Source organism: Pimephales promelas, chromosome 16, assembly GCF_988280905.1.
Source record: "Pimephales promelas chromosome 16, fPimPro1.hap1.1, whole genome shotgun sequence".
Classification (NCBI taxonomy): domain Eukaryota; kingdom Metazoa; phylum Chordata; class Actinopteri; order Cypriniformes; family Leuciscidae; genus Pimephales; species Pimephales promelas.
Window position 1 is genome coordinate 25,675,885 of NC_142784.1, and position 66,728 is coordinate 25,742,612.

The 66,728-nt window shown below is 36.4% G+C and overlaps 3 protein-coding genes across 6 annotated transcripts; 1 reads left to right on the top strand and 2 right to left on the bottom strand.

The window, feature by feature from the left end:
• Positions 1 to 720: 720 nt before the first annotated feature.
• Positions 721 to 23,709, bottom strand: a2m1 (alpha-2-macroglobulin 1). Of its 2 annotated transcripts, none has more exons than XM_089121327.1 (38): positions 23,651 to 23,709; positions 23,369 to 23,422; positions 22,705 to 22,926; positions 20,701 to 20,884; positions 20,211 to 20,367; positions 20,060 to 20,112; positions 19,886 to 19,906; positions 19,614 to 19,782; positions 19,443 to 19,527; positions 19,200 to 19,329; positions 18,231 to 18,336; positions 18,038 to 18,150; positions 17,685 to 17,858; positions 17,348 to 17,572; positions 16,680 to 16,743; positions 16,423 to 16,568; positions 16,162 to 16,311; positions 14,888 to 15,064; positions 14,717 to 14,804; positions 14,522 to 14,639; positions 14,153 to 14,378; positions 13,912 to 14,038; positions 13,243 to 13,364; positions 12,661 to 12,712; positions 11,904 to 11,987; positions 11,551 to 11,727; positions 11,141 to 11,222; positions 10,366 to 10,522; positions 9,116 to 9,190; positions 8,836 to 8,998; positions 7,265 to 7,458; positions 6,943 to 7,158; positions 6,583 to 6,701; positions 5,662 to 5,752; positions 5,506 to 5,574; positions 5,064 to 5,169; positions 4,715 to 4,763; positions 721 to 1,321 (listed from the first exon to the last, which is right to left on the bottom strand). In XM_089121327.1, the coding sequence occupies exons 3-37, from the start codon at positions 22,770 to 22,772 to the stop codon at positions 4,723 to 4,725; spliced, it is 4,329 nt and encodes a 1,442-aa protein (XP_088977453.1). In that variant the 5' UTR covers positions 22,773 to 22,926; positions 23,369 to 23,422; positions 23,651 to 23,709; the 3' UTR covers positions 721 to 1,321; positions 4,715 to 4,722. The 2 variants fall into 2 exon arrangements, with proteins under 2 accessions (XP_088977453.1, XP_088977452.1); XM_089121326.1 differs by having other exon boundaries at positions 14,522 to 14,642; positions 23,651 to 23,708.
• Positions 23,710 to 35,159: 11,450 nt separating this feature from the next.
• On the top strand, positions 35,160 to 39,561 carry atf5b (activating transcription factor 5b). 3 transcript variants are annotated; one of them, XM_089121329.1, is made up of 4 exons: positions 35,160 to 35,680; positions 36,411 to 36,706; positions 36,869 to 38,003; positions 38,225 to 39,561. In XM_089121329.1, the coding sequence occupies exons 2-4, from the start codon at positions 36,697 to 36,699 to the stop codon at positions 38,409 to 38,411; spliced, it is 1,332 nt and encodes a 443-aa protein (XP_088977455.1). In that variant the 5' UTR covers positions 35,160 to 35,680; positions 36,411 to 36,696; the 3' UTR covers positions 38,412 to 39,561. The 3 variants fall into 3 exon arrangements, with proteins under 3 accessions (XP_088977455.1, XP_039526936.1, XP_088977456.1); XM_039671002.2 differs by having other exon boundaries at positions 35,161 to 35,680; positions 36,411 to 36,630; XM_089121330.1 differs by having other exon boundaries at positions 35,161 to 35,680; positions 36,411 to 36,630; positions 36,917 to 38,003.
• A 3,584-nt stretch (positions 39,562 to 43,145) lies between these two features.
• Positions 43,146 to 53,516, bottom strand: LOC120478477 (uncharacterized). Its single transcript, XM_039670380.2, has 11 exons — positions 50,685 to 53,516; positions 50,112 to 50,233; positions 49,997 to 50,021; positions 49,869 to 49,915; positions 49,155 to 49,750; positions 48,381 to 48,486; positions 48,145 to 48,291; positions 47,993 to 48,053; positions 46,259 to 46,422; positions 46,086 to 46,167; positions 43,146 to 45,963 (listed from the first exon to the last, which is right to left on the bottom strand). The coding sequence occupies exons 1-10, from the start codon at positions 50,863 to 50,865 to the stop codon at positions 46,093 to 46,095; spliced, it is 1,524 nt and encodes a 507-aa protein (XP_039526314.1). The 5' UTR covers positions 50,866 to 53,516; the 3' UTR covers positions 43,146 to 45,963; positions 46,086 to 46,092.
• Between the last annotated feature and the right edge of the window lie 13,212 nt (positions 53,517 to 66,728).

Below are 66,728 nucleotides of genomic sequence, written 5' to 3' on the forward strand. Positions count from 1 at the left end.
TGGGGTTTTTTTTCGGGTCGAAATTTTGAATTTTGATATCTCAGCTCTGGAAGGGTCTAGAGCCTCCATTTTTGCACTCAGGTCAAAGTCTCGTGGCCCTCTATCAGAATCCAGAGTTTTGAGAAGATTGGAGAAACTTAATTTTTCACCCCGAAATTTTGAGTTTCTCTGATCTTCATGAAACTCTGGATTCTGATAGAGGGCCATGAGACTTAGACCTGAGTTCAAATATGGAGGTTCTAGACCCTTCCAGAGCTGAGATATTGAGATCTCACGTAGCATTTATCCCATTATAAAAATAGTGGGTTTGCGGACGGTTGAATTTCGGGACAGCCCTTGGTGCCACAGACTCAGGGGGCCTCCCTGAGCGCAGTAAAATAGTTTATCCCAAAATTTTGAAAGCTAAGCTTAAAAACTATGTGTCCACAAACCCACTATTTGTCCAATAACCCACTGTTTTTACAATGGGATAAATGCTACGTGGGATCTCAATATCTCAGCTCAGGAAGGGTCTAGAGACTCCATTTTTGCACTCATGTCTAAGTCTCATGGCCCTCTATCAGGATCCATAGTTTTGAGAAGATTGGAGAAACTTAAATTCTCTATATGGGGAGGCTGCAGACCTGGAACAGTTTTACGCCCCTGTTGTTCCTGATGCGTCCAGTAGGGGGAGAAGGATATACAGCGAAATAACATAAAAAGACGCTGGAAACAAACACATTAGTTTTACTAATTTTTAGGTGCTTGTTTATTTAAATAAACGTTATAAACAGTGGAGTTATGTGCACTAAGGATTAAAACATCCAGATGTTCAGTTGGGCTTCACACTTCACTCAGCCTACAGAAGATTTGTTTTTGTAAATTTAAAAAATATTAATACATAGTTGGATCAGATGGACAAAGTAATGATATTTGACCTACTGTAGAATTAATTGCTCTTAAACTGTTTTATATATAGGAAACTGACTGATATATGTTTCGAATTTATATAACATTACATTTAGGTATTAACCATATTTAGCCCATTAGACATTCAGTACTGTGTAATCAAATGGATCCTTAATGAAATATCTGCTTTACTATCCACAATTGGTCATCATACAGCTACAGAACAGTGCCCTACATAACATTTAATGAAGACAAACACAATAACCCTTTTCTAAAATTCCAAGGGCCATTTAAAAGAAAGAGACAATATTTTTGTTCACAAAAAAGGTTATTTATTTACACCATGTATAGGATGACTCCTGTAGTTGACTCTCCTATGGCTTGCACTCTTTTAAGTTGTTTTTTTATCCTCATGTCGAAGTGCTCCCGCTCACTGAATAAAAAAAATAAAAAAGAAGCTAAAGTTGAATAGTGGTAGAAAAAAATGGTTATAAAACAATGTCAGGATGTCATGGTTGAACATTTCTGGGGATTCAAAAGATGGGTGTTTATAAAAGTTTAGAGATAGAGATTTTAATTTTCTTAAGTAGCACACCTTAAAGGTATAGTTTACTTCTAAGGTATAGTTCACTTTGAAATTAATTTTTGATATGTTTTAGCTTACCTCAAGGACATCCAAGATGTTGGGGTCTTTTTTATCTCACAGTATTTTCAATTTTGACATTTTTAGGTCAAACAGTTCTTGTCTGTCAGTCATATAATGGAGGTTTATGGGGTCCACCTCAGAGCATGCACAGAGAAATGCAAATTAAACATGATTTAATGACTCGTAAATGTAAGTACACATTGATGGCCTAAGACACGAAACAAGCGGTGATCAATATGTATCAATGCAACGTGTATCAATGCAACGAGCGCAGACAGAATCGCCCTCAGAGTACTTGGACGTGACTGTGACTACAAGAGGTAAAAATGATATAAATGCTGTTCGTTTTCTCACACAAAACACTCGTTTCGTGTCTTAGGCCATCAATGAGTACTTGCATTTACGAGTCATTGAATCATGCTTAATTTGCACTTCTCTGTGCATGCTCTTTGAGGTGGTACACCTGCAATATATGACTGACAGACAAGAACGGTTTGACCTAAAAATATCAAAATTGAAGATACTGTGGAAACAAAGAAACCAACATCTTGGATGCCCTTAAGGTAAGCTAAAACATAAAAATTCATTTCAAAGTGAACGATCCCTTTAATGAGATACAAGTTAAAAAGAACTAAAGACAGAGTATGATAAAACACTCATTAAGTGCACATACATTTTAGTCCAAATCTAGTAAGCTATTTTAAGAAAACTGTATGTTATATATTAGAAAATTAGATCATCTCATTTATAAGAAACAACTTAAACCAAAATCTACATTTAAACCATATGGGACCTAGCCTGGGCGAAAAATCGATTAAATGAATTAATTCTAATATTTTGTTGTGGGCGATTTAAAAATAAGTAAATCGAGTTTTTGTGTAATGTCACATTTTTGGCTCCCCCGGAGTTTCCGTAGCGTTAGTTTCACTCACGTAGCAGTATGGTAAGCGACAACAACAACATGAGAGCACACACGAAACGAAACGGAAACAGCATACAGCAAGCGACAACATGGCTCGGGCCGATATTTCCCGTCACTATCCTCAGGTCAGGCCGGGCCCTTGAGAGACGTGCACTGCCACCGCAATAGAGTGCGGCGCGGGACGAGATCTGATGGCTGAGCGCGGGCGGTAATGCACTCACCCTGTGTGTGTGGTTTGCGGGAGATTAAAACGATTCACGGGACTCCCACAAACTAGAAATATATATATTTAAAACATATAAAAAGTAATAGATTTGTATTCATCTGTTGAAGAAAGGCTTCAAGAACAACCAGAACAAAATAAACGATTTACAGGCCAGATTTTCTATGTATAACACGTTGAACGATGTAGCCAATCACACACATACCGTATATGCTGATTTCTTGAACGCAATGGCCAATTTAAGCATTTAAGATAGACTCTCCTCACCGCTCAAAACATACTTTTTGTTCAGTGCTGAATTCTTTATGCTGGCAAATCCTCGAATTATATAAAAAAAAAATGCCCCAGATTTGAATGTATTGTTAATACTTTAGAAAATGGTGCTATACTCTCATGGTGAATTTTTGTCTCCTTTTAGTCTAGACTACAAAGTGGGACTTTGATTCCAAGAGGGTGTTCATTTATTTATTATTCATTCCAGAAGTGGGGGTTACATTTTCCTTGCTTTTGATTAAATAAAAGCAACATTTTCTTTAGTTGTCTGCCATTTGTACTTATTGCTTTCCTTAATATGTAGGGGGGGAAAATCGTTAAAAAAAATCGTAAATCGAATTAAAAAAAATTAAATCAGAGATTTTATTTTTAGGCCATATCGCCCAGCCCTAAAGGTTTTAATGTGGGCATTATGTTTGTATGTATTATATGACAAAATATTAGAGTGAGTGTGCAGTTCGAATCTTTACTTAGAGAGATTTGCATTCAAATACATACATACATATATGCCTATTATAAATGTGTTTGTGTACACATCATAAACTGTGATTAACACATTTCCAATATCCACTCTAATGTTGCTCCACAAACCATGTGGAGTAGGCTATGTTTAAATGCAAAGAAATAAACAGGGTCTTACAAGAAGATACCATGTCACGCAAGGTAAAGACTGACAAGATAAAAAATAAAAATTAAATGAATTTTAAAAGTGAGTGAGACAGCGCAGGTAAAGAGAAGATTGGGGCAGCTTTTAAACCTATATGTGGTTAAGTTTGCCAAGTTTGAGCCAAAAGTAGCCAACTTTTATTTTCTCTCGAAATAATGGAGATTTTTATTAACCTTTTATTAGACCCATCTTTTGAATTGAAATCGAATCTTAGCAAATAGTTTATAAATAACTAATATCGCATCATTACAATACAATCAACAACAATAAATTTAGCAGATTATTTAAAATACCTCAATTCGTGTCGCTTCAAGAAGGTCTGTAATGATATAGGACTAAGCTCATATAACACGTGTCCACAAACCCACTATTTGTCCAATAACCCACTGTTTTTATAATGGGATAAATGAGGTACCCAATGGGGTACCCCTGTCGTTTTTTCCGGGTCGAAATTTTGAGTTTCTCTGATCTTTTTGAAACTCTGGATTCTGATAGGGGGCCACATGAGACTTAGACCTGTGTGCAAAAATGGAGGCTCTAGACCCTTCCAGAGCTGAGATATGGAGATCCCACATAGCATTTATCCCATTATAAAGATAGTGGGTTCGTGGACGGTGGAATTATGGGAACCTCTTCCAGATGACGCATGAAACAAATGTTTATGTTCAAGATAGGCCAAAAGACCTATTCTGTACTGTAATGTCAATGCGTCATGCAAAGAGAAAGGATTATTTCAAACTATAACTTCAACTTTATGATCAAACTATCATAACAGTGTCATTTTAATGACCTCATCTGTCAACATGACACCAGTGAAGCAGAACTAGGTTCAGTCTCTGCGAGCACACAAGCATTAAATTGTCTGGCTGCAGTTCACATTACAGCCATCGGTATCGCTGTTTAGCCCCTTTCTTATTTTTGTGGAAACCATGATAATATTTTTTCAGGGTCTTTTGAGAAATAAAGTTAAAAAGAACAGCATTTGTTTAAAATAGACGTTGTTTACATTATAAATGTGTTTACATGGATTTGGGTATTCAATAATTAAAATATGCTTGATTTTTATAGAACCTGGTCAACAATTGCAGTACTTACTGTAGTATTTATGCACATGGTGAGGTGTAGTCAATCACAGCCAATTCACCTGGAGGAACAGAAACATAGTCTTTTCTTGTGCACTACATTGTTGAGCTTGCCCCGATAAAATGAAAATGTATTAGGCTAAGATTAAATATGCAACACTCATATCATCATGTCACTAAGATTTATGAAAAAACATTAAAATGGGAAATGTGATTGTCATAAATCTTAGTGACATCATGATTATTTATTTTTACTTCTATTTTTTACATGTATTATAATTTTTGCTGAGTTTATAATAAAAACCCTCAGTTGCATTTCTTTTCAGACTTTTTCGAGTGCACAGCGATGAACAAACACGTACTGATCTTGTAGTAATCATAGACTTTCACTACAGCTGGTTTCAGGTTCTGCACCAGGACGTCCCGCAGGAGCTGCAGGCTGATGGTCTTCACCTGCTTCTTTTTCAGCTGGACAAGAACAGAAAGTTATATTGATGCAAGATTACAAAGAGATTTATTTGCTGTGGGGCACGAACATAAAAACGTGCGTCAAGTACACAGGGTTCCATTTAATTTCATATTGAATTTATCCCTTTAATTGCAAAAATAAAATAAAAATTGCCATCTATGCCAAAAAGATTTCAAACCTTTTGATGCAAGATTATGAAGAGAAACAAATGCTACAGTGTGTAAACAAGGTCGATTATGATTTGATATAGAAATATAGTGTCAATATCAGCAATCCATCCCAAAAATGTTTCAAGCCCCTCCCTCAAGGTATTTGAATAAATCTAAGATGCTCACCCCATCCAAATATATAATGACATGATCCTCGTCCAGATCCACTCGTTTGACGGTGGTGTCTTCCTTCAGCTGTGGAGACAGAGAAGAGAGCGAATCAAACACTGCCTGCAGGACTTGAGTTCAAAAGAGTACCAGAGCCCTTCAAGTGTCACTCACAGCCAGCAGAGACGTCTCATCCAGCTTGAACCCAGACAGCAGCCTGATGTTAATGATCACCATGTTGGTCTCCTCTCGTGTGCCGTCATACCTATCATACAATCGCTCCAACAGTCACAAACAGGGTTCACCACCACACATTGAACACATTCTGCATGTAGTCTGACAGACAGCAAAGTATATATTTCTTTTTGTAGTGATTACCATTCAAAAATGTAATGTTGGTAATATTTTTTACTCTTATGATCGCATTTGATCAAAATACTGTAAAACACTAATATTGTGAAATATTATTATCATTTAAAATTACTGTTTTCTATTTGAATATATATTAAAATAGACTTTATTCTTGTGATGGCAAAGCTTTTCAGCATCATTTCTCCCGTCTTTAGTGTCACATGATCTGAGTCTAATATGCTGATGTGCTGCTTAAGAAACATTTCTTATTAATATAATTTTGTAACATTTACATTGTAACATTGCATCCTCACAAATCAAAAGTATTATTTTATTGGGAAATAAACATTTTTGAACAGTATATATTTTTCATATTTACTGTTTTTTATTCTTTTTTTGTTGTTGCTAATTTATAGTATTTGCATGCATAGTTAAATACTTTTATACCGTTTTAGGGTTTATTAGCTTATGTGTGTCTTTTTTTATCTATTTTTTTTTTCATATGGAAATGAGCTGTGTAAATAACTCTCAAATGTTTGAAAGGACATGATGGTGAGTAATTAATGACAGAATATTTATTTCCGGATTAACTATTTCTTTAAATAATAATAGCATGTATATTAAGTATTTAAATAAAAAGCATAAATAATGATATAACGAATGAAATTTGTTGCAAATGTTAAAAGTGAGGACTCATGAGGGCTGTTTCTATTAATTATTGTTTCTAATAGAAGTATAGCTCACCGGACAGTGGTGGTTAACGTAAAAGCTGCGTTCCTTGTGTTGTTGCAAACCCCAGTATTTGCGGTGACGTTGAAGGCCAAAGAGTCAGGAGGAGGCGGGATATTGTAGTGCAAGGCAAACTGAGAGACAAATAACAGAAGGATTTCATCACTTAAAGTAACTTTTAGAAGAATAATTCACCCAAAAATGTACTCATCCTCATGTCATTCCAATGACTTCCATATATGATCCATACAAGGAGGAAAAGGGTCATACCATTTTGGAACAACATGAGGAGTAAATAATGACAACTTTCATTTGTAGGTGAACCATCCGTTTAACTTCTCAAACTGTGCATCACGCGAGGCAGAGCGCACAGACCTGCACAAACACACAGCCTTTGCCTTCTGCTCTCAGCTTGAATGTGCCAGTAGATTGCTGAAGCTGTTTCTCCTGGTAAAGCAAGCGGTTGTTCTGGTTCACAGTGAACTGGGTTTTCTGGCCTAAGGGGGAGGTCACGGTGACGGTAATAAATCCTTCTGGATTGTAGGTGGCAGCACTGTACTTAGCGAGGGCCTGGAGTGCTACTACAGTATCCTGTTCACAGCAAGAGAGGGAGAGCGACACCACTTACAGTCAATAATGAGAAAACTGATCAAACGTCTAAAAATAACAAAAAGCTGCATGAGATGAATAACATTACCTGGGTAGAGGAGAATCCTCCATAGGCGTTCTGCTGCTTGCTTAGCCAGTGCACTATGCCAGCAGAGTAGTTTAGTCCAAATCCAGGTAGAGAGGGTCCCGAGAGCAGCGCAAGCAACACGTAAGCACTCGTCTCTACCTCTACAGAGCCCATCGTCTGAGGATTATTACCCAAACTCCAATATCGTCCAACACCTGAAGTGATAACAGCAATAACGCATAAGACTGGAACACTGAGGTCTTGTGATCGTGTTTTTTTTTTTTTAAGGTAATAAACTACATCAGTGGTTTTCAAACAGTAACAAACAGTAATGTTTTTTTTTCTTCTAACGAACGTTTATAAAGGTTACTTAAATGTCCTTATTGAATTAGGCCTAATCCTGGCTTAATCTAAGCCCTGCCTGTGAAACTAGGACTCAACGTTATCTGTTTATGGACATTCACTTGTGAAAAATGTTAATATTATACTTCATTTTAACACGAGGCTGTATTTTTATCGATTTTTTTTCTGCAGTGTACAATGTGGCCACGATTGAACTTAAAACAGGAATGAATTTATAAAATGTGGAAACAAATTATAAAACAAATTGTTGTTGTTGTGGTTATGAATTCTTAAAGGGTTAGTTCACCCAAAAATGAAAATTTTGTCAACATTTATTCACCCTCTCATGTTGTTCCAAACCCGTAAGACTTTCGTTCATCTTCAGATCACAAATGAAGATCATTTTGATGAAATTTGAGAGATTTCTGTCCCTCCATTGACAGCCTACGCAACTACCACTTTGACTCTACAAAAAATTCATAATAGATTGTAAAACTAATCCATATGAATTAAGCAGTTTAGTCAATATATTCTGAATATATTCTTCACATAAACAACTCAGCAACTCAAACATGTGGTAAAAGGAAGCTTTTCTTCACGTGCAAGAACCAGTAAGGTTCATTCTCACGCATCGAGCAAGCTTTTTTTTTTCTCTCCAGAAAATTTGGACTAAACCGCTCGGTTCATATGGATTACTTTAACAATCTCTGTATGAACTTTTTCAAAGTGGTAGTTGCGTAATTTCATTTGTGTTCCGAAGATGAACGAAAGTCTTACAGGTTTGGAATGACATGAGGGTGAGTAAATGATGACAGAATTTTCATTTTTAGGTGAACTAACCCTTTAATTTATAAATGTTATTGAATATATTGAATTTTTTTGGCTTTAATGAAGTATAAAAGTAAATTATTTATTTTAGCAAATGCAAAATAGAAAAGCTTTTATAAATGAAAAAAATATAGTAACTTTCTATATAAATATATATATATATATATATATATATTTTTTTTTTTCCAAAAAAATAATTTTCTGAAACTTAGAAAATAAAAGACATAAGCAATAATTGAATTTTCTTGGCTTTAATGAAGTACAGTATAAAAGTAAATTATTCATTTTAGCAAATGCAAAATAGAAAAGCTTTTATAAATGAAAAAATATAGTAACTTTCTATGTATGTATATATATATATATTTATATTTTATTTTTTTGGTAAATATAGATTTAGCTCATTATCTAAAGGTGAATGGTACCTTCTCTTCTGGCCTGCCGGTCCAGGCTGGAGATGAGGTTCTGCCTCATCTCCACATCTTCAGCAAGAGTGAAGGTGTAGGACAACAAGGCTGTGACGTAAGTGTTGGTAATGTTACGCGAAGCCTCCTTTAGACACGCAAGGCTTCTCACCACCATGGCATCCTTACACAGCATACAAAAGACTTAATGAGTGTGTGCTTCCTTCATTAGTCAATTCATTAGTCTTCATTGGACTTCAAAAGTCCATCCCTTAGGACCCATAAGGAGGGGTTTACTCACAGATCTCTGTACGCCCAATTCCAGCAGCGCTGCAGTGATGTATGCAGAGAGAGTGACTTCATCGCTGACGCCACCCTGTAAGAGCAAAGCATCATCAAAGGTCCTTCCCACGCTCAGCACTTCAATCTCCTCCGCTTATTGCCATCTAACTGAGTGTGAAATCCAGGACCACCAGACTAAAGAGCCGCTTTCCTCCCCATAAATGACTCTGATCCATTACCTCTCCCCGAATCATCTCCCCATCACACTCGTCGCTGTGACAGCTTCTCATCTCAACTCATTTTTCGACCATATTTCGAAAATGGTATTTGATATTTATTTATCTGGTTTTATGTAGAAGATCAGAAGTTTTAATCGTTACTCTATATGCAGATGACATTAGAGCATCAAAAAAGTTTTCTTAATCAGAATCAGTAGATTCAATGTTTTCCGGTTTAAACATCTAAACATCTTTTAAAAAAGATTTGAGATTGAAAAATCTCTTTAAAAAAGGATACAAGTTAATAGATAGCTTATACAGTGTATTTTAACATGAACCTCACTAAATCAAGCTCTTACAGCACACCGCAAAAGTAAAGGCCTGCATTGATATCAATGTTCAGTTCATGTGTGCTGTCAACACCTATTAAATGAAACCTTGATGGATGGAGTTTTAATGGCTCTGCTGAAAAATAACATCTTGACTGAAACTCTTTGATCATGCTGGTCTTCCAGGCCAAAACACTTGGAAACCCAACCAGATAAAGTCCAGCTTAGGAGAACAATTAGATCTGATGAAACCCTTTGGGACTGGTTTAAGACTCTTGTAGGATTACAAATTTATTTAAATGTTTAATTTAGATTCCAATACAATAGTATTTTATATTGAGCATAAATTATGAAATCATGAAATCTCTGCAAACGGTAGAGGGTCCCAGCGGGATATTCCTGACTGTCCTGATCTCTCTGTCACCATTTGTCTGGGGTTCTTGTCTCAGTATGAGAAGTCCTACCCTGACCTGTTCTCATGAGCAACATGCTTTGTTTCAGAGTGTCTCCCCCTCTATGTAACCCCCTCCTCCTTGAAAGGTATATCAACTACAATGTATACTGGCTTAGGTCAGACTTGGCTAAGATTTTTGGGCGAAGTAGACTACAGCAATGCAATAGCAATAAAGAACCCTGCTTAAAAGATACAACCCGAGTCTACTGGTTTTCGCTTCTGAGTTTTCAAAAATTTTAGAAGAAAAGATTCACAACACTGTTCTCACCATCATTTCAATGTGGTAAAGCTTCCCAACAGAGGCAAAGCAGCCATTGGCCATCTGCTGTTGACCCAGCCAATCCTTTGCCCTGTCGATGTTGTTCTGATCTATAAATACGTACTTCTTTGCCCCACCGAAAGTCTTCATCACAAATGCAGTTAGCCTGAAGAAACAATATAAATTGCGGTCAAATTTCTACACTTCAGTAAATCTGACTTAAGTCAAGCTTTTAATGTTGTTTATGTCTATGTGGTGTTTTTAATATGCTTTAAGACAAACCATGTGCAAATTCATGTCAACACCATTGCTGCGTATTTTCTCTTTAAAACTGAAGTGAACAAAAGACAGTCTCAAAAAAGCGTTTTGAAATAATGTGGTGTTTCTGACATCACAAACTACCTTGTAACCAATCATGTCAACGTGTGATCGTCAATCAGTGGATCTCTAAGCTGCTGCGAGTGAGTGGAGGCGGGGCTAATTTGTATATTAATAAAACCATGTATACTAAATGAGGCAAGAGTTTAGAGTTACATTCAAGCTATTTTAAGGCATGAAAAAAAATGTAATTTTGGTGATCAAAGGTGAGTTTTAAGGGATACAATTTTGACTACAGGGGGACTTTAATAGTTTTCAGGAAGTTTCCTTGTGTATAAAGTCCATGTGGACTAAAAACACCTAACCAGAAAGGCATTAAATCCACATACGGGAAGCCAGAATCCACAGCACAGTAAGTCCTAAGTTAAGCAACTGAATGCTTTCATTGTCTCTGTTTCAGACTCACCAGGTGTTACCAGAAGGATCATTCATCCCAAAAGCGCTGTAAGATCCGTCATGATGCTGGTAAGTCAGCTCTCTCTGATAGCCTACAACACGAAAAGGATTTTAATTTTTTATTCAACTGGAGTTCAATATCCAGCTAAGGAATGATGCAACCAGTGATTTGGTGAGCTAGCTTGAGCTAACACCAAACTATTTAACTAATTGTCTGCAAGTTGACATTGTTAAAATATATTTAATTTTTTATTTAAAAACTGCAAAAAACTTCACAGAAACAATCATTTCCTAACAGAATTTATCTCTTCCCCAATAAAACTATTTAAATGTTTTTATTTTTTTTTATAAATAGTATTTACTGTTTTGTTAGATGCATTAATACACAATAATCTATTATTTCATAACAGATTTCCTCACCGCTTTCCAGGAAGGTTATGGCTCGGCTTTTAATCTCAGGAGTGAGTTGCCCGCTGCTCTCCAGGTACTGAAGAATGTAAATATTGGGGGCAAAAAGCAGCATGTTCTGCTCTCCACAGCCGTATGGCATAGCCAACAGATTCCCAATATTCTTCAAAGCACGACCCATCAGATCACCTACGGACCAAACAGCCAGAGGTATACAACCATTAGTATGATTGGAAAAAAAAAAAATCAGAAAACCTTATAATGAGAGGAATTATTATTTATAACATATTATTTCATATTTATATGCTAATATGATGCAGCAATGAGTGTACATCATCCATTTCCCAGCATATATTTAGACTCACCCAGAACAGTGACGAAGCTTTTGGCAGAATCCTTGACAAAAACATTGGGTAGAGTGAGGGACACGGATGTCTCCTGTGGACGGTCTAATGGAATAGAGAAAAAAACGTCACAACCCTTGCTCATGTTGTACTTTCATTATCTTTAATATCTTAAAAATAAAAAAAATAAAATAAAAAACATGCAGTAGGGTTTAAAAGTGGAACAAAATTGGAAGCTTTTTTTGAAACCGAGTTTTGTAACATTTATCCATTGCAACACCTTGCTCATGGGCCCTGTTTACACCTGGTAACAGGGTCTAAAACATTTTGAGCTCATACACTTTTGACCCCTTCCAGAGGTAGTCAAACACATTTGAATGAGTTGCATTTGTAGTGTAGGTTGAGCGTTCATATGGTCAAATGTGTTCGAACAACCGCAAAAGCCTGCCTGCTCTGCGCCAAATAACCTAACGCGTAAACATTACGGGAAGTGCGCTAGTCAGATGGGATTTAAACTTTTGTCCTTTAGATTGAAAGATCTGAAAAAGCACATACAAGAAGTGGTCGAAAGTGGACAAAGGAGACCAGGTGTAAATGGGAATGCGTCTCCATCGTCTAATTGTGATCCGATATACCACAACGCATCTTAATATTATGTATAAACAGGTCCATAGACTTGCACTGTAGAACATTGCTATAAAAAGAATGTTTGCTTATTTTTACAAAAGTGAAGGTCAAATATTGATTAAAATAGACAACACAATGTAATGCCACTAACCTGTTAAGCAGATGAGTTCATTCTGAGTGATGGACTGTTTAGTTCCCTCCGCCTGAGAGAGATAGAGATAGAGAGATAGAGATAGAGAGAGAGAGAGAGAGAGAGAGAGAGAGAGAGAGAGAGATATAGAGAGATAGATAGAGAGATAGATAGAGAGATAGAGAGATAGATAGATAGATAGATAGATAGATAGATAGATAGATAGATAGATAGATAGATAGATAGATAGATAGATAGATAGATAGATAGATAGATAGATAGATAGATAGATAGATAGATAGATAGATAGATAGATAGATAGATAGATAGATAGATAGATAGATCGATAGATAGATTGATTTCAAATTTAAATTCAATTACTGTAATAACTATTTTCCAAAGACCCAAAACTATATCCAAATCGCAATTATCTAAAAATATCCTTTAGAATAATAAACACAGTATGACATTTTAATTTGTGTTAGGAAATTGATTATGTAACGTTCATTCCATGTTGACTTATTAGCTTAGTGTTGGAGATTGAGTCACATGATTTCATTAAGCCTGTTTTTAATAGCGTTCATATACAGGAAAGGCACATACCTCCACCAGAACACTCTGCATCACAGTATCAATTCTGCCTTTGTCTGGAAAAGTCACCACTTCATTGCCACACAATTCTCGGGATCGCACCGCCTCAGCGCGCACTGTAATGTTCACCTTTCCTGTAAAACACACACACACACACATACACTAGTACACAATGATCCTTTGTGTGGATTGGAAATTACAGAAGAAACAAAGTGGCCTGGGGCCTGCAATAATACACAAATGTTACCCGTTAAAGGGATAGTCCACCCAAAATGTTTTAATTCTGTAATTATTTACTCATGTCCTGTATAATATAATTTAAAGAAAATATCTGAAGAATGTTAGTTACCAAACAGTTTTGATTCCCATTGACTTCCATTATAAAGACAAAAAAATACAATGGAAGTCAATGGGCACCAAAACTGTGAGGTTACCAACATTCTTCAAAATATCTTCAGGTGAAAGAAATAAAAACAGGTTTCGAATGACATGAGTAAAATGAATGACAGAATTTTCACTACATCCCTTTAAGACATTCCTATTTTAAGCATGATACAAAGCCCCGGTGGTAACATGGTCAAACATGAAATAAACACTCAGTTTGTGGAACTAAATTAAATTGAAAATGAAATTTCTGTTTGTTTTTGCTCATATACATAGACGTCAAAGTATCTGGCTTACCCAGGGCAGAAGGCGTAACAATCCACTGAAAGGTTTTGCTCTCTTCAGAACAAACACACTGAGTGTATGTGCAACCTTTACACGGCCGAGCAGTGAACTGCTGTGAGTCTGCCAGCGTGACCTTCACCTTTATTAAAAGACACAGAGATTTTGTATAGCGCCAGTCTACAGGAAACATTTTTATTACAAACGCATGCAAAAGACTCCAGGACATGCAAGTAAATGAATTACAGGGGCTTACCATGATACATTTGGGGAGGTAGTTGAAAACAGAGGCTTTGAGAGTGAATGTCTCCTCACGGATAACAGAGTAAGGGAGGGAAAGGCTCACAAAGAAGGGCTTGAAAGCAGTGAGACTGATGTTAGGGGCCAGTCCAAACCCGGAAGGGGACGTGCAGAAAGCCCCTGCAGCCCATTTAGTGATGGTGTCCGGGACAGTCTTTGCAACATCCACAGATCCTGATTTCCTGGTGAATTAAAAAATATATAGTGCTTTGTATAATTTAAAAAAGACTGTGCCATATATAGTGAAAAAAAACCTCATCTGAAATAAAAAAAAAAAACCACAGATTTACTGAGGAATAGTACTGCCATGGTACAAGATACATACCCCACTGGGATAAGATCCCATATCCAGGTTTCCGGAAAGAATTTGCGGATCTTCCCATCTGAATTTCTCATATTTGCACCAAAACCCACTCGGTTTGGGACATCACCACCCGCTGCAGCTGCTAAAATTGATAGTTTGTAAATCCAATAGATAAAAAGGGCATTTCTGAATCCAAAACAAAATCAAATTACTTACATTCACTCATCACCATGTTATTGAAAATCTCAGGACAAACAACAGGTGCTTTCACATCAGAGTTGGTAGCGATTTTGATTCCAACTTCCTAGAAAAAAAAGCAAGCTTTATGTGACAGTGGATAGGCTGACATTGGAAGACCTCTGAAATTAGAAGTGTTGTTTATCTTACTCTAAAGACGGCGTAGACATCTTTTTTGTTGCTGTAGTAAGGGTAATAGAAGCTGCGCCTGCGCCTCGCAGGTTCAGCAAATTCACTCTCCACAGGATGCGGGCAGGGGTAAGGCTCCATTTCCTCAGTGTTGTATGGGTACCCCGACAACAACTGGACTGGTAACATTCCAAAGATCTGTTGAATAATGATAAGATATTGATCTGTAGAATTGACAACTTAATCTCCTAATAATCACTGAAAAACATTAAATTGCCATAAGAGTGTGAATAATATAAAACTCCAGTTTAAAGCACATGTTGCAAGTTCTTAGAGATGTATTTTCAAAAAACAATTTTCTATTTAATAATTAATAATTTAGTTGGGGTAACCAACAATTTCAAAGTAATGACATATTTTCATTAAATCACTTATCATTAAATCATTTAAAAGTGATAAAAAGTAATAACATATTTTCCTTACACTACATGTATTTTGATATTTATTATATGAATAAGCAGTGAAGCAGTTTTGTTAAATTCTTTTTATTTCTAATGTCATGTGTAACCACCAAGTAAATTTTCCCTACAAAATGCATTTTTTTTTTAAATCATCAAGAAGTGTAGTATAGTTTTGTTTAAATATTTTTAAAATATTTTAAGAAATGATTTTAATTGATTATGTCAGGGTTTTGTCTTGTCTTTTTCTGAGTGTGCGTTTCAAAGTGAAATTATTCAGATTTCACTCGGACCAGCTACTAGAAGACATACAGGTTGCTCACGTGACAGGCTCAGTTTGAGCTTGCGCAGTACGCCTGGCTATCAACTTTTAACGGGCTTCAATTTTCTCTATGGAAATCAATGGATGTCCATTTCTTTTCCTGTCTATGCCTTGGACCTACCCGTCCCATGTATATAAAGATAAGAAATTCTTCGTTTACGAGGATAAGTCAGAAAATTGGATGTATTTGTATACCATTGAGGACATACAGTATTTATGAAAAAAAATATTGATTTTAAATGTTAAAATACATAAAAAAAAGTACACATTGTTCCTTTAAAAACCTTATTTTTCTGCAATTAAATCTTTGCCTCATCTCCCAACCCTCACAGCTGACTACTAAGTTTCTTTTCAAGAATTGTATTCTTTCAATAAGGCTTTATTTTATGGACAGCTGCGTCACTTAGATTTTTGGGGGCACATGATGTAAAAAAATCATCTTATTATGGAAGTCTATTCTTTTTCTCTATTCATCTATTAGTTATAGTTGTAATGTAAGTTATGATGTAACATACAACAGCTGCATTGAGCTCGGCCTCTGGCTTCAACAGAAGCACGCTCTGATCGATGGCCCGAACGGAGCACAAGGAGCCAGGACTGGCTTTCAGGTTAAGAGACGTCTTCTCTCCAGGTAGTGCCGTGGGAGACGAGAACTTTAAAGACACCTGAAAAGCACGAGCCGTCTCATCACACATTCATAATAATAAAAAAGGATACATAAAAGCTTGAAGGGCACATTGAATTCTGAAATGGGATTTCATGTGGGATTTTCTGACCTTGTTTGGCAAACATTCTTCAATGGGGAAGTTCATACTGTCTGCTACTGTTTCTCCGCTGGGAAGAACGGTGTAAACCAACACCTGAGCGAATGGAGCCAGAGCTGCTGTCTTCTTCAGAGAGAATGTCAACTCTCCTTTGTTTTCTATGAGAGAGAGAGAGACCATTTGTGAAAAAAATAAATAAATAAAAAACAGGCACCATTAAAATACCCTGTACAGAACAATGTAAATGTTGTTTAAAACAAGATGTGTACCTTTTCCGGCATTCACACTCACGGACTGACGACCATTTAGAGCCATGCTGCCTTTGGAAAGGACCTGGAAAGCAAAAGGTAGATAATTACTGACAATTTATGCATTGCTACAGAGCTCTAAAGCTTGATTAACATTGCGATATTTTTCATCATCATTTCTCCTGGTGTAATACAGTTATCCTGCAAAATTTAGGAAACCTTAAAGAAAAATTCTGTTTCTGAACCAAAACAGGGGTTGAAACACTGATATTAAAATTCTGGCCAATTATTTTCATATTACGGCAGCAATGGCTGATATTAAAAGTCTAAAATATTTTTGTCGAAATAAATTTAAATTAAACATCACAACATTATACTCTACAGTAAAAAAATGGTTATTAATTTTGAGCTAAAGATTACATTTATCAATGTTTTTTTGGTGTTTTTAAAATTAAATGTAAGTGAGCATTAATCTAAATGTAACATTTGGGGAAATAAGCTTGGGCAATTGAATTATAGGTTCTATATAAACTTGTACAGATAAACTAATAAATCTCTAATATTGGCTATGACTTTGGTACTGATATATCGTTCTTTGCTGAAGGTGGTCAAAAAGCTTGTTGCGCAATAAAACAAATGACCAAGCAATTGATGGAAAAATAACAAAAGAGTGTCAAAATTAAACTTACAATGTAGAAGAAATCCAAGGTGTTCTGGCCTGGTTTCAGTGCATTCCCCTGAATGATGTAACTGGCCCTTACAGTGGCATCACTCTTACAGCTGAGCTTCCCTGAAGCCGCCTTCAACATCAGGAAACTTTTACTTTTGGAGTAAAAGGGTGTTATGTACAAATAGCCTGATGGATAAAATCGATAAAACCCAAAATCAGTCCGCTCTTCTCCCTTATGTTGGACCTAAGAAAAAAAAGTTTGCCAATCATTTCACTGCACATGTGAAATGTTACAGTATACTGCATTATACATACTGTAAACATCATGTATGTTATAAAACAAAATCACGACTGACCTGTAAAGACACCGGTTTTTCTGACCACTCAGAAGTGTTGAAAGAGAAACTGGCAGTGCCAGTGCTGTCTGTCGTCAGGGTCACATTAACCTCTTTTCCACCATTATCTGCATAGACATAGATAATCACTGGCTCATTTTTCATCGGACTGGACTGTTGATTAGTGAGCACAACCTGTAAGAAAATAACATGTAGAGAACGATAAGAATTATTAGCTCACAAACAAATGTTACATGTCCTGTACTGTACACACTATAGCTGTACAACTGCTGAACAGGTTGTTTATGCATGCTGGTACCAACAGTTATAAAGATACATCTGGACTGCAGAGTCACTTTTAGAGCAGCTGTTACCTTTCCCGTAAAGAGGGTGCCAGGCCTGTATGTGTCTGATGTGTCCACAAAGTTAACACTGACATAATTATTGGTAAACGTAGCTGTAGTAGTAGTCCCCGACACAGTAATCCCTAAAGGAACAAAAGACCATGTTTCATTCCTCTGTATAGGAGAATTAAAATAGACGACAGCAGTTGTTCTACACTCTCACCTGTTCCAGACTCTTCCACTTTAGAATTCACCTGGAACTGTCCTCTGAATTGGAAGCCAAATTCGCTCACATTGACCACCCATGAACCACAGCCAGTCTTGTCAGTCTAAATAAACAAGAATTAAGTCATTTAGACTTTTGAAATACTTGTGAAAATTTTTTTTTTAAAGGGTGCTCATTACAGAAATAATATACTGTAATGTTTTCAGACATTTTGTATGATAATTGCAATTGAATGAAAGTCTATTACAGTTTCAATTGATAGTAAATGCTATTAGCTGAACTTTGAAGTGATTTTTGAACCACTTAATAGGACTTTAGTACATCTTAAAATGCAATTTCATAATGACTTCTATTGTCTTTGAAATATGGCTAAAATGTATTGCCAAATATGGTGAAAAATATAAAGGAAATGGAAATTTATCACATTTGAATGTATTAACTTTAAATGTAATTTTGAATAACATACGACAGCTAAAACTATATTCAAGAACACATCTAAATAAGTTTACTTCTTTAAAGCATGACAAAAAGATCATTAAAAAAATTGAATATGTACTTTAAGGTAAAACATTTAATTTGACATTATTAGATTACTTTTTAAAAGTGTACTTACAATGTTAAGAAACATTGATGAAAATGTTCTCTTTCAGTACAGTATACTTAGGTGGCCTTTGTATTTCATTTACAGTATATTAGATATGTGCAAACTAGTTATTTGTAACATTTGGAGTGCACTATAAGTGCACGTTCAATACAATTAAGAGCACTTCTTTTTCACAAAGGGATAATGGTGTAAAACGATAGTTTTTATACAGCTTATGCGGTTTATAAAACACTAGCCAGTTGTCAGAAATGCTGTTCACTAAGAAATTGAATAGAACATTATTATGGCATTACTATTAGCTCACTGATTTTAGGATTACAACCCAAAAGGTAATGGTTTTCTGTGTGCAGAAGGTAACTTACCATCATTGAATATGACTTGCACATGTCAGCCCCTTCATTAGACTCTAGAGCTCTGTAGTAATAGTAATTCCAGACATTCCCACACACTTCAGCATTCACAGACCCCTGCACAGGCTTCCCATACGTGTATCTACAGACAGTGGAAAATGTGTTGTTTTCAATCAGGCTGAACAAATCACTGAAACAAAGGCATGAGCATTTTTTTTCTGTAAAGAATTTAAGATTATTTGAACAAATTCTTACTTTGCACAAACTTTCAGAGTGACCTCTTTGTCCAGGGTGGTTATTACAGTTGGAAAATCGATGATCACTTCATATTTTGGCAGAACTAAAAGAGACATGTGGAAAACAACTACTATATATATAGCTGATCACTATTGGATTGGCATATAAAAGCTGATTTCTAGTTCTGACCATATTCTTTAATTTCAAAGTTGTGTGATGTTTGGCGGTTCTTGTCATCCCAAGCACTGATTGTGTAGTAACCCTGAGTGGCTTCTGGAGATATGGAGTGGAACAGGTCCAAAATGCCAATCCTTGTTGACTGATTCAACCACTGACCAATGCGATTCGAGTTAGGGTCCTAAACAAAATTGGGGCATGATGAAAAAAAAGCCTAGAGTGCTTTTGCGACTGCATTTAAGCGAAGTAACAAACAATGAACAGATGCTTGAAAGTTTTTATACCTGGAGTTCTACAGTTTTAAACTGCAAGAGAAAGACAGAAGAAAATAATTTCAGTTAAATACAAAAAAAACCAATAATATATATATTCAATAAAAACAAATAATAAAATAATAGTAAAATATATATAAAAATATTTTTATTTTATTTTTTCCATGTAAACTGAATTAAACCTACCACTTGATTGCGAGGCAAGAAATTGGAATCCAGAGACACAATGCGAAATTTAACTGGAGAAGAGAAAATATGAGAGAATATTAACATGCAATACAGAAAGATTCACAGGTTCAGATTAGTAAATATGAGTATTTGGATAGAGAAATATTACTTGTTTGTCCTGGCTTGTAGATAGGCCTGTCTGATTGGATGAAAATAAGATTTTGGGGGGGATTTATGAGGATCTGAGTGGTTTTGTTCAGGGATGTTGTGCCTCCTCGGATTGCAACATTGACGGATGCCACAGACTCCACAGTGACTATAGGGACCTGGAAGGTACAAAATAAGATAGGGAACAAGTACAACTCCATGATATAACTTCAAGTAGTGAATTGAAAACATCATCAAGACTGGGACTACTGAACAATTCCATAGTGAAAAGAATGTGCAAAATGAATAATAAATGCAAGTCTTGGGGTTTTAGTTGCACAAAAACAATATTGTATATCTCATCATGGATATGCTCTTTAACATTGATGTCATTTTACAAGTGTTGTTCAGACATGATGTACTGTATACGAAAGGCTAAGATCTCTATAACGTACCTGATACACTACAGCACACTCTGTTTTGTTAAGCTATATTGAGTAGCCTATACCAACCTTAAATGGGACGCATTTGTAGAAATCCGTAGTAATGGAGCCCTGTTGTAGAATGGTCACATTTCCACTGTCAGACCCTAAAGTTACCACTAAAGAGAGTGGTTCTTTGGGCTCATGGATCTGTGCACACAGAGTCTCTGTGCTACCACTCACCGCCAGGGAAGTGACAGACACCAGGTATATGCTAAAAAAAGACAAAACACAGAGAAATATATTATACTTAGGAGTTTGGTTGATGCCGTATAAATGTGGCAATATTAATGAAACATTTTTAAAATAAATTATTTAACCAAACAAAATATTGTGCATAATTAAAATGTATTTGAAATCAGCATTATTTCAAATAGAAATAATATGTCTGGCACATTTAAAGGTGCATCGCGCAAGTCTCTTAGTTTTTGCAGAACTATTCCCCCTCTGGCGAGAAGCGAAACTGCAACCAGAGTTGTGCACGCTCATGGACCACACGCAACGCTTGCACGAGCTGTTCATAACCAAAGGAGCATCAGCTGCACAAATCGTTTGTTATAGTCATAATGTCTTCAGAAGTAATGAAGTTATACATCTGCAAGTCATTTTAAATATATGAAAGGAAAGGCATTTGAGTAAATTACACACTTATGTGTGAGAGGAAAATGGGAGTAGTACAAAACTTCGGTTTTTGTTTCCATCTATGGAAGAAAATAAGATACTATTTGAAATTTAGTTCTGATTTATAGAACTATCTGAATTCTTAGTTTTGAAAAAAATATTTATCTGAATTTAATTTCTCTGAATTCACCCCTTTTAAATGATTTTTCTTTGGAAACCATGCATCTCAATTTATTTGTTTCGAATTTACCTCTATGTAGGTCTATGAAAATTCTTGATTTCCATTTTAAAAACCTGAATTTCGGTTCATTTTTTCAATGCTTTCAAATTCAGATTAAAAAAAAAAAACAACCTACAGAATTTCAGTTAAAATACATTCAGGTTGATTAAATTTGATTGCAAATGAACGAATTGACTCTGAAAAAGTTTCGTTCATTTTGATGAACGAGTTAGAACAGGAGAGTCACGAACGTGCATCACAGAACAGAGCAAGGCGAGCATTTGAGCTTATAAAACTTAAACTTTGTTATTTATTTTTTAAATGACCGATGGTTTCGCTAAGACCCTAGTTCATTGTCTGGAATCGTTTAAAGCCCTTTGAACAGTTTGCAATGAAACTCTCATTTGGACCTTGAACCGTTTGGTTCCCATTGAAGTCCATTATATGGAGAACAATCCTGGAATGTTTTCATCAAAAACCTTAATATCTTTTTGACTGAAGAAAGAAAGACATGGACATCTTGGATGACATGGGGGTGAGTAAATTATCAGCAAAAGTTTTTTTAAAAGTTAACTACTCCTTTATTATTATACTATTAATTCATTTTCTGATTCTTTAGCTTCTGGGCATGTCCCCACCAAACTAAAAACCAAACCTACATGCTTGAGCAGCACAACATATGTTTCTTAAGCACTAAATCAGCATATTAGAATGAAATTACACACACACACATATATATATATATATATATATATATATATATATATATATATATATATATATATATATATATATATATATATATGTATATATATATATAGGATATATAGGACTAGGATATATATATAAAAAAGACATTTAAAGTAAATAAGGTAATAAGGTAATAAGGTAAAGCTTTATGTTTTATGAGGGAAGGGGCATTCCCAGAATTCCACGCACAAAAATTAACTTTTGATTCAATTCAGCATTTTCAGTTATTTAGTAAACCTTTTAGCGCATAATGCTTTTCCCCCGTAAAATATAATTAAAAAATACACAGTGTGAGAACACAAAAGTGCAGTTGTTCTAAACTTTTCATCAGTGTTCACTGTTGTGAAAGACGCTCGTCTAGTCATCGACCTGCAGTCCTCTTTAGGCTACTCTACCTTCTGTTATCTAGTATTTGTGAAGGTAATAATCATAAAGGTTCTTACGGATCAGTGGCTCCACTTGTTAACGAGCATTGAATCAGCAGCAGCGACAGTAGCGACAGCAGCACCATCCTGAATACTGAGCATATGCGCAGAGAAGCCGTCCACAAATCCCATCATTCAAGTGCGCACTTTTATACACCTCTGCCTCCTCCCTGTCGACTCCACCAAGGCAAGGAAAGTTGTGCAACTGGTGTGATTTGGATAAATTCGGATAACTTCCTCCTGTGTTGTGTAACAATAAATTAGCGTGATTCATTAAAGTCAGTTGTTGCAAAGAGGCTGAATGGGTTAGCCTATATAGCCTACTCTTTTGTTGTTTGCAAAGATTACTTGGACAAACAATCTGTAATGACCATTCAGTTATTTGACACATGGAAATGTTATACATTGCAAACAATAAAATAAAAAATAAAATAGATAAAAACTTTTTATCAGACTTACAGGCGTGCACCATTTATTCCAATGACTTTTAACCCCTGTTCCTCAAGCTTCACAACTTTAAACTAATCTTGACATTTTCTCTTTATCCACATGTTCAATGTAATATTCATCAATATTTGAGTTGCATCACACACAGAATAATCTAAGTATAATGTGTAGATGAATACTTTTTGTTAACACATAGGCTATACGTTTCATGCAGATGTTACAAAAATATCCTTACCTTTATTGCTTGACAGTTACATGTGTGAAAATATAACAACCACTGCAGAAAAATCTGCATGTATCATGTGGAAGAAGTTAGAACATAGAACCATTAGAAAAATGCATAAAATATGAGCCGGCTACATACATTCAGCTTAAAAATTGTTGTATTGGCAACCATACAGACATTATCAAGTCTTAAACCCAAGTTTTGATTTTCATACATGGACAAAGACTCATGGCATATAATATTATAGCACATTTAGTATGTTCCAGAGCACAAAAGGGTGTGTGTTCTCACATGAAAAATCTGGGATGGGATGAGAATAGCCTTTTTGAAACACCAACTCCAACGCGGTGATTCAGTAACGGACTGGATAATTGGTAAGGTGTATCTTCACTTCCTGCTAAACAAGTTATAGATTTCTTTAAGTTTGGAGATTAATTTGTAATTTGGAGACTTGCAGTGTTTTTTGTTGATGACCATGCCAAACGACGGTGTTTGTTTTATTAGTCACAAGTTATTCATTACCAAAATTTGAACAAGTGGGAATATTCAGCTAAACTCCCAATTTCTGAAAGGTGACGCATATGGGTCATTTCATAACAAGCAGTTGTTTTCCAAGCCAGAACCACACCATTGAATTGTAACCATTTTAATATTACTTTTTTAAGAGATTGTTTGTATTGTTTATTTTCATTGTATGTTTATTCAATCCAGTAATACAGAACAGACAAAAACAACAAAAGTTTGGGGCAACAAAGGTTAAGTAAATAATTTTACGAGACCACATGAATATCAAATGCGTATCTACACCACGAATGTCATTTCTCGTGGCATTTACTACGCCAAAAAATGGGGGGATGGGGTGGGAGTTCGTGCGTATTATACGCCATAAAGTGCGTATCATATGCACGCGAAAAACGCGTACCATATACACGCAAATAAATGTTTTGGGCGTATAAATGGCACGAGCTTTCATGAGATCGGACTCGACAAAGTCCTATTACCCCAGATGGCAGTGTATGTCCTGTGTTGGTTTGGTTTGTATTATTTCTATAAATGTTTGTTTCTCATTATTTGCTAACTCTATTTTAGTCTGAGGTGCACATTAGACTGATAAAAACACCAAGATATTTATTTATTTATTTTCTTTATTTGGAATTTATATAAATTATTAGTTTTATCCTCACTTGCAAAACTAACCTTCTGGGTTCACGTCAGCATGGTTTCCGGGGATGGGTGTTCTAGGACGTGCGGCCTTCCTGTTCCTCATTTTATGCCATCCCAAAGAATTCTGGGTAGTGTAGGCATAGTCCATTTCTCAATAGGAGCAGGGGGGTTATTGTTTCATGTTTTATTGTGTTTATGCTTATTGTAAGTAGAAATGTATTTGTATTACTTGTATAATTAAGGTTAATGTATATTTTGAATATTATTTTCATTTCAGTGTAGTTAATTACTATGTATGTGAACATTATTTAAATTCCTAGTACTGTCAAATTGTTGACCCTTTTGGTATAAAGGAATGTATTTTTCCCTGTTAAAGCAGTTCTGGGGCCTATGAAGCCGGATTAGGTGGCTAGCCCGATATGTTTCAGTTTAGTTTGTGCCAACCCTGGGTTTTAGGTACCATGAAATTGGTTTGGCTTTTAGCAGTGTTCATCGCCATAGTAACTTACACTCCACGGCTAACCTGGTCCGGGGCAGGTTATGTTCCAGGTAAGAGGTTGCAAACCGAACTTGGACCAATCAGCTGTGAGCAAAGTGACACATGTATGACACGATAAAGTCACTCCACAGCAAATCATTTTAAAAGACAAAATCATGGCTTTTAGTAAATAAATTTGTATGATTTAGAAATTATTTCTGTAATTATTATATCCTTTAACAATCTAATTTAAGTTCATCAATTATTATTACGCAGATTTTAAAAGAATACGTATATATAAAGGCAATATAAATACGCTTTAGAATCAATAAATGAAGCTATCAAATGACTATGTGAGCTTAAATGTTCATTTCTCTCTATACCTTTATCAAATAAACTAACTTCACAACTTTTTCTTGCACTGATATATAGCGAGACTTTCTTTTAGTTGTCCTCTTTCATAGACAGCTATTTTCTTCTTGCTGTGTAAATTTGTTTAAATTCTTAATATTTTAATACTTTTATTTAATACATGAAAGTATCGCGAGAAATTAATTTAAATGAGTTTTGAATGAGTTTCACTCTTTCTCAGCATGTGATTGGCTGTTCGCTACTGATGTCACACCTAAACTCCTTAACTCAGGATCAAAGCCTGAGTTGACAGAGAAAGTTGATGATCAGCATCATGGTACCAACAAAGCCTGGTTGGATTGGTTTGGTTTTGTCAACTCGAAACTAGTCCTGCAACCCTGAGTTTGTTCAACTACCATCATGGTACAGGCCCCTGGTGAGGGACCTCCGTGAGGAGGGTCACCTTCAGTGTTTTTGTTTATGTTATTTTTGATTTTATATAATTTATTTGGAAGTCAATAAAGATTTCACTGTCTTCAAGCAGTGTCTCCTGCCTTTGCTCTGGTCATGTCTTCACAATGATTAACTACACAAGAACCAATAAGTAACATGATGTTAACAATCTAGAAACTAGTAACTAACAAGAAACTCTGTTTAACAAACTAGTATGTAATGCACAGATGAAAGTGGTACTTCCTACTTCGATGGGAATGAATTATTTGGATCTGTATTGTAAAGTGAAGATCATTGGAACTAATGACTCAAGTGTTAATACATGGTCTAGTCATGTTTTGTGCAACCAAACACAAAAGTCCTTTCAAGCGTTTGAGATTTTTGGTAAACTTTAGTAGAACTTTAGTATACTTTTAGAAAATTTCTTTAGAAGTTTTGTAACACTTTAGTCATTAGTTAGTTCTCATGATCTTCACTTTATGAATACAGATCCAAATAATAAAAAATCCCCATAGAACTACTAATACTTGTGACATTAGTTAGTTCCAACGATCTTCACTTTATAATACGGATCCAAATAATTAGTAAATCCCATAGAAGTATGAAGTACCACTTTCATCTGTGCACTATTACTTACTGGTTTGTTAATCAAAGTTTCTTCTCGTGATTCTTACAGTAGTTACTAATGAAAAGCCAATAAAGTGTAGAATCTTCTCACTCATATATATATATATATATATATATATATATATATATATATATTAGGAGACATATATAAAAAATTACAATTATTCAGTTGATAGATAGACAGCATAGGCCAATTATTAACAGCGTTCCCAAATCTATTACAAATTGATAATGTAAACAACCTTGTGTATTGTTTGCAGTAGTTAAAATGTCAATAAAGTGCTATAGTCATTTGTCCTGCATTGTTTATTGATTAGTTTTGCGTGAAATATGAACATTTTCAGTAGTTCTCTGGGAAGCATCTAAAAAAATAGTAGCTATTGATTCTTACATCTGTGCGCTAGGCTATTACTTACTAGTTTGTTAATCAGAGTCTCTTGTTAGTTAATAATAGTAACTATTGTTAAGATTGTGTTACTCATTGGTTCTTGTTATTCATTAACGACGGAACCGTATTCTAAAGTGTTACCAATTTAACCTTTTAATCTCAACCACACAAATATTAATGAACATTTACATTATTATCGAGAGGTTGAACAATCTAAGCAGATCTGTTTATTGTAAAACCAAATGCAAACTTATAAGAAAGGACTATACAAATAAAATACAGCCAAAATATAGTCATGTTGTACAATTCATAATTCACATGTGCAGTTTTAGGTAATTTAATTACAGAATATTTGGTGATTTTGGTGTTTTCCTACATTGTTAAATTTTAAATTTATTTTGTAACAATTGCATCACCACGAAGCTGCTGTGCCATGGCTGCCTTATTAAGGATATGTGCTGAACTGTCAAAATTGTGCGTGAGTGTGTGTGTGTGATTGTGTGGTCCTGGTAAACCCTGTGTTATGGGGTCACAGATGTTATCCCCACAAAGATGGCAATGTACAAAATCAATTTTTTTTGGTCCCCATGAGTATCACATATGGTGGCTGTAATGAAGTGCACAAAGAATGACGTGCACAAAGAATAGAAAAAAACACAATAATTTAATAATATTAGATCCATTATGTAAAACACTGGGGAATCACAGGGAACCAAAATAGCACAACCACACTAAACATCAACAGCAACATTGAACTGAGGAAATAGAGGGCATAAATACACAGGGAGTAATGAGGTAACTAAATGAACAACAGGTGAACATAATCAGTAACTAAGGGAAGAAACTTGCACATACTAGCAAACTAGGTCAACTTACAATGACAGAGAACACAGGCAAACAGAAACAGGGAAAACAGAACCAGAACAAAAGGTAAGTAAACAGAACAGAACAAACAAGACAATACAGGACAAGTTGTGGGAGGGAGGAGCCATGGTGACTGATGACATCAGGGGAGGGACTGACTGAGACAAAGCCGATGGAAACCCAGGTGAAGATGGAGAGCTGATGGGACCATACAACACTGAAAGTCCAGGCGACCAAGTAGGACCAAGCTAGAGCCAGAGGGAAAGCAGAGTCCGATGGAGCTAAAGGGGTGGAGGGTGAAGGCGCAGCTGGAGACCCGGAAGTCCGTGGCATAAGTAGAGCGACGTCTGACCTGGAGGGATGAGGGAGCCTAGTGGAGACACAAGGGCTATGGTCCCAGGTGGAGCTGAGGGAGGAAGGAGCCGAGGTGGAGTGATGGGCTTGGAGGCTGGAGGCGGAGCCATGGGATCCTTGTGCTGAGGAGGAGCTGGAGACAGGAAGGGCCGAGGCGAATCCAGGGAGCAGAATGGAGTCAGAGGAGGAGCAGATGGGAAACAGTGGAGGGGTAAGGGGGAGTGGAGGGGTAAATTCATATAACACTAACTATGACGCAAAGAATTATACTTGGACTGCTCTTTTGTAATCAAGCAGGCATCTAAAATCATTTGGACCTCGCAGATTCCGGATTGTAATTTTTTCAACCAATCACATGGCAGTTGTTTCAATGAATTTAAGGGTTTGGTCTTGTTCAAGACAATCTCCTGAACTCCAAACTGAATGTCAGAATGGGAAAGAAAGGTGATTTAAGCAATTTTGAGCGTGGCATGGTTGTTGGAGCCAGATGGGCTGGTCTGAGTATTTCACAATCTGCTCAGTTATACTGTGATTTTCACGCACAACCATTTCTAGGGTTTACAAAGAATGGTGTGAAAAGGGAAAAACATCCAGTATGCGGCAGTCCTGGTGACGGAAATACCTTGTTGATGCTAGAGGTCAGAGGAGAATGGGCTGACTGATTCAAGCTGATAGAAGATCAACTTTGACTGAAATAACCACTTGTTACAACCGAGGTATGGAGCAAAGCATTTGTGAAGCCACAACACACAACATTGAGGCGGATGGGCTCCCCACCGGGTACCACTCATCTCCACTAAAAATAGGAAAAAGAAGCTACAATTAGCAAGAGCTCACCAAAATTGAACAGTTGTAGACTGGAAAAATGTTGCCTGGTCTGATGAGTCTCGATTTCTGTTGAAAGGCCCCTTAGTGCCAATTGGGCATCGTTTAAATGCCACGGCCTACCTGAGAATTGTTTCTGACCATGTCCATCCCTTTATGGTAGGGGTTCTCAAACTTGGTCCTGGAGGGCCACTGTCCTGCAGAGTTTAGCTCCAACCCTGATCAAACAAACCTGAGCAAGCTAATTATGGTCTTCGGGATCACTAGAAACTCACAGGTAGGTGTGTTTGATCAGTGTTGGCGCTGAACTCTGCAGGACAGTGGCCCTCCAGGACCAAGTTTGAAAACCCCTGCTTAATGGCCACCATGTACCCATCCTCTCAAGGCTACTTCCAGCAGGATAATGCACCATGTCACAAAGCTTGAATCATTTCAAATTGGTTTCTTGAACATGCCAATGAGTTAACTGTACTAAAATGGCCTCAACCCAGATCTCAACCCAATAGAGCATCTTTGGGATGTGGTGGAATGGGAGCTTCGTGCCCTGGATGTGCATCCCACAAATCTCCATCAACTGCAAGATGCTATCCTATCAATATGGGCCAACATTTCAAAAGAATGCTTTCAGCACCTTGATGAATCAATGCCACGTAGAATTAAGGAAGTTCTGAAGGCAAAGGGGGGTCAAACACAATTAGTATGGTGTTTCTAATCCTTTAGGTGAGTGTGTAACCACTTGTACATGTAAAAAGGCAAACCGAAACTAAACAATTAAAACTAAATAAAAACAGCTCCTAACAGTGACCCTTAACATGTGAGCCTTTTTTTTACCTAAGATAAATTTCCAGCACTGGTTGATTTGAATACAGTTTGTGCAGTATAAAAACCATTCTCTGTGGAATGTCACAATAAAACATGAAAACCCAAACGTACGTACGTGCATACGTGCATGCGTGTTTGTGTGTGTCAGGTTTGTATTAGGATAATAAAAGGATAGTAAAACACAAAATCACCTTATGGGGACCAGACCAGATTCTTTGTCTCCCTAATCAAACACACCTGATTCAACTCATCAGCTGATGAGTTGAATCAGGTGTGTTTGATAAGGGAGACAAAGAATCGGGCCGTTTCTCAATATGCCTTCTTGTCTGTACTTGTGTTCTTGTGGACTTGTAAAACGCCATCAGTCGCGGGCCAAGTACTGTCCCAATACACAAGTTTGCATTTAGGCAAGAACGGTTAAAAATCCTGGATGTGTTCTTGACACTCCCATTTTATCGAGGATGCATCGGTTGGTAACTTGTGTGAACTTGACGGCAGAAATATCCCATAATTCATTTCGGCATTCGCGGAAGGAGCGGGAAGCAGAGAGAGACAGGTCAAAAGTTACCTGAATATTACCGAATATTACCAGCGTTTTTTCCCGACGTTGGCTAGTGATGTACACAAACAAACAACAGAAGCAGAATTAAAATGAGACAGGCGTTGCTTTATTGTTATGAATATACATTATTGTAGTGTAGGTAGAGTAATCCCTAAAGCCTAGTTCACACTACATGATTTTAAAATGTCTGCGAGGTGTCTGCGAGCTGTCTTTGGTGCGTTGTTGGCTCTTTCACACTAACGGATTGGCGAGCGTTAATCATCCGCTAATCGCCCGCGATTCGCACGCGATAACACCGACTTGTCGGCGACTCAACGATTTGCAAATCGGGCTTAAATCGGGCTTAAAATCACGTAGTGTGAACTAGGCTTTAGGCTTGGGCGATAAAGCCTGGCTGTATAATAATTCTCGTTATGTTTGGGCACTGCAGACGGCGTCTGTGCGAGGGTACTATTGCGCAATTCCAGCAAGAACACATCGTCTCAAACTGTCAGCAGCGTTCTGTGTGCTCGTCACCTCGTGAGTTCGTTCTTCCAAGAACAAATAGCAAGAGCTTTCTTCCCAAGAACTCAAGTCCGGTCTTTGCATTCTTGGTTTTGAGAAATGGCCTCGGTCTTTGTCAGGTGACGTCACACTCGCGAAAAACGAAGTGCATTATGGGCGTAGCCGCCATTTGTAAGGTATCGGTGCTGGGGTATTCCGTTGTTGGAGAATTGTTTTTTTCATTATTTTTTTTTTCAAACTAAACCATCCTTAACATAACACTATCATCATCATCAATACAGCAAACCTGTCTTTGCTGTTACTAACTTTACAGAATTTATTTACATTCGTAAAGAAGGATACTTGGTGAAATGTCCGCGGGCTTTAAGAGATGTATAATTTTTAAATTGTTCACTGGGAACGTTATATGCGCTTATACCATAAACAAGATAGTTGACAAAGCCCAAATATGAGGATGAGAAAGCAATGCGGGATCAGCACTCCAGCTTACTGCAGTCAGCTGAGCTCATATATGGATCTATGTTCTGAATGGATGACAATTTCTCCAAAAAACGGTACCTGCCATATTTATCGAGTTTATTGCATTAAGGCGTTTTCTCAGTTTTCTTTTGCTTCTGCAGTTTTGCGAGTTATTTACTTGTTATCTCTACTCTCGTAATCTCTTCAGTGCTCACATTAGCAATACCTCAAAAATGGCGCCGCGATGACGTCACACACAACAAACCAACGTGTCTGACAAAGACTGATATACGCACAGTGTTGGTGTGCCGCCAGGAACAGGGTTGGGAAACACTGGACTAGAGCACTCTCTGCAGTTGTGAAAGTCAAACGTGAATGTGTACATTTAAAATGCAAATAACATTTTTTATGAACTTCAATATCCATTTCAAACAACATTGTTTTGTCTTCTAGTTTTTGAAGGAAAGCTAATTGATTAAGCTTAACAGCTTAATGCTGAATGGGTGTGGAAAGTCATTCTGAATAGATTCTTAAGGATTCAGCAAATAATGGAAAACAAGTAAAGCTCAGAGAACCAGAGCTTCACATAGACCTCGCACCTGTCAGCTGTCATCTGTTGAAAAGTGACAACAAAGAGCTGTCAAACACACTCTTACCTCACCTTTGTTTTGTATGCCTGAACACTGTCAAAGAACAGTGGCAATCCCTGTACCTTTGCTGCATTTTTGTTTTGCATTTTACACGTCAAATGCAAAAAGTAGTCTTTTTAAATTTTCAAAAGTTAAAAATTATTGTATTGCACTTTTTATTATAAAAAATAAAACATAATCAGTGTTCATTATACACAACTTAAATGCACTTAATAACAGCCTATTATGTATAATTATAAATTACCCTAAACCAAACCCTAACCTAATTATGTTGTTAATTAATATTACTCAGTATATAATTAAACAAAAAGTAAATAAAACATAAATTATTTGAGTACAGAAATCAGATGGAACAGGGTAACTTTCACCATTTGAACTTAACGAATGAGCATTAGGTTACTGTTGATATATCTCTAATTCAGATAAAATAATAAGTAGCCTACAGTAAATGATTGTAAATTAGTATGAATATGAATATAGGGGGAAAAATGCCTCCTGAGTCGAGTTTTTGAGAGCATGACGTACTAGAATTTCCTTGTTTTACAGCAATTATAGAACACTCCATAATTGATTAAGATTAGTACAATAAACATTTAGAGTACACTTTTGTAATTCAAAAGGAGGGGTAAAAATGTATGTCTGTAAATGGCTCCTTCCAGTGGCAACTATGAAAGTGGATCAAGTGTTATTTAGAGGTCAATATTTAAAAAATAGGGGTTTTACCTTTATATATAAAGCTAAAAGACAAAAATAAAAAATGAACCTGGCGACATTTTTTTGGCCACTCATTTGGCTTGGTATATAGATTTTGTCTGTACAAAGTCAGACTTCCATACTAAATAAAATAGCGTGATGGCAGTTGTCTGATCTGATTAAATAAAATAATCCATCTTTGATTTGTGTCTGTTATCACTGTAAACAGCAATAACCAAACTATTATCATTTTAAACCCCATATTTTCTAAATCAAACTCTTCAAAATACAGTAAATCCTATGGAAAACAGACCACACTCCCACAGCGCTTTCAGGTCTCAAAATCTCACAGACTGATTACTCAGCCTTGATTTAAACGCTATTTTAAACAGAGAAAAATTCTCATAATTTTCCACTAATTACAGATATAAGAGTATAACTGGCACCTTAGCAACAGAATTTCTTACAACCCATGTGTGCATTTCTAATGTTACCCCAGATAGAACATAAAACATTAATGGGGGCAGGATTCTTTGCAAGCTGGTGATGAAATTATGGTGTAACCTTTATCAATGTACCAGAGTCTTCATGGCAGCGGAGCAAGGATGGATATCACAAAACAGCTATTCTTACTGCAAATGTTGTTATGATGACAAATCACAAAGAATAAAATAAAATAAGAAATGGGAAAAGTTGCTAAAAAAAAAAAAAAAAAAAAAAAAAAAAGATAGATTTTCCTCTGACAAATGTGAAAGGCACTACAGTGGAGTGTCATTGATAGATGTGGGCATCAGAGAATGACCTCGTTCTCCTTTAGAAAACACATGATTATATAATGCATATTTTACAATATACAATACATATTCAACATACTAATAACCTTTATCCATATGCATATACAGATACAGATTAATCATCCATTGCAATAAAAAATATTGTAAAATTGAAGATGATCTAAAAACCTTGAAGAGGGTGAGAAAAGCAGACAGAGAGAACAGTATTCATTTTGACTTGGCAACAGGACAAGAGGAGGTTCAGTCAGTTATATTAGTTTCACACAGCGAGAAGTGTGCAATGAATCCAAGCATGAGGTCGTATCTGAGTTTTAAGGTAATGGAGTAATACTGAAATGTCAGATATGCGATCTAAAAAATTCATGCTTTAGAAATTTACAAATCTTTCACCACTTAAAGATTAGTTTAACTAAATTTAATGCAGATAATAATGCATCAGAATACCATAACCATCTATTTTTGTCTTTATTGGAAACTGTGACAGTGGAAATGAATTAAGGAGAATGGGGCTACTTTATGGGGAGATACTTTTTACAGTGAATATTTCTTAAGCCGAGTTTATTTCTATATAGACACAAACCTCACAGTCGCAAAAACCTTTCCACCGGTAATAGCCAAGAAAAAAAAGTTTATTATACATGATGCAAGTTGTTACAGTAAAACCTGCAATATATAAGAAGATTTTCAATAAAATGTGCAGTAAAACAATTATGAAATGCAAAATGCTTGAAAGACATTTTTAAAGGAAACAAATACTACCACTATACAAATATACAAATATACACTACCAAGTTTGAGGTAAGTAAGATTTTGTAATAATTTTGCAAGATGCCTCTTATGCTCTTCAACTCTGCCTATATTTGATCAAAAATCATATTGTGAAATATTATTACACTTCTTTTTTTTCTATCTTGAATATATTTCAAAATGTAATTTATTCCTATGATGAAAAAGCTGAATTTTCAGCATTATTACTCCAGTCTTCAGTGTCACATGATCCTTCAGAAATCATTTTAATATGCTGATTTACTGCTGTAACAATTCTTCTCAATTTTGTTTCTAATATTTTTGTGGACACCATGATAATTTTTTCAGGATTCTTTAATAATGATGATCAATGAAAAGCATTTATTTGAAATAATTATCACTTTACAAATATTCAATTTAATGCATCCTTGCTCGATAAACATTAATTTATTTCTTAAAAATGTAGCTTAAAATCTTACTGACCCCACCATACTTCGCCTATTGATTTAAAATAAAGGTGACAACTTGCCCCAACCAGACACATTTGCCCTAAGAAGAGTTCTGTTAAAATCTGCCTTTATTTTATATAGTTGTCTGAATGTAACTCCTACAGAATAAATAAAATATTATAATTTTAGTTTGGAGGGAAGATTTCATTCACACACAAACTCAATCTTGAGACTGTTTTGATGTTCAAAACCAACATACAAAACCACAGCTAGAGCAACACATAGCCTACTTGTAATTGGACTAGTGAATCAAAATCCTGTTGTTACTGAGATACAGCCTGTGTGACAACTTCTCAGTGTGACAACTAGCCCCGGTCACAGAAATGGAAGTGTGGTGCAAATCAAAACAAGCTAATGAGTGTTTTTACAGCAAAAGTCTTGACTTTTTTTCTCCTTTGCAAACAATGGTCTTAAAGATGAAACCTCATTATGCATGTCCAAAGCATAAACGCATCAGGACAAATGTGGCAACAAAGTTTCAACTCGGGCAACATTCCAGCAGGTCTGATGCAACAGGGCTGCAACAAGAGTTACATCTCCATAGTGTAATATAGTGTCCTTCCTCGTCGCATGTGGTTAAATAGTGCTTTACAAGGTTCTCTGTGCTTCGATTTTGTGCTTAGATATACACCCAGTCTGGTTTTGTCCAACTGGACCCACTAAAATATCATCAGGATTTACTTACCCTGTACATTTGGGAAGGAAATACAGCTATAAAACGCGTATGCTCACTTTCTTCGCGGTCAAGAGGGAAATCGCATAGCTCTACTGACTAATTTGTGGACTCGAGGCTGAAGTTCAGATTGAACTTGTCCCGTTGAATTCGAATTGGACTTTACGCTGAGGGGCGAGGCGGCGGATGGATACAAATACGTGTGATGCGGTTACTGTTTGGTTTGACGTGATACTCCTCTGTTCTCCAAAACTTTTGAACGATTTATCGTGTAACCGATCAGTCTCGACATCAAATGAAGAAGAGTGAGACAATGTTCTGCTAAATTGAAAACGTGAGCATCTCCACTGCGGTTTCCTGCGCTCACAGAAGCTCTTCAGACCTGACCACATCAACACGATGGAGTAAGTGTCAACTTCCATTCAGACTTTTATATGAGCTACAACTTCCTGTGACAGTGTATATCTCACTTTAACTAGTTTTCAGAGTTTCTGAACTAGAGAATAACCCGCAAAAATCTATAGAGATGAGTTTTCCTCATGACATTTGTGACAGCTTTGTTTGAAGTTGCGTTTAAAAATGCAGAAATTGCTTAACTTATTATTATTACATATTTTCTGTACTGCTCACTAGCTTCTTTTTGAACAATATTGTGTAAGGCTCTATTTTCAGGCACTTTTGATGTTTCTGAGTGGATTTATAAATCGTAATATCTGTTTTATATTTTAAAATTAAGTTTTCATTTCTACAGTATAAACATGCATTTGAATTTTAAACTGAAAAATAAAATCATTATGAAATGAATATTTTAATTAAAAGACTTTACTTACTTTTGCCTTCTTTTTTACATTTGGCACTGATCCTGACTAGAGGCATCATATTACAACTCTAGCTAAAGGTCATTTTCATTATGTTTAGATTTTATTATTATTATTCAAATTATTAGAAAATATTGCACTTCTTATCAATTCAGTCAATTCAACTTAAATATATTTTTTTAAATGAATCATTTTCATGATAATCTATGAAAAAAAATGAAATGTTTGAGTTAGTTTTTATTCAAAATTTTTGACACTTGGAAAACTGAATTAAGTGCTTTTTACATGTTTTTTTTATCTATTTATTTTTATACAGGTTTCAGTTTTTCACATCTCTTTCCTGTATGAGGCATTTGTTCGATTCCCATGCGTTGTACGCAATTCACCATTTCAATCGAAATTGTGGCGGCATTGATTATTCCCAGGAATACTCCCCTCATTTGCACAGTCGGCTTAAGAGCTCCCTCTTTCCTACTGGCTAACGAAGGCCAATCATAGGCGGAGGGAGGAGCCTGCACAGACGGAGGACTAAATTGGTAAGCAGTACGGCACTTTTATTTTGTCCGATTGTTGGTGGGAACCGCACTGCAGCGTATGTGTTAATGGCGTACAGTAAGTAAAGCAAATATTTTGGTGATCCACATCGTTTCATCTTTTTTTTTTTATCGCTACTTGCCTGATGTAGATATGCGTAGTTCAGTGTTATATTTCCAACCATGCATATGCTGAGATATTCCATCTGTATTTTGAAATAATGCTTGTTTTTCTCAACAGATTGGATGACAAAAACTTTTGACACTTACCCAAACTCATCTTCCACAGAATCCTCTCCTGGTTCCTCTATCCCACCCTCACCTCTGGAGCATGACGTCCAAATGCCCTCTGACTTGGAGGTTATGACCACTCTTCTTAAAGAAGAACTGGCTCAACTGGAGGATTATTACCTGTACGAATCGACACCTATGAAATTGGAAAAATGGCAAAAGTGTGACAAAAGCCTACAAGCTATGGCCACGCAGTCATACTATCAGTTACCCTGCGCTTCGTACAATGTTAACCAGCCTGAAACAAACCCCAGGCTGCTGTCCCTGGGGACTGGAGAGCTGGACCTACGAGGCTTCTGCGGGGGCTCTATGAGCCGACCGAAAATGTCTAGACCCAGCCCCTACAGCTACATTCGGACACACTGCAATAGCCAAAGAATATCAGCGAACGGATGTAAAGACGTGGAGGTGTTTGAGAAAGAAACGTGGACTTTCAAAGGGACTCATTCAGGTTACGCAGAGTTGGCTTTTGACCAGTGCTCTGTCGACAAATCCTTCGCAAAGAGCCACGGCAGCGCAAAGAAGGTTCGAGAATGTGCTTTACTGTTGAAGGAAGAAGAGAAAAGTTGCTTCACGGAAGACGTGTTTTACCGAGCGGAGATGATGAGAAGTTATGATCTCGGTGGGTCCCTGGAGCCCCACCACAGGAGAGAGGGCCAGAGCCACGGGATGAAGATGCTCGGCCATGACGGGATCGCCATGCCGATTTTGCAGTGCGCCGAGAACGAGAGCTGTCCGCCGTATAAACAATCCGACGTAGCCGAGTGTTACTTTCATCAGATCACTGCCAATTTAGAGCCATATCACGGCTACATGAACGAAATCGATCAGCCGATTAGAACTGGGGCTGTTGATATCCAGAACAATGACTACTTGCACCATGAATGCCTTGGGGATCAAAGCTTTGAATGTCTGTCCGGTGACAGTGTTGAGTCCTCTTTGGAGTTGCCCGTCCAGAAGCCACTGCAAAGGTCACGGGAAAGTCAGTGTGTGTTTAAACCAGATGTTAAAGTAGGTTCTTTGGAGAGAAACCATGGAGAACGCAAGCAAAAGAAGAGAGACCAGAACAAGTCTGCTGCCCACAGGTACTGTAGCCATTTTCATTTTTTTTTTTTTTTTAATCTGGGGAGGACAAATAATAATAAAGTTGTCACCTTGGCCAGTTAGTCAAATGAAAGCGCTAGAATATTGCATGAGCTAACAAAAAGAAGTCAATTAAGAAAGCATGTTTGTTGTTGTGGATCATACGAGCAGAAAAGCTGAACCATGCTATTTTATTCCACAAATGTTGCCATAAAAACAATAGGTACCGTCAGCGTAAGAGGGCGGAGCAGGACTGTTTGGAGGAGGAGCTTCATGGTTTGGAAGGGCGGAACAGAGAACTTCGGGACAAAGCAGAATCTGTAGAGAGAGAGATTCAGTATGTGAAAGATCTCCTGATTGAAGTCTACAAGGCTCGCAGTCAGCGCTTAAAAGAGGATTCCAGTGCCTAAACCTCTGTCTCTTACCAGCATTTCACTTATACCAGGCTCTGACAGCATGTTTTTATGCTCCGAATAGTTAGTGAACCTCAAGAGCTCATGTATTAACATGGTTTTGTTTTTCCAAAGCGAAAGCCGCATGGTTTCATGGAACTGAGAGCATAATATCTGAAGCACTGTGACGATAGCCTTGAATACATTCTAATGACATTGCTTGGGATTTGAATTTACAGCGATATATTTAATGAAAAGCTGCCCATCAAGATTTCACATGGGACATTACATTGTTTTAGTGTACAAAATAATAATGTTCTGTACAGGCTTGCTCCGTTCTTTATTTATCATGAAATGTCATGCTTACTCAACAGCACAACCTAATGAGAAATTGTAATAATGTAGCGACATGGTCGGAATTCTTACTAATATTGTAATAATGCAAAGCACTGCAATGTAAAATGTCACTAATTTTTTGTTGTCTGCCCTTTTTTGCTTTATAATTTCATGTATTTCCTTATATTTCTCCTTTATTTGTGAAATATCTCATGTAATTATATATAGAATACAGGAGAAATAATGCGTTTGCAATGTTATTTAAATTGCTTTAAAATATATTTTAAACCAAGGTTTATAGTATATTAATGACTGTTTTTGTTTGTTTTTTGGCTCAGGTATGGAATGCATGTCTAATACATCGAAAAGCATGTTGGGTTACAATTTATTGCATGACCCAAAATAAGAAATGAATGCTTTTGTGCATTATGACAATAATGTCAAATTTTTATTTTGCCCATTTGTTTTATTCTCATTAACATAGTGCTTTAAAAATGTGCTTTTTTAAAAATAATGTTTAATCAGTATGAGATATAGATTGTTTTAATGCAGGTTTGCGGAAAACAATCACTGTCATTTGATACAGGACTTTAAAATTCAGAAGAATTTGAATGAATTCAACATTTTTGAACAGATGCACATTACTACAGTAGTATACTGTGCCTCTGAAAACCGACAAGCGTAGCAAATCTGAATGCATTCATTTCTGCAGGTTCTAATGTGTTTCAGAATCTACCGACACTTGATTAATAAATACAAATTATATTGTGCAGTAATTCTTATTTTTGGTTGATTAAAATGTCAATAAATGATTCTTAGATATTTTGATGAATATTGTGATGAATAATTATTTTGCTTGTTTACACGTGCTGATATAAATTAATATGTATGCTGATAAATGTTCAAAGAAAAAGAACAGTATATCAGCAAATAAACATCACTGAAAATAAAACATTTCAGTATTTTTTCCAAGCAACTAAAAGACAAATATAATGATGGATGAAAATACACAAGAAACGACCAAAAACATGTTTTTCAAAACATTTTATACTTTTTAAAATACAAACGTATATTTTACAGCTGTTCAACTAACATATTTACATTTCTTTAGCATGTATTTGAAATGAAAAGCTTTTGGAATAAAGGATTAAAAAAACGTACGATGATAAATTCGGCAGTCCACCTTTTCCTCTTTATTAGTGTTACCTAGCTTTATTGACATTTATTGTGTTTTTTATTCTCATTAAATAGGCCTGGTTTTATTTATTATTATTTACATTTTCAATATTCAGGCTGATGTGCATACAATATTTTTTGTTGTTGTTGTTTGTTTGTTTTAGAGCAGAAAATTGACAGCAAATTGAAACGCTGTATTCTTTTAACAAGCTTTTCATTATTAGGCTACAATAACCCATTATAATTATGAGTTCACCATAAGCTTATTGCACATTAGACGCGTAGCTGGTTGTAATGTGTAATGTGTCCTCACGATGGCATCAAAGGAATAAACTAGACGGCAGGAAACGGGGTTCCTGTTCTGTTTGGTGAGTCAAAGAAACCGTGCCGGTTTATTTTCAGTCTAGAGATCACAGCATTCAGAAGCAAGTGCCGAATGTGCGCCAGATTTGACCCGGACTCTGTTGCTATCTGGGCTGTTTTAGCCTACAATTGTTTATGAACAACATTGGCTATAGTTAAAGGGAAAATTATGTGACCCCGTCATTTACCATGGATATCTGCATAAATTGCTCCTAATTTGATCTGATCTCATAAACATCAAGCAGATAACTTATTTTTTCTTTTTTTCATATTACATGATTGTAAGTCACTAGTCTAATAACATCCAAAAGCTAATCTGGATTTCAGAGCCGATCGACCTCCCTGGGGACCTAAGCAAAATTCTGTGGGGCCCTCCTACTGACCCATGACCATGTAAACCAGTCACACTTGACACCCCAGTGCTCCTACAATCCTCCCTCCTTAAACTATTAGGCCTACTAACGAAAATGTAATAGACATTGTTAGGCTACTAGAAAAAGTACATTCTTAATATCAAGAATTCACATTTTAAATAGTAGCCTAGCCTATACAAAATTATTGATATCAAATTTGCATCGTGTAAATGAATAAAAGCTCAAATGGCTTGGCATAGCATGTCCTCTGTTTTACATGATAAAAGCAATAGGCTACTTGACTCTTGGTGGTTATTATTTACTGAGGGATTTGCATACATATTGCCCAGCCAAACAACATTTTAAATGCAACAGCCTATAACTAAATCAATACAATAGTCAATGTATACCTACGTTGCTTTTTTGCAGAGTTGTAACTAACCTATAGTAGACAACTACTAGATAATGTCATATTGTAGGCCACAGATCCCCACATATGTTTTGCTGGAAAGTGCGCGTTTCATTTCGTGGTGCACGCGAATGTTAAAGCGCGAGGCGGCCGGTGTTCTGACTGTAATAGGTTTATCTTTTCCGAGCTGCAGTGTATTAACATACACAGTTGTTTGATATTGTTTATCAAACATAATAAAAAAAGTTGTATTTCACTCTCTCTCTCTCTCTTTTTTTTTTTTTTTTTGTCAGGCAAAGTCAGAACACCGCCCTGGAACTAGTGCCCGCCATTAGCAAACAGGCTACATAGACAGACTAGTGAAAAACGCACATCAACTTAACTTTACTGTTCTTTGCTGACATCAAACTTGGAGAGGAGAGAACACACGTTTCTGTCTTTTCGTGACCAGAGGGATAGTTCCGCTTCATCGATGACGAATCATCGAAACTTGATTGACGCGCTTTGACACGAGGGGGAGGCGGGGTCCTACGCAAACGCGCGCACGTGTGTGTGTGTGTGTGTGTGTGTGTGTGTGTGTGTGTGTGTGTGTGTGTATGAATATGATTAAAGTTGGGGCAAGTTTACTGTAGGCCTTTATCTTCTTTTCTTTTCCAAGTTATTTTACGTATGGATGGTGCAATTTCATCCTGTTGGCTACACAACGATATCATATCATATCTAAATATATTATTATTTAGTAGTTCTTATTGTGGTGCAATCCTCCCTTGCTTGTTTGAAGCAAAGTGTTAAAAAGTCTCTGGTATAACCAAACAAAAGAGAGGGAGAGGAATAATTCCAAACACATTTTTGATTGATATTTTGACACTCACGCTTTAAATCTGAAGATGCAAACCAAGCAATGTGCAAAACCAAATACAGATAGCTGAACAATATTTTCCCATTATCTTTGAATAATACCCCTCCTCTCCTCTCTCTCTCTCTCTCTTTCTAAAATACTGAGAGGGAAAAATGGAGAAATGTAAATATTTTCAGAAAAAGAAGAACATGGTGGATTATTTTTTAATATGGGCTATTAAATAATCACTCCATTATTTATGTTTAACTTCAAGCACACCATTCTCTAGAAAGTTTACAACATTTCATTTCTGGAATCTCTTGAGTTTAAGTGTAAAAGTGTAAGTGTTTTGCGGATCACACCTGCCTCCTTTCCAGAGCTCCAGAATGTGACTTCTGACACAGAGCTGGGGAATGCAAGCTGAGACGAGTGTGCGTGAGAAGTTTGGAGGCGTTAACTTGTGGCCCTCAAGGCAAAGGGCATTTCACTCAGCAGTCTGTTTACCTTCCAGCTGACTGTGCTTGAAGGGATAGAAGAAACTCCTCTTCTTCAAAGAGCTTCACATACAGTATGTGTTTAGTCACCCCCCCCTCCCCCCCATACATCCTTCAACAGTAAGCTGCTATTGGCACAAATAAAATGATTCTTATCATTTGACAAGAGAAAGTCATAATTTATTTACCCTCATGTCATTCCAAAAATTTACATATTCATATCTTCAGTGAAACTCAAACAGGAAAAAAAAAAAAATAGTTTCCATTAATATAAAGATAAAAATAAAATATATAAATATTTGATAAAAACATTAAACTTCAAAATAAATTAGAAATGTTACCTTGGCAACTAAAATAAACAAATGTAAAAACAAAAAATGAAATACAACGAACTGGTATTTAAAAAAAATCTAAAAATGACAAAAGTACAAAAATGATTCAAACTTAAGCTTAAATTAATGAAAATATAAGAAAATAAAAGCTTTAAACAAACAAATTTAACACTATACTAAAACAACACCACTTTCAGGCCTCCAAAAGCATGCAAAAGCAGAAAAATATTGTTAAAGTGGTCTGTACGTCATAATCAAAGTCACACAAAAGCTTTGTGAGAGGAACAGAGTCATAATTTAGCGAAACTCTTCTGATACAGCTGTGTCCATCCATATCAACCAGTCAAGTGAGCTTAAATTAAAAAATTCAGAACAGTCGCCTCTTGTGAACTCAGGAGAAAGATATAAGTTACTGCTATAAACTTGCATAAAAACACAAAAACAGCAGCAGTCAAATATAACTGGTTTATTTTTTTTTTTCAAACAGCATCAGCATGTATATGTAACTGTGACTATGTCTTACAGCAATAAGTATAATATGCTCTCCCCCCCTCCCCCTCTCTCTAACAGGGTCAAGATGAAAACAACAAAGCAACAAGATAATTACACTGGTATCTCATCTGTACAAACCTGCCCCATAATGCCTCGGGCACAGACCTGGACAGGATAAGACTGATGAGAGTTCAAAAACTCAGTTTAAGTTTATGAAAACGCCCCTTCCCAGACTAATGCAAAAATAACACCAATAATACGTCCTACGTCCAGACTGCAGGCAAAAGTGCCCCAAATCAAATGCGACTCAGATATGTTTTTATTTTTTCATAACAGTGTGAACAGCACAAACCAAGTGGAATCTGATTTGGGTCGAATGTTTTGCAATGCGACCTCAGTCTGAACGTTTATATATACAGTATATATATATTTATTTTTTAATTGAAATCAGATATCAAATGATCAATTTTCAAACACAATCATTAAGAAAAGAAGAAAAAAAAAATCAGATTTCATGCCACATTTGTGCCACTCTAGATTCGTGTCACTTGACATTCGTTACGATATGAGCGGACGGGAGTCACTCCAAAGAGTTCTTTGATCACTCCAGGTCTGCGTTTAAGTCCAATTTTTATGCTCTTCCCTAGCTAAAAAACGTCCTTAAAGTTAAATGTACTTTAAAATGGCGGTGGGGAAGAGCTTAGGGAAGTTACATTGATATTACATTGGCCACATTGAGCAATAAATCACAATTATGCATGTAAACGTATAGCCTTTGTGATCTCATACTTTATCTGCAGCACTTGACAGGTCATTTACAAGGAAACAACATAAAACCATATTCATTTATAAAAAATAAAAAAAATCGGTACACTTTACAAGAGCATAAACAAAGCCGTAAATATGTCATACATACAGCACCCAAAAATATTTTTGTTATGCAAGATATGAATCACCCTCTATGTGCCCATGTAACACTAACTGTGTTACATGGCACAGGTTTAATAATGTAAAACAGTTAGAGATTTACTAAATATAACTGTTACCTATTACAAAAATATGCTAAATATAATGTTGTTGAAAACACCTTATAGTACCCAATGCCCTAAAACAAATAACTTTCATTCTATCAGAAAGAAGCGATAGTTCACCTAAAAATGAAAAAAAAAATTGTGATCATTTACTCTTCAAAAACTGTACGAGTTTCTTTCTTCTTTTGAACTAAAATGAAGATATTTTGAAGAATGTTGTTAACCAGATATGTTAGACCCCATTGGCTTCCTTTTTTTTTTCTACTATAGAAGTAAATGGGTACCATCAAATATGGAAGCCAATGGGGTCCAACAACAGTCTGGTTACCAACATTCTTCAAAACATGTTCAATATAAGAAAGACACTCATATAGCTTCGGAAAAAGATTCCGATAGTTAGGGTGAGTAAATGAGGGGGGTGGGGGGGTTGGACAGCTTTTGCTTACACAAGAGCAATCTTTTGTCAAATTAGGAATATTTTAAAACTTCTCACCTCAAATACTAACATATACCTTGTAATTCCAATAATCCTGTTATTTTAATATTTTTGAAAAAAGTCTTATGCTCACAGAGGCAGTATTTATTTGATCAAAAAAAACTGTAATATTGTGAAATTACTAGAATGTTTATATATTTACTATTTAATATGACAAAGCTGAATTTTCAGCATGAATACTCATGATCTTTCAGAAATCATTCCAATATGCTGATTTGCTGCTCAAGAAACTACAGTAGTCAACATTTGTAGAGGATAAAAAAAAAAGTACAAAAATGTCCTAAGACAAGAACAGGTATTGTTAAAAATGTATGTATAACTTTTTTCCTCTTTTGAAATTGATCCTCTTCAAATGCTGACTATTGTATTAATATTAATGTTGTGCTGCTTAATATTTTTTCCTGAAACTGCTATTTATTTCAGGAATCTTTGATAATTAAAGAGCAGAATTTATTTGAAATAAAAATCTTTTGTAACATTCCAAAAGTTTTTACCGTCACTTTTGATCAATTTAAAGCATCCTTGTTGATGCATCATATTTTCTCTGACTTTTCTTATTGAACAATTGTGTGCATCAAAATTCACTAACAACTTTGCATAATGGAGAATAAAACCTAGCAATATGTGTATATATTGTTGTAAATGCTATTAGGAAACATCAACATATATTGGTGCGCAAAAGCAAAAAAATGCAATAATAAAAAAAAAAAAATCAGTTCCATTGTTGGCACAGCCTCTGCATTTTGCTATTGTACGCCAGTATATGTAATCATGACAGTCTCCTCAATAATCACAACTATTTACTCTTGGAGTGAATAGGAATTGTGGCATTCGACACAAGACTCATAGGTCTTTCCACATTTTCTTTTTTTTTAACATTTTGCTACTCAAACGTAACTAACAGTGGAAGTTTCATAGAAACCAGCTAATGGGCAACCATTGTGTTTTTGCATAGTGATACACCTCACTTTTCCCCTGAGCACTTAACAAAACCTATGGTTGCATAATACATAGCTTAACCTTGCCATGAAGACTTTTCTCATTATCCACAGAAAAAAAAAGTAACTGATAACGAAAATATGTGTGTATATACATGTACATAATTGTCTTCATTGGCAGGTTAAAGCTTGTATTCACTCAAAAACATTTACCGTCAGTTAACAGTACTGCGTGGCCAGGCAGAGAAAACAACTCTTGCTAGAAGAAGCTGCAAATGAGCCAGACCACTTCGAAATCACGTTGTTGATGGCCTGAAAAACAAGAAAAACAATTCAATAACCACATGGTTTAAGAATTTGTGCTGTCAACAAAACATGTCAGATTTATTCGCAGGTATGCACATAAGTCATCTAATATTAGGCATCCCTCTCACCTTGATTTCAATTGACAAAGAAGGCTGCTTCTTCACACGGCTTGAAATCAACACTGTTCATCGTATTGAGGCGACCATGTTCCTATTTGGAAAAAAAAAAAAAAAAACACTAATGAAACTCCTAAACAAATGAATTATGTTGGGGCAGGTTCATGTACGTCTCTCATTCTCACCGGAGCATGTATAAAGCACTCCATTTGAAGGAGGCACTCGAGCGTTTCCATCATCTGCTCCTTGCGAAGAGTGTGCAGTCTAAGATGGCCCGCAGACTCGTACAGCTCTAGTTCCCGCACAGTGTGGTTAAGAGCTACTGCTGCGCATTGCAAAGCACTGAGCCCTGCAAACAAAATACCATCCATAAATCCCTGTTCTCTTCACATAGATATACACTTCCAAATCCAATTAGCCGTTTAGCAAACGATTTGATCCAAAACAACTTCAATGTGTGAAAGCTCATGGCCAGGATCCAAAGAGATCATAATTTGTCTGGTAACTTTATCAAGACTTACAACATGTTAAATCATGTAAACTGCAAGAACAAGCCATTGCATTTTTTTTTTTTCAGGCTCTACTGAAGTGACTATGTAATATGCATGATATGGCTTTTTACAACCTGAACTAGCCTTGCCTTGTCATTCAAATAATTCAATTAATAATTAAATTGCTCACACATCGTTTATATATTTATTTTCAAGGGAATAATATTGAAAGACTATGCAAATCTACATGATAAGGTTTCATGTATTTCTGAATGAATTAATTGACAAAAAGTGTCATTGACCCATATTATTTCTGCTTTCTGAGGGGATATTGTTTTTAATGACCCTAAAAGATTGATGAAACCATTAAAATATGAGGAAAATATGTTATATTGCATACAGCATATATGTGTATAGGTAGTGTGTGTGTATGTGTATATATGAAGAGTTCAGATGCAAAAGCCTCTAAGTGCCATTTGAAATTTTCTTCTAGAATGATAATTTTTATCAAGCTTGTATATTTAAGTTCAGTAATTTCACTTAAATGGCAATGATAATTACCTATTAATTGTTATTTAAGTGAAATTACTGAACTTAAATATACAAGTTTGATAAAAATCATCATTAAAGAAGAAAATTTCAAATGGCATTTAGATGCTTTTGCATCTGAACTCTTCATATATATATATATATATAAAATTTTCCTCAAATTTTAATGGTGTGTGTATATATATATATATATATATATATATATATATGTGTGTGTGTGTGTGTGTGTGTGTGTTAAATATGAGGAAAGAACAAAACAATAAACTCAGTTAAGATATTTATCTGACAAAATTATCGGGGAAAAAACACGCTTTTTTTAAATGCATAAGCAAAACAAAAAAACTCACAGGAGACTAAAGTAAAGACTGGACTTTGCTTCAACTACAACATAATCAGTTAAAAAAAATATTTAGTTGTTTCTTACTTTTTTTTTGCATGCGTTCTTAATTTCTTTGAATGACAGAGTGGCCCAACATGTACTGTATGTCTGTGCAATTTAAGAAATATTTATAGCTGGTACATTTTACATTTGCACAAACCAATGCCAACAAACCTTCAGCTTTTTTTTACAATGCCAATAAACCTTCAGCTTTAACCAATGAACCCCATCACTTCAAAGTCTTTCTTTAGTGATGTAAATTTTGATTACAAAACTGAGGCAGCTCTTACACAACGGCATTTTGAAACAACAAAGTTTGTGACTAGTTCTACAAGATTCTTTCTAAAGTTGAAGTCACAGCCTTACTGTGGAAAAAAAAACTCATAAAAGATTTGTAAAATGAATCATCTGGATGACTTTTATGCAAATGAATGGGGACATAATAACTGGTCCCCTAACGCACAATTATATTATTAGCATATAAATGAAACTGAACATACCGTTTGCATCTCTTTCCTCCAAATTAACATTCACGCCAATTCTCATTAAACCTTTCAGGACCTGTCAAAAAAAACAAAACATTTACAGTGTGAGTGAATGTGTAGAAGTGGCATGATCTGTAAGCTAATATTCCAGCACCACATAAATTTACCTCCAACACTCGAATATATCCATTCTCTGCACTGAGATGGAGACATGTCTTCCCATATCGGTCCTTCGCATTGATATTTGCACCGAGTGACACCAAATCAGCCACCATGAAGTGTTGATTCTTCTGTGCAGCAAGATGAAGAGGAGTCTAGAAAGAAAAACAGGCCCATGCAACATTTATGCGTGTTTGCTGAGCGACTGACACTCACAGAATATGCATGTATGATTGTTTGTCACCTTTCCCTCTGAATCTTTGATATCTAGTTTCTTCAGAGCCATCATCCTTCTGGCAATAACATACACAAGGGATCTCTTTCCCTCCTCAACAACTCTGTGTAAAAGACTGTGAAGAGAGCAAGAAACCAGTCACTTTCTATTGTAAGATCTGTTCGCTTTTCAGTGTCAGGGAAAAGCCATTACTAATTGTAAATGGCTGTGTTCAATGGGTGGAGTTCTATTGGCCTATTCCACGGAAAGGTAAACCAACGTCACCTTTAAATGAGTCTGACATAGTTGTCATTTCAACTGGTGTGGTCTTTCAGGATGTTTGTCAGGTTTGTGTGTACGGTCATATCAATTACCATTGTTCCAATTGATTCTGTGTGCGAGAGGGCTTGTTTGAAGACCCTATGTGCCATTTTTGTTGCTTCGAATTTCAACCGGGTTCCTATGCGAGCCATTAATCTCTTTTATTCTGCCCTGCTTGAGGAGTTAATAATGGGGTTTGTCATAAAGTTGTGAGCGGAAAACTAATGCAGCCACTTATTGAACGTGACAACGACGACGGGTGACCCAATTTCGTTCTTTCATAAAAAGTTTCAAATGATAAAGGTGGCACTACAAAAGTACCCTTGCAATTCTTACTACTTGAAGATTATTTTCAGAAACTGTGCTATTTTCTTCATTTCGTATAAATTACAGCCGTACTTTGAAAGATTACCCATTAGAATCTGCATGAAGAAACCATCTGCAATGGCTTCAGTGAGTTTTTGAAAAGTAAAATGATCTTACATCCTTCCGTTTTCGTCTGCAGCAAGAAGCTCTTGGTCAGATATCTCCTTCAGCAGATTCTCCTCTCTTTCCATTTGAGTACAGAAGAAGGTCATACTGCTGCACTCCTCCTGTTGAGATTGTGGCCATGGTGGACACTTCATCTTTTCTGGAGAGAACTCCCAGACTTCTGGGGTGGGACTTGCATGGAATGATTCTTGTGGGGAAGGCACTTGGTATTCGCATGAGTTTGCAGCAGAGCAGCTCATACCATATAGATCATCATACCTGTACTCATCTGACTCATAACTGCTATATTCTTCATGATTCTCAAAGAAGACATCGGTACCCTGGCTGTAAGATGGGGACGGGTAAGGGCTGCACGCAGAATGGACAGGCGAGGTTTCAGAGGGTACAGAGTAGCTTGGAGATTGAGGGATTTCATTCTCCTGACCGTATGTGTTGCTTCCGTATGCTTCTTCAACCCAGAACTCTGAAGAGGATGAAGCTGAATGGGGTTTGTTTGGTGATCTGTATGGCTGACAGGTCTTAAGATCCTCCTCCAACACTTCTACTATAATAGCAAGCTCTTCCAGACCCTTTGTTTGATGTTTCTTCTATAGCAGACAAAAAAAAATTCTCACAACCAGCCTATGTACCAGGTAACTGGTCCAAAGACATCTCCAAAAAATATATATAAAGAAATGGAGCTACAATTTTGCACACGTCACTCACCAGAAAACGTCTCCGGTTTCCACCGATGGTAACTCGTTTCTTTTCCCCTTTGTACAAAAGACATTTTTATTTTAGAAACGTAATGAGGTTAAAATGATCATGCAAACATTTCCATATTTCAACCTTACCTTTAGATGCCTTAGATTTGATTCCCTAAAAAAATACAGTCAGATCATGATCAACATGCCTTAATGTGATTATAAATAAATAGTAGAAGAAACATCACCAGAAACAAAATCATACCTGCAGATCTTTATTGTCAATGCCCTTGGCAATACGAATATTTCGGAGAATGTCCCGTACTGGCATTTTCACTCTAACTCCGAGGTATTTCTTTTCAGATGTGGACTTGTGTTTTTTCGAGCCTAAAGGAATACAGGGCAATTAGAGAAGCAGTGGGCTTTATGTCTGAAAATATAGGCTATATTTAATTATGGAACAGGACCCCAAATGTGATCTAACAGCAAACAAACCCATTTCAAAATTCAGCCAGGAACTAATATTTATGATCATGTTAACTGTATAGGCTATAGGAAAAATGTATATAACATAAATAGTTTAATAGAGTTTGGGATAATATCTTATATACATTTAAAAAAAAAAGATTTATTATATAGACCTAAAATGAATGTGACATCTTAAACCAATCTAAGACAGTTTTGATGGTTTTAGCTGCTAAAAACTAGGCCATAAGTCCTTATTAAACCATCTGAAACCATCAGAGCACACCAGCTTAGGTTGGATAGACTTAAACCCAGTAGGGTCACAATGATTAATCTTCACATGGACATTGTTCAGGAGATATTTTGTACCCACCTGTTTGGCAGCTCTGCTTGACGTTACCGTCCTCTGACGGTTTCTGAGTCCGTAGTTTCAACCCCCTTCCATTTGAAGGCGATTCTGCCGGCAGAGATGACCCGTCGTAGGAATAGTCGCGGTGTTCGGTGTCTTTTGTCAACATATCTCGCCCGGTGGCCTCTACCTGACTGCTCACCATCCTGTTGTCCGTTTAGACTAGAACGTGTCACGCGTTTAGAGCGCTATGATAACAAACGTAAAATGGTCGAGTAATGGGCTGCTACTAGTCCTCATTCAACAAGTGTTATGTAAGATGTGTTTTCATTACCTGACTTGAGGAGGCGGGGCAGTCAACGTATCTCACCTGAGTTTTATCATACGAGAACAGTGAACCCATGTGGATTAAAGATGTTAAATCGAGGATGAGCTCTTTAATCACATGTAGCTTAACTCGTGCAGTTCTGTTGATCAAACTAGCACAAAATTAATAAAATGTAGCCTAATATAGGCCTAATATAAATAAAAAGCCAAAATCTTAAATTTAACCTAATCTATTCTAAAAACATTAATTTATTAATTTAATAATAATAATAATTATTATTTTTATTATTATTAAATTATTTGCATTATTTACGAATCAGTGAAAAGCAGCGGATCTTTATCCTCCAAGTTGGACTGTCAAACTAACTCAACCCATGACGTCCAGAGAGGTGGAGCTGGATGGCATTTGGCTCTGCATGCCATATTAAATCATACACTGACATCTACCGACGACACACAAACATATACACACACAAGTCCGCTTCAGCTATGCAAGTGGACATGTCCGTTTTTCCCATGCTGTGGAGTAGTTGCCTATATCAAATTATTGAAAGTGCAAATCCTTCAGTTTAAAAGTGCGTAGTGAATAGCCTTTAATTATGCCTCGAGGCCTACAGTAGCTAGTTCTGTTGTGTTTGTTGGCATTTCTACACAAACTTGCAATATTATAAAACTACACTCGGAGGCAATAAATAGCCTAGGCAAGTCTTTGTTGAATGTAGCCTACTTAAAGTATGTTAATCATCATTAGAGCGCCACCCTCAGGCTGAATAACGCAAGGACATATAATTCTGCCAAAAGTAGGCTATGTCTGATGTGGGATTAAAATTTATTTTCTATATTTTAAATAAAGCTTACAAAATGTTGATCATAATTTATAGAGCTAAAACCCAGGTGCCGCTACTGTCATATAAGACATCCGGCAAATAACCTGTACTGGATCATCTTAATGCATTATTCAGAATACGCCTATATTAAAGTGCATTCATTTGTGCATGTTATTCACCTCTCAAATGAATTCTTTTAATCTGACGATGTTGGCACATATTGAGTCATAGCAAGAGAAAAAAAGATGGTAAAATAGATCTGAATAGTAGGCTATGTTTCACAGATTATCCACAATAATTATTTGGTGCATTTTTTAGGTCCCACTAGACAGGAATCATCATATGATATGGTTTAGTTATAGCTTTTGTAACTAATTAGATTTATGTAACAAAAAACAAAACACTTTCTAATTTTTAATTCAATGCAGTTTCGCTGTATCAACACTAGGTGGCAGTGCTGCACCGCCCTGGAGACACCACAGTATAATCTGCCTCTTGATGCCACCTTTGTGTCTTTTGTCAGAAATCATCTAATATATGATTCAAATTATACAATGTTAATAAATTCCACTATGCCTTCTTAATCTAAATCAATCTTAATATATTTTAGGATATAGTTTGCAAACTGTAACAAACAGTTTCATACTCCCATTGGTCTTTTAAGGTAAGTTAAAGTGCTGATACACATATTTAAAAGATGATATTTAGTATAACATTTTAAGCTTATCCTCTTCAAGAACATAATTTAGCCTAGAGTATATTGAAATGATCATTTTGACTGATTTCAATAATTATGACTGAATTGTTTAATTTCTGATAGTAATCTAGTTGGTGCATAACACGGGGACACATCTTCACGTCTACAATTCAATGTGGAATTAAATGGGGCTTTGTGCTTTGTTTTCAATCATTATAAAGTGAACCTAATCTCACATCTATTTTGTGCACTAGCATATCAAATAACACCTGATTCAAGCTCTGGTAATGGATAATGATGCAGGCCAGGTGGTCTTTTTCTACTTCTTTTTATTATAAACAATTCCCTAGAACTATTTGAGTTTAGAACTGAGAAAGTTGGTTGAACAGCATGGATGCGTATCGATGATCTGAATCACACATTCGTGACAGCATACTGTATAGATCCACGGACAATAACGTTGGAGCTACAATTTATCTTGTCACCTAATCTTGTATACATTGTTAGCACAAGCCCACACTTGCTGCAGTATAAATCAGAAAATTCTGTGTTAACTTGACCTTAATTTGACAAACTGCTATTCAAAGATGTACGAACTTGTTCAACTCTTTTACCACATAATCAGGATTGGGAAGGAGGGCCGCAAACTGAGAAATCGTTTGACCACTCTGGAGTATTCAGTGTGCTTTTCAATAGACATTAGCCTAATGATGTATGATTTATCATCCTGGTGTTTAGTTTTTTTAAGGGGAGAATTCCAGGAACATTTTCCTTTGGACCCAACCTTTTACGGAAAGCAAGAGTTTAACTAAGATAAGGTTTTAAAAAAACTCCCTGGCAAGAAACCATTATCTGTTTTTTCACAAAAGAGGAAGTGTGTCACCGTTTAGGCCCATTAAAACAGAGACTGCAGTTTATATTTTTCTGAAATGATTATAGCTGTTCAGTACGTTTATTGACAGTCCAAAAGACAGTTGAAAGGGCTTTAAACCATTTCAGACGATGAATAAGGGTCTTATCAAGCGAAACGATCGCTAATTTAAAAAATAATTAACAAAATTTAAGTTTTATAGGCTCAAATGGTCGCCTTGCTGTTTTGTGATGCGTGCTCGTGACTCTCCTGTTCGAACTCGTTTATGAATATGAACGAATATTTCCCGTTGACTCGGGAAAAGATTCGTTCAGTTTGATAAACGAGTTCGAACAGGAGAGTCACGAACGCGCATCACAGAACAGAGCAAGGTGACCATTTGGGCTTATTAAACTTAAACTTTGTTATTATTATTTTTTAAATGAGCGATCGTTTCGCTTGATAAGAACCTTATTCATCGTCTGGAATCGTTCCTTTGAACAGTTTGCACTAAAACTGTCTTTTGGACCTTGAACCGTTTGGTTCCCATTAAAGTTCATTATATGGAGAAAAATCCTGTAAAGTTTTCATCAAAAACCTTAATTTCTTTTCGACTGAAAAAAGAATGACATGGATATTTTGGATGGCATGGGGGTGAGTAAATTATCAGAAAAAGTGTTTTTTTTTTAAAGTGAACTATCTCAGGTTATGATGCATAGTAATAAGTAATTCATATTTTTTGGTAACTGAAAAGCTTTTTATTTACATTTTCAATTTTCACTGAAATAATTTTCTTGGCAAAAATATAGTTACAAAGAAAGTGCAAAACCTCAACATTGCTTTTGGACTGATGTAGCCTACGGAGCTTGTGTTTGCTCATGAATTTTGAAAGGTTGCTCTATTTTCATAACCCATCCCGCAGAAAATGACTAAAAGTGTTTGTAAAGTGGCCAGCAGGGGAGTTCATTCCTGCTGTGCCTTCACTTCATCACGCTGATATGATGCTCTTAAGTCATCACTACGGTTCTGTGTCTGATCAAGATAGAAAATAAATGCAGTTTATAAGTCGGAGACAAGTCTTTCTCTCGATGTAACTTCACTGTTTTTTAGTGCTTGGCATCACTTTATGTAATAGCCTGTGTAATAGGGGACATCTTTAAAATGTTAAAGTTCTTATATAAGTATAAACGTACAATTTTAAAACATTTATCACGATGGAATAACAATCAAGTCACTAGCACCAGCACTTTTTAGAGAGAAACCTTGGACTTAAAAGCTAGCTTTAAATTATGAAAATACCACTATTATATACAGTATAAGACAACTTAATTGCTTTGTAAAATGCTCAGTATGGTGGTAATGACAGCAGTATTGGAGAAACCTGCATGCATTTTATTGTACTAATTTTTTTTAAACATTAGGCTATAACCTATAACCAGAGCTATAACCAGTTTAGATGAAAATGATTTCAAGCTGACTCGCTGAAGATGTAGGCTACTGTAGGTTTACCCATTACTGTACTTCCTTGAAAACAAATTCCAGCACATTGCAACAAAAATAATAAAATAGATAATGATTAACAAAAAACTCTGTTAGAGCTACATATGTCAGTTTATCTGTTCAATAAAATACCTTTCTCGCATGGGGACCCATGTATAAAATGTTGCTTAGAAACGGTCCTACATTTGATCTTACGATCATTTCTCAATTGTGCATATAGTATAGATACACTACGTGTGATTTAGAAAATGGACTTATGCACACACAAAAATGCATATATGCCTCTCTTCCAGAAGTGAAATTTATAGCGAAATGGCTAATGATCTTGAAGCTGAATGGTGTTCGGTCTCTGCTTTGTATGCTCCACTTAATTATCAATAACATATAAAAGAGCAACAGTCAACCCAAAACTTTAACTTGAGAATGGTCACCGGCAAGAATTGCTTGGATTCAAATACCTGCAGTTCTCCAACTGTCCACCACAAGGAAAAGTGTGTTTAGGCCTACGTCTGCTCAGACCCTGATGTTCTCTATATATAAATGTTTGGCATGGATTTTAGCTTGCACACACTTTAAGCTCATAAATCTGCGCATACGTCGCTTTCATAAATGAGGGCCCTGTTGAGTAATAAAAACTCTTTTACAAAATGTAAAATCTCCCAGTTCTCCCCATCTCTTCCCAGAACTTCGGAATTCCGAGAAACTTCGGCGAATGACTATAAACAATTTGCAGAGGAACCATCCCGCCTGGGCTTAGTGAATCAGGGTAAGAGATGATGATGGATTTTAGCTTGCACACACTTTAAGCTCATAAATCTGCGCATACCTCGCTTTCATAAATGAGGGCCCTGTTGAGTAATAAAAACTCTTTTACAAAATGTAAAATCTCCCAGTTCTCCCCATCTCTTCCCAGAACTTCGGAATTCCGAGAAACTTCGGCGAATGACTATAAACAATTTGCAGAGGAACCATCCCGCCTGGGCTTAGTGAATCAGGGTATGAGATGATGATGGATTTTAGCTTGCACACACTTTAAGCTCATAAATCTGTTTTAACACGTTATTAAAATTTTGTTAGATAACACTTTACTTGAAGGGGTGTGCATAACACTGACATGACACCTTCTTAACCATGAAGTAGGGTTTATGACAACTGTCATTAAGTGTCATTCGCACAATAATCATACCTTAAATGCAAATGTGACATTGTTTAAGATGTCTTTGTTATGAGTATGACATCTTTTTTTTTTTTTTTTTGAAGTTTCTCATTTCTTTTAATGCGTCAGATTTAACACAAACCCATGCAACTATGTTCAATATTGACTGTACAATATAAACACGAATTGAGATTTTAAGGACAGGTTCTTTAGCTGACATAACCACCTCTATCATTCTGAACACATGCTTTAGCTCTCCTTGACTCAAACTGAGCTCAATGCAGTGGTGACCAGCGACTTTCTCAATGAATTCACCTATAGAGGTCCATTAGCAAGACATTTTGCTCATATTAAAAACAGGGCCAGCTGACCTAATCCAGGGGCTCTTCAGGGATTTCTTCTCCAAACTGTTATCCACCCCTTTCCTCCCAATCTTCCACACTCTAACGCTTCCTTTCCTCCTCTTTTTTTTTTTTATCCCTTTATTTTCAATTTTCATGAAGACAACCTACATGCAATGCCACCAAACAGTAACTATACAGTAGTACGGCTAAATATATTTCTTAAGCAATATCATTGTACATGTTACATTTGGCTGAATACTTAACAGCTTTTTAGAATTAGAACAGCCCTCCCCCCCTCCCCCCACAATATTGCAATGATTGTAGAAGGTATCTTCAAGTCTACAAACAAAAACTTTTATAAATAGGCAAAGAATAAACATACACAGTTTTATCCAAGTGAATGGCAACAACAGAAATCAAAATAACATATAACGCTTGATCAATCCATCTGTAAAAATTTTCTTACTGGTTCCCAGATCTTAATGAAAATGGATAATTTGTCTTTTAATGTAAATCTCAGTTCTTCCAAGTACAGCATATTTCCCAATTCCCTAGCCCACATCTCAAAAGTGGGGACAGCATCAGCTTTCCACATTTGTAAAATAAGTTTTTTTGCCAACATCATACACAATGAAATGGCCTGTGTCTGATATTTATTACAAAAAGCGTTCTCTGCTCCTAAAAGTCCAGTGCAAGGCTCAGGCTCCAACTCAATTTGCTTCAGAAATAAATTTAAATATACATTTCCAAAATTGCTGAATTTTACTACATGACCATAACGAATGAAACAGTGTGCCTTCTGCCATTTTACACTTATTGCATAGTGGAGAAATTGTGTGATATATTTTATGAAGTTTTGACTTTGAATAATGAAGCCTATGTATTACCTTGAACTGAATCAAATTGTGTCTAGCATTTACAGAACATGTATGTATGTTTCTCAAGCATGCATCCCACACATTTTCATGAATGCTAAGACCAATTTCCTCCTCCCAGTCATGTTTTATTTTCTCTGTGTTGCTATCCAGATTTTCTAACAGTAATTTGTAAAAGTTAGAAACACTACCATTCGAACCAGGATGTACATTCACGATTCTCTCTAAGGTGGGATTCAAATTCAAAACTTCAAAGTTTGGAATGTGCTTTCTAACAAAGTCTCTAACTTGCAAATAACGGAAGAAATGTGCAGAAACAAGAGCATAGTTCTGTTTTAACTGTTCAAAAGAGCTAAATGTGCCTTCTCTATAAAGATCTAGAATTGTTACTATACCCATGTGTTTCCATTGAAAAAAGAGCTTATCATGTAACCCCGGAGGAAAAGCATGATTATTACAAATTGGTGTGTCCAGATATATATCTGGAATTTTCAAATATACCCTAATTTGTTTCCACACCTTAATTATATTAGAGATAACTATGTTTCCGTTGATACTTTTGGTGTCAATTTTAATGGGACTATTGAGCAGAGCCGTTAATGAAGTCTTATTACAACAAGCTTCTTCAATTGCTAACCATTCTGGCTTGTCACCTAACTCCACCAATCCAGATTTCCTCCACCATGCTAAAGAACATAAATTGGCTGCCCAATAATAATATTTAAAATTAGGAAGCCCAAATCCTCATTGATCTTTAAGTTTGTTTAGATGTTTCTTATTAATCCTCGCAGTCTTGTTGGCCCATATGAAGCTAGTTATAATAGATTCTAGCTGTTTAAAATGATGAAGGGGGATAAAGAAAGGAATACATTGAAACACATACAAAAATCTTGGAAGTACAACCATTTTTACAGCATTTATTCTGCCTACCATGGACATGGGGAGTGTCTTCCAAAAAATTATATTCTCTTTAAGCTGATCAATTTTTTTTTTCCAATTAAATTTTAATAACATTTCAGGGTTTTTAGTGATCAACACACCCAAATATTTAAATGAGTTGTTTGCAATTTTAAATTTGGTACTAGCTAAAAAATTTTTATCTAGATCGTCAGAGACTGGCATTAATTCAGTTTTTTCCCAATTTATCGTGAATCCAGAAAAACTGCTAAATTTTTCAATAAGCTCAAGTAATGGTGGAATAGACATTTCAGGGTTAGAAATGTACAATATAATATCATCTGCATACAGCGAAAGATGTTGGGGTCTGCCCTTGATCATTATAGGTGCTATGTTAAGATGTTGCCTGATACTTGCTGCCAATGGTTCCATTGAAATGGCAAACAAAAAAGGAGATAGGGGTCATCCTTGTCGCGTGCCACGAGATAACTGAAATGGATTTGAAACGTCTTGGTTAGTTATAACTGAAGCTACTGGATGCGCATAAATCATTTCAATCCATTTAACAAATTCTGAACCGAATCCAAATTTCCTTAGTGCAGCAATCATATATTTCCACTCTAACTGGTCAAAGGCTCGTTGAGCGTCTAGTGAAATTACACGTCTTTAAGTTTTCTTTGTTATAAATTATGTTAAACAGTCGTCTCAAATTAAAATATACATGCCTATTGGGCATAAAACCAGTTTGGTCCTGATGAATTATTGAACAAATGTATTTTTTCAGCCTATTCGCAAGAATTTTGCTTATAATCTTAGATTCAATGGGAATAAGAGAAATCGGTCGATAGGAAGCCATCTGCAGTTTATCTCGTCCTGGTTTTGGAATTAATACTATACTCGCACGGTACATTGTTGGTGGAAATTTACATTGTGTTGTTGCATCTCTAATCAATCTTTGGATTATAGGAATAAGATTATTCCTGAATTTTTTAAAGAATTCAGCACTAAAGCCGTCAGGTCCGGCCGATTTATTATTGGGTAACTGTGATATTACTTTATTTATTTCTTCCAGTGTGATTTCTTTGTCTAAAAATTGTTTTGCTTCAGTGTTAAAAATGGGAAGGTCCAAACCAGAAAAAAAATCTTCTATTACGAGCTTGTTTCACATTTTGATTCATAGACTTCTCTATAGAAATCAGCAAAGCAACAATTAATTTCTTTAGGATCAACGATTATTTTCCCACTATCCGACTTTATTTTGTGTATCGCACGAGTTGCCTGAGAATGCTTTAATTGGCGTGCAAGCAGTTTTTGGGGTTTATCACCTATTTCAAACTGCCTTTGCCTAATAGACATAAGTTGTCTTGAAATATTCTTAGAGAGAATTGAGTTATATTCGCTTCGCAGCGCAACTATTTTCTTGAGTATAGTCTCACAACTGGTTGATCTGTATTCCATCTCTAAATTTGTTATTTGTTTGTCAATATTATTCAATTTGGCTCTATTCTCTCTATTTTTTGCAGTTTGATATGCTATAATATCACCTCTGATAACTGCCTTCATTGCCTCCCACAGGACCGAGTCAGATACATCTCCTTTATCGTTGTTTTCTAAAAATAGTGTAATCTTGTTAGAAATATATTCACAAAATTTGACATCATTTAATAACATATTATCAAATTTCCAGGCATAATCTCCTTTACTAAATTGTATTCTTAAATTAAGAGAAACAGGGGCATGGTCTGATAATAATCTATTATGATATTGAGTTGAAACTACGCATTGCAACAGTCTGGAATCTATTAGGAAAAAGTCAATTCTTGAGTATGCCTTATGGACTGAGGAGTAGAATGAAAAGTCATGATCCGTGGGATGCAAAGCTCTCCAGCAGTCGATTAGATTTAACTTTTGCATGTAATTGCTTAGTACACCAGATGATTTACTAGTTGCGGTTCGGCGGGGATACGTGTCTAACCTAGCATTTAACACGCAATTGTAATCGCCTGCTATGATAACTCGTGAATGCATAAAGTCGGGTATGATTTTAAAGACATTTTCAAAAAATGAAGGGTCATCAAAGTTAGGACCATACACATTCACTAAAGTGATGGATAATGAGTTTATCTCCCCACACACAACCAAGTACCTGCCATTCCTATCCTTAATTGTTTGCTTATGTATAAAGGGGACCGATTTCTTAATGATAATTGCTACTCCTCTAGTTTTAGTAGAAAAATTTGACTGGTAGACCGGAGACATCCATGGAGCCTTAATGCTAAACTTCGCTGTACTTTTGATGTGCGTTTCTTGAAGAAAAACTATCTCCGCGTCCAATTTCTTAAGATGCGCATAAACCTTTCCTCTTTTAACTGGACTATTAATTCCACGCACATTCCAACTTAATAAATTCAGTGTCCCATCACTGCAAGTTCTCACTCCGTTACTCAGTGTATTAAATATAACGTGTTTTGCCTGAACACATTAAATAAAAACTGTGTATTAAACCTTCCAACTTAAAACATATAACCTTCCCATGAAATTGAACATTACGAACCTTGTGTATTAAAGCAGATACACCCCCTCCCATCCCACTGCATCCCATTCCCATACGAACATTATGGATGCCCACCCCAAAGAAAATAACATTTGCATCTGTCAACTCACCCTCGATGCCACCTGGCATTCTTCCGTTAATATAACCCACCACTCATCTTAGCAAATACAACAAAAACAATACCTTGTAGTCTTTTCAATATATCAAATGGAATTATTTAAGCACAAGTCTCTTCTGACTCTGTTGTCCAACGTAGCAATTTCACCAGTTTTCCACCGCGCCCCGTAGAAATATTTCGGCCGACTCGGGTGAATCAAAAGTTTTCGTTTCTTTATCCCTCACGGTCACGATGAACTTGGACGGGAAACGAAATCCGCATCTCCCTTCATGCTGCCTGCATTTCTTTCGTATGTTGTCAAACTTCTGCCTCTGTTTCAAGATGTCCGCGGCGAGATCTGGAAAGATATGCATCGCTTTTCCATCGAATTGCAGAGGTTTCGATCTTGCCAGGCGCAGAATGCGTTCTTTCACTTGATAATGATGAAGTCGTACAATGAATGCCCGAGAGCGGCCTTCTCTTATGGGTTGTGGCGAGCGGTGTGCCCTGTCAATCTGAATGGGTCGGTCGAAGTTCTCCTCACCCAACACCTGAGCCAGAAGATTGGTTACAAACTCAGTAGGTTTGCCATTTTCAGCGCCTTCCTTTATGCCGATAATTCTAACGTGAACTTTTGCTGCCTCTTCAGTCGTTGCTACTCTGGTGGAAATACTAGCAAGTGATACTTTCACCTCGGATAACGTAGATGAAAGGACATCGAACTTCATGTCGAAGGTGCTGCTCAATTTCGCTATTGCTTCCATTATGTCTGTGTTCGTCGGCACTGTTACTTCAACGCTAACGTTAGCTTGAAGATTAGCCTTAGCCGGCGACGACTCGCGAACTTTATCTGTACCTCCTGGCTCCTCCGTATTCGATTTTTCAGTTTTCTTCTGCTTTGTCAGCATTGCTCAAGATGTTCAGAATTAATAACTTGTGATATTTAAGCGGCTACAAGGTATTTTCTCTGACAATACGACAGACTTGTGGAGAGCTATAAAAAACACGTTCACTCCATTCGGTGCCGGAAGCGCCCCCGAGTATGACATCTTGACATAAACCATAACATCATAACCTGAACAGTGTCTTTGTCATGACAACTTGACATAAAATGAATTTAAACTGTCATGTGGTTGGCTTTGTCATTGGCTGTCATGAGGCCATTATAACTGTGTCATGAATATTTTTCGTGACCTCAACAACAGTGGTACTAATTGAATTTGTCATTAAAAAGTTATAATGGCTTCATGACAGCCAATGTCAAAACCAACCACCTGACAGTTTATCTTGCCCTATCTTGCACTCGGCGCAAATGACTTTATACACTGATGCATTCATCATTCCCTTTCCTCCTTTTTTTCTCCACAGACGCACGTCGGTAAACTAGGAAATGAACATCTCTAAACTAGGAAAGGGACATCTCTTTCATCATGCTCTAAAAGGGAATGTGATATGACTCTCTTATTGGTTTGTTTCCATTACGCCCAAACAAAACCAATGAGTATTGATGCATCTTCAGACCAACCCCTTTTAAATTAGAGTCATTTATCCCACCAGTAAAATAGCAACCGCGCCCAAGACCCACCTACAAAGTTACTTTGCGCTTGCTACTTGCATTTCAGATCGTTAAAATAGGGCCCATTATGTTGGTCGTACTTCCAAAAATAATTATCTGTGATTCAGAATGCCAGTATCGACACGGCAGTGACTGACAGCCTCACAGTCTCCTCAAATATTGTGTTCATCCACGCTGAACTGTGTCGAGGGTGTCGAAGTACAACTCACGTAAAGTTGATAATTACGCGAATGACTGCAATTGCAGAATTCGAACAGAGATGGCGACAAAGAGGAAAAACTACCGACTGCAGCTTTAATTTTGAACAAAAAAGTTACATAGTGTACCTTTAAATTAGAACAAAAGGAATTAATAGTAAAATGGTATTTTAATCTAACCTTCAAATACATGCTTAATGATTGATAAATAATAAAAAAAATGTTTTAATATAGTTGATGTTCACCTTTGTAAATATGTGGATGCATGTAATTAGACAATTTCTATCTTTTTTTACTCTTGACTTTAATAAGACAACTAAATCGCAAAATGTTAAAAAGCCATCAAGTTCAGTGTCTGCCTCGACTTATTTTTGTGAACGCATCGCGTGCCATTAGTGTAGAGCTGTTGTACAAATGACCCAAGAGCAATAATTTACCATGATCAGTTCAGAGACACAAAAATGAAGATGAATGTCTACCAATGATTGCCGATGTCCCATTTGCGATAAAAAGATGATTAACTTGTATAAAGTTCACTGAGGACACAGAGGTCATTGATGTTAAACCAGTTCTGAGATGTTTGAAATAGACTGTACAGGGGATGATAGCAGATTTTCCTGGCCCGAGCTACACAGTAGTTCTCTGCAATGTCCTGAATGGAGGGGAGAGAGACTCCGATGATTCTCTCTGCTGTTCTCACCACCCTTCCAACTAGGGTGACCACCTGCTAATAAGCACAAGGGGGGACAAGGGGTATGTTTCTGAGGGACAATGTGGGACACTGCTTGGCGCGGCGGTGCCCCCACCCCACGGGCAGACTCTGATAGTGGTTTACTCATATCTAGAATTGTTACTATTGCCTTACTGTTTGTACATGACTAATTGTTAAAAAAAAAGCACATACCTTAGCACATCCATTAATAATGCCCTATTCCCTAAACATGTGTAATTGCTGATATATGCTCATGAATAGGCCAACCAATGTGTATTTTTTTCTAAATAAAAATAATATTTTGAACATTCAATGAATTGACAGATGCACTTCCACTTACGATTTACTTTAGCTATTTAATTTTATTTATTTTTCATTACAATTAATTCACTTTAAATAAATAAAAAGATAAAATTATAGGATTAACAGGAATTATAGTTGCTCAACACCACAGGAACAGTTTTAAAAAAAAGTCGAAAAAAAAGTCTAAACTCACAACTCCAGAGGTTCACGGAACGATAAGGTGCGCTGTCATGACAACAATGAAAAAGTTGACAACAACCTAGTCAGCAGGTCACGTGGGAGTGGCAACCGGGGAAGTTCTCACTTTCTGAACTAGTTCAAAGTTCAGTTCACACATTTTAAAATGAACTAGTTCAGTTCAAAGTTTGCACAGAAATGTAAGATTTTCACCATCTTCACCGACCTCGTTATAAAATCCGTTTAAATTATCATACGACGCCTTTGTCGACGGCGGCCGCGGTGCCACTGGTGGCTTGTGTTGCCAGATTGGGTGTTTTTTTCGCCACATATTAAGCCCTGTTTACGGCGAGTTTTAGCCGGGTTTTTGCCTGGAAGGCTCTATAGAAATCTGGCACCCCATCAGGACAGGCAGTAAAACAATACGTTCAGTTCACCCAAAATATGAACGAGTTCATGAACGTGAACCTGTTCAGGCACAATGTTTGGCTGCCTGGGTCTCGAGGATATAGACTGACCGACTTTTCTTTTTTTTTTTTTTGAGCAAGCACTGATTATGCGTGACAAGGTCTCAATTTGCAGGACTCATGAATTGGGCTTCAAATGCTGTGCGCGCACGCACTACGCGGGACGGGTGGTCACCCTACTTCCAACATCCTTCCAGTCAGAGGCACTGCAGCCTCCACACCACACTGAGATGCAGCTGGTCAAGATGCTCTCTATGGTGCTTCAATAGAAAGTGGTGAGGACAGGCGGTGGTGAGGACAGTACAGCCAGAGCAGGCAAGGGCCTGCTGTACAGAGGACAGCCAGAGTTTGAACAAACAAACCAACGCAACTCTGTCAACAAACGTAACCGATACATTAGGAACAGACACCAAACATGGCCCTTGTCTCACGTGCGCTCTCCTTGCACGCCTCCTGCCTCACATGCTCTGTCCCATGGTGGACACGCAGGGACCCAAAACTAATCCCCAAAGATTGACAAATGCATCTTATGTGTACTGAACTCAACTGAACTCAAGTATGGACATGACCTGTCGTGAACAAAAAAAATCGAGCCATTGATTAAGTCTCATATGGTGTATGTTGCAGAACAAAGGGGCATGTAGTTGCACATGCTCGGGCTGCAGTAAAAGCTTGAGTCCATACTTTTACAAAATGTAAAATCTCCCAGTTCTCTCCATCTCTTCCCAGAACCCGGAATTTAGCTGCTCCATGTCAACCTTTCTCGCTTGCTGTGACCGCTACCCTGTGACACTCCCTCAGATACACGGGTCAATGAAGCCGGAGCAACTTTTCTCTATTTACGGATATGACGAGAGAGACAAACAAGGGAGAATGACTGTACACAATTTGCAGAGGAACCATCCCGCCTGGGCTTAGTGAATCAGGGTAAGAGATGATGATGTTTTAACATGTTATTAAAATTTTGTTAGATAACACTTTACTTGAAGGGGTGTGCATAACACTGACATGACACCTTCTTAACCATGACATATGTCTTGAAGTAGGGTTTATGACAACTGTCATTAAGTGTCATTCGCGCAATAATCATACCTTAAATGCAAATGTGACATTGTTTAAGATGTCTTTGTTATGAGTATGACATCTTGACATAAACCATAACATCATAACCTGAACAGTGTCTTTGTCATGACAACTTGACATAAAATGAATTTAAACTGTCATGTGGTTGGATTTGTCATTGGCTGTCATGAGGCCATTATAACTGTGTCATGAATATTTTTCCTGACCTCAACAACAGTGGTACTAATTGAATTTGTCATTAAAAAGTTATAATGGCTTCATGACAGCCAATGACAAAAAACCAACCACATGACAGTTTATCTTGCCCTATCTTGCACTCGGCGCAAATGACTTTTTACACTGATGCATTCATCATTCCCTTTCCTCCTTTTTTTCTCCACAGACGCACGTCGGTAAACTAGGAAATGAACATCTCTAAACTAGGAAAGGGACATCTCTTTCATCATGCTCTAAAAGGGAATGTGATATGACTCTCTTATTGGTTTGTTTCTGTTACACCCAAACAAAACCAATGAGTATTGATGCATCTTCAGACCAACCCCTTTAAAACTAGAGTCATTTATCCCACCAGTAAAATAGCAACCGCGCCCAAGACCCACCTACAAAGTTACTTTGCGCTTGCTACTTGCATTTCAGATCGTTAAAATAGGGCCATTATGTTGGTCGTACTTCCAAAAATAATTATCTGTGATTCAGAATGCCAGTATCGACACCGGCGGTGACTGACAGCCTCACAGTCTCCTCAAATAATGTGTTCATCCACGCTGAACTGTGTCGAGGGTGTTGAAGTCCAACTCACGTAAAGTTGATAATTCTGCAAATGACTGCAATTGCAGAATTCGAACAGAGATGGCGACAAAGAGGAAAAACTACCGACTGCAGCTTTAATTTTGAACAAAAAAGTTACATAGTGTACCTTTAAATTAGAACAAAAGGAATTAATAGTAAAATGGTATTTTAATCCAACCTTCAAATACATGCTTAATGATTGATAAATAATAATAAAAAAACGTTTTAATATAGTTGATGTTCACCCTTGTAAATATGTGGATGCATGTACAGTCATTTTCTATCTTTTTTTTACTCTTGACTTTAATAAGACAACTAAATGCCAAAACGTTCAAAAGCCATCAAGTTCAGTGTCTAATGTTAATAAATTCCACTATGCCTTCTTAATCTAAATCAATTTAAATATATTTTAGGATGTAGTTTGCAAACTGTAACAAACAGTTTCATAGTCCCATTGGTCTTTTAAGGTAAGGTAAAGTGCTGATACACATAATTAAAAGATGATATTTAGTATAACATTTTAAGCTTATCCTCTTCAAGAACATAATTTAGCCTAGAGTATATTGAAATGATCATTTTGACTGATTTCAATAATTATGACTGAATTGTTTAATTTCTGATAGTAATCTAGTTGGTGCAT

Excerpts from the sequence above, each read along its gene's own strand:
- LOC120478477 (XM_039670380.2), bottom strand. The coding sequence starts at position 50,865 with ATGGTGAGCAGTCAGGTAGAGGCCACCGGGCGAGATATGTTGACAAAA. Across the intron at positions 49,751-49,868 it reads GAAACCGGAGACGTTTTCTG|AAGAAACATCAAACAAAGGG; the intron begins GTGAGTGACGTG and ends TGTCTGCTATAG. Across the intron at positions 48,292-48,380 it reads TCAAAGATTCAGAGGGAAAG|ACTCCTCTTCATCTTGCTGC; the intron begins GTGACAAACAAT and ends TTTTCTTTCTAG.
- a2m1 (XM_089121326.1), bottom strand. The coding sequence starts at position 22,772 with ATGGTGCTGCTGTCGCTACTGTCGCTGCTGCTGATTCAATGCTCGTTA. Across the intron at positions 17,573-17,684 it reads AAAAACCGGTGTCTTTACAG|GTCCAACATAAGGGAGAAGA; the intron begins GTCAGTCGTGAT and ends TTTTTTTCTTAG. Across the intron at positions 11,988-12,660 it reads TGAACTCATCTGCTTAACAG|ACCGTCCACAGGAGACATCC; the intron begins GTTAGTGGCATT and ends CTATTCCATTAG.
- atf5b (XM_089121329.1), top strand. Across the intron at positions 38,004-38,224 it reads AACAAGTCTGCTGCCCACAG|GTACCGTCAGCGTAAGAGGG; the intron begins GTACTGTAGCCA and ends TAAAAACAATAG.